This window comes from Antechinus flavipes, chromosome 1, assembly GCF_016432865.1.
Source record: "Antechinus flavipes isolate AdamAnt ecotype Samford, QLD, Australia chromosome 1, AdamAnt_v2, whole genome shotgun sequence".
NCBI lineage: Eukaryota > Metazoa > Chordata > Mammalia > Dasyuromorphia > Dasyuridae > Antechinus > Antechinus flavipes.
The window spans coordinates 650,664,413-650,736,501 of NC_067398.1; the positions used below are offsets into that span (position 1 = coordinate 650,664,413).

At 36.4% G+C, this 72,089-nt stretch overlaps 1 protein-coding gene across 4 annotated transcripts; it reads right to left on the reverse strand.

The window, feature by feature from the left end:
* Positions 1–17,206: 17,206 nt before the first annotated feature.
* Positions 17,207–28,462, reverse strand: LOC127544645 (myelin-oligodendrocyte glycoprotein-like). Of its 4 annotated transcripts, XR_007949493.1 has the most exons (8): positions 28,287–28,462; positions 27,699–27,785; positions 27,021–27,362; positions 23,458–23,571; positions 21,600–21,716; positions 21,170–21,336; positions 19,727–19,816; positions 17,207–18,488 (listed from the first exon to the last, which is right to left on the reverse strand). XR_007949493.1 is itself a non-coding variant. In XM_051971405.1 (7 exons), exons 2-7 carry the CDS (start codon positions 27,778–27,780, stop codon positions 18,540–18,542), a joined length of 840 nt encoding a protein of 279 aa, XP_051827365.1. In that variant the 5' UTR covers positions 27,781–27,785; positions 28,287–28,462; the 3' UTR covers positions 17,207–18,539. The 4 variants fall into 4 exon arrangements, 3 of the variants coding, with proteins under 3 accessions (XP_051827365.1, XP_051827364.1, XP_051827366.1); XM_051971405.1 differs by lacking the exon at positions 19,727–19,816 and having other exon boundaries at positions 17,207–18,557; XM_051971404.1 differs by lacking the exon at positions 19,727–19,816 and having other exon boundaries at positions 28,287–28,460.
* Between the last annotated feature and the right edge of the window lie 43,627 nt (positions 28,463–72,089).

The window sequence follows — 72,089 nt, forward strand, 5'->3', positions numbered from 1 at the left end:
GAACCAAATCAGTTCCATTTGTTCAGTAATGAGTAGAACCAGCTATACCCAGCAAAAGAACTCTGGGAAATGCATGTGAACTGCTCCATAGCATTTTCAATCCTTCTGTTTTTGTCTGCTTGCATTTTTGATTTCCTTTACAGGTTAATTATACATTATTTCAAAATCCAATTCTTCTTGTGCAGCAAAATAACTGTCTGGATATGTGTACATATATTGTATTTAACATATTTTACATGTATTGGTCTACCTGCCATCTGAGGGAGGGATAGAGGGAAGGAGGGGAAAAATTGGAACAAAAGGTTTTGCAATTGTCAGTGCTGAAAAATTACCCATGCACATGTCTTGTAAATAAAAAGCTATAATAAAAAAAAGAGAAATCAGAGAAAGTCTCTATATGAGAATATAATTCAGACAATATAGATTGAAAGAACTTTCCCATTGATAGTGGAGAAAAAGATGGACAGAGATCTCATGCATGCAAGGAGAAACTTACTCCAAGTTTCTAATATAGCAAGTTGAAAACAGGAATATGATAGAGACTACCACTCCTCTCATGAGGCTTCTTCTAGTCTTTCTTTACTTTCACAAGTCTAAATAGAGGTTAACATTACTCATCTCCTTAGAGGAGTGTGCAAAAATGTTTGTGTCAGCCCTTTTTGTAGAGTCAAGAAACTGGAAGCTGAGTGGATGCCCATTAGTTGGAGAATGGCTGAATAAGTTATGGTATATGAATGTTATGAAATGTTATTGTTGTATTCTTATAGTGTAATGTCAGGGTTAGCTTTCTGGAGGCCTTGGGACCAGCAGAATAATCACCACGAGAATAGTCAGGAATAAAATCCAAAGTCTTTATTACCTCCTTCACAGTCTGTCTCCTTTGTCTGGGGTTAGACTAGCTTTCTGCAGAGACTTCAGACAGGCCTTGGTTTCAGTGGAGAAGTGAAGGAGGACAGGCCAACCACCCTGAGGGTCTCTGTCTTCAAGTCTCTTCAAGTCTTCCTCTAGGTCCGACTCTGACTTCTTAAGTACTTTATTACAATTAAATCCATTCATCATACTGAGTATAAGCCAGTCATTATATCACTAGGAAACCATTATTTACTGTAAGATTAAATCAATCATACTGAACTAGAAAACTATTAATCACCATGATAAACTAGATAACCATTGTCTTATCAATTCCAAGGAGTTAACACTTTGTTGTAAGAATCCCTTCCTCAAGCATATTTCTCCATAATTCTGGCCTATTACAGATCAGGAGGATGATTTTAGAGAGGCGTGGAGAGACTTACATGAACTGATGCTGAGTAAAATGAGTGGAACCAGGAGATCATTGTACACAGCAACAACAATATTATATGACGATCAATTCTGATGAATGTGACTCTTTCCAACAATGAGATGACTGATGCCAGTTCCAATGATCTTGTGATGAAGAGAGCCATCTACATCCAGAGAGAGGACTGTGGGAACTGAATACGGATCATAACATAACATTCTCACTCTTTTTGTTGTTGTTCACTTGCATTTTGTTTTCTTACTCACTTACTTTCTTTTTTTTTTTAATCTGATTTTTCTTGTGCAGCATGAGAATTGTATAAATATGTCTATACATATTGGATTTAACATATATTTAAACATGTTTAACATACATTATAATGCTTGCCATCTAGGGGAGAGGTGAGGGGAAATAGGAGAAAATATGAAACATTTGGCTATGCAAGAGTCAATTTTGTCAAATTATCCATGCATATATTTTGAAAAGAAAAAAGTCTTAAAAAGAAAAAAAATATTACTCATCTCCTCTTTTGAAGTTAGAAGCCAGAGAAACTTACTGGAAAGCTAGAAATTGACAGAAGAGAAATTTCTACTGTCACTGGTTTTGAACAACTTCAGTCCAACCCTCACTGAGGTATAGGACATTGGTTTCCACCAATAAAAAGAGCATCTCATACAACCCTGACCCATGAGGCCAAGATTATACGTTGAATGTTGCTGTATTTCTTCAAATTCTTCTCATTCTAATTACTTTACATTTCCTCATTTCATACATATCTACCCACTTTCCTCTGATGTTGTTCATTTAATAATTTATTATGTGCAATTATATTTCATTACTTTCAGGCCAAAATTTATTTTGTCATCCTTAATATGTGGCTAATCTCTGTTTCCAGTTTTTTTCTAGTATGAAAAGACCTGATAGGAAGGTTTTTACATGAGTCTTTCTCCTTTCCTTGATATCTTGAGAGTACCTTGACTGGTAATATCATTACTGAGTTAAAAGCTATTCAGAATTTAAAGATTTTTTGAGCAGAGCTCCAAATGCTTTTCTTAACAGCATTTTACTGTATTGGTCTCTAAATTGTGAATAGCTGGATACATACAATCCAATCCTGTAGGAAAAATTCTTAAAGTATTTGTTTCAAATCCTGGGGGTCATTACTTGGTGCAGGATAGGATCTGAATTCTGTGACAGAAACAACATCAGAAACAAAGATGAATGCAATCTTTGATTCATTTCACTTCCACAGGAGAATTGATTATTTTTATACTGCATTGTGAGAATCTAACTCAAGATCTACTGGAAAAATGTGCATTATTAACAAATTCATTATACATATACATATATATTATATATATATACATATACATATACATCTCTCCCAAACTCTGACATATCTCTTAGTCTTCTCTCTATTTGGCCTCCTTGGTCTCCTGATAATTATAAAAAGCATAATTTTCTTTCATAATTTATTCATTTTTCTATTTGGTTTTTTACTTATTTAGGTATTTGGAACTTAAAAGTTGGAACAATCAAGCAGTCTAAGTTATTGGAAGAAAATATCCCCAGAGTTCTACAATGCAAATTCAGAAGTCTGGTTGTACATTTGTTTTTGTTCTGTTTTTTAAAAAATAATTATCCTATATATTGTCCAATGTATTGTTATAGAGAGTTACTTGCCTCCACCATGGCTGCCTTGCTCTACTTAAAGGAGCTTTTTTTTTTTTTTTTTTTTTTTTGCTGAGGCAATTGGGGTTAAGTGACTTGCCTAGAGTCACACAGCTAGGAAGTGTTAAGTGTTTGAAGTCAGATTTGAACTCAGATCCTCCTGGTTCTCTATCCACTGTGCCATCTAGCTGCCCTGTGCCATCTAGCTGCCCCTTAAAGGAGCTATTTAACACAATCTGGACAAGAGAGAGAGAGAGAAAGAGGAGGCTGTATTATTACTTACATGTAAATTAAGCAATCAAAGAATTTGTATCCTCCATCTTAATACTTGTTTCTTTATTAAAAAAATTTGTCAGAGTCATAATGTTCCCTTAGTTTTCCATCCTTTGACATTTTAAAAAAAGGAATCAGCATATATGTGTGTACATTCATGTATGTGTATAATGGCCCCTTAATCCACACCAACTCTATTGGACAGTTAATCTGGCTTCACACTCCTATTAGCTTTGTGATCCTAGACACTTTAAATGCTTCAGTTCCTCTGTAAAATAAACTGGAGAAGGAAGTGACAGACAATCAATATGGTTTCAAAAACACTTCAAATGAGACAAGAGAGAGAGAAAGAGGAGACTATATTATTCTTTACATGTAAATTAAACAATCAAAGAATTTGTATCTTCCATCTTAATACTTCTTCCTTTATTAAAAAAATTGTCAGAGCCATAATGTTCCCTTAGTTTCCCATCCTGTGACAATTTAAAAAAAGGAACCAGTATATATGTGTGTATATTCATGTGTATGTATAATGGCCCCTTAATCCACACTGACCCTACTGGACAGCTAATCTGGCTTCACACTCTTATTAGCTTTGTGATCCTGGATACTTTAAATGCTTCAGTTCCTCATCTGTAAAATAAGCTGGAGAAGGAAATGACAAACAATCAATATTGTTGCAAAAACACTCCAAATGGGGTCACAAATATTGGACATGACTGAGAATAACTGAACATTAATAATTCCCTCCCAGAGACACAAAATATGTATGACAGAGGCTTTCTCTAGTCTGTCCAGTAGATCCATGAAATTAGTGCGAAGGTTTGGGGAAGAAGAGTCACTTAATCTATATGCTGATGGAAGACATGTTAAATAAAAGCGTACATGTTTAAAAAGGAAGGGGACTTGAGCCAGTAGCATTAGATACTCCAACTTCTTAGACGTATCCCTAGACCCATAAGGAGAATAGCTAACTGCCCTATGGAAGCTTTCCAGTGGGAGTGAAAGTGCATAAGAACTCCTTCTATTTCCCCTCCCTGAAAATATCCCCCAAATCACATACAAATGACAGATAAGTCATCCCATGCATTTCTGTATTTTTCATATTCATTATTTCTTACCACTTGGCCTTCTTGACCTCTCTTCCATCTTTTCTTCCTCTCTGTTTCCCCAAGTTATCTATGAATTCTATAGAACTTCTCTTGATTTCCCCAGTCTTTCTGGTCTGTTCTCTAAGCCTTCAGATACCTCATTATCCCTCCTTGCCTTCCCCCAACTTCCTGCTTTTCCCTTAGCCTTCCTAGTATCCTCTTTTTTTCTGTCCCTTTAGTCTTCCCTTCAACTCTAAAGCCTCTCTCTTCACTTCATATCTCTTAGATTTCCCTCTGCTTTGGTCCACTTCTTTATTCCATATTTCCTTCTCTCTAACCATCCTTTCCTCAACTTCTCTTTCATCACAATCTCTTCTCTGCCTCCATGGACTCCGTAATTCTCTCTCCCAAACTCTGAGATATCTCTTAGTCTTCTCTCTATCTGGCTTCCTTGGCCTCCTTTCCAACCTAAGAATCTTTCCTTGTAGATGAGACAAGATTGTTTAGGTTGACGAGGAAGGGGATTAAGTTTGGTTTCTCAACCCAAACCTGTGCTTCCCTAGCTTGAGCCTGAGGAATAAGAGGTGAAGAACTACAACTTAGCACTTGATATATGCTAGCATGAGCCCTTGATGACTGAGATATTGCTAGAATATTATCAGTTACTCAGAATGACCTCAATTTCATTTGTTATATCCTATGAAAGTACAGAATCCTAGCTAAGTGTCTTGTCCCTCCCATTCTAACTATTCTCTGGTTTCTCCATCTTATGAGTCTTATAGTCCTATCTTGTTCTAGCTATCTGCTTATTAGTGAAGTTTAGCCACTATCACAGAAACCTATCCACTGACAGGACACCTCACCCTTTTTTCACACCTCACCTGTAGCACTAGCTCCCACCTACCTTATCCTATTTAGTTTTAATTTTGGCACAAGATCATGTATGCTGATAGGAGTTAACAAAATAGGACCATGAATGCTAATAGGAGCAAAGCCATCAGGGTGGGAACCTGCTATATGGAACACTGGTTGCATCATTTTCCAGTGACTATTTCAATTTTTTCTCCCTGGAAAAATCATGCAATCTCTGCTGCAAGAATTTTATGTTTATAGATTAGGAAAGGGCCAAACAGCAAGTTCTAATATGCAGCAGATCAAATTTGAATCAGTTTAAGAGGAGGGAGGAAGTTTAGCTGGCACAAGGTCTCCTTCAAACTCTTGTTCTAGCCACATCTTTTTCCCCTTCTCAAAACTATCATGAGGAAGACCCTTGAATCCTGAACTTAATTTCCCCCAAAGAAGGAGGTAAACTTGGTTTGGATTTTTAAATATGAATTTCCCAAATATAGGATGGACTAGGAGTCATCAAACTCATCTGGAAAAAAGACCTAGTAAACAGCAAGCCATTTATCATTTGAGTGAACAGCAAACCCATATATGAGTCATTAATGCTATTAAAAATTAGTGTTATCTTGGGCTGCTTTTAAAGACTTTTAGGAGTAAGAAGGCCCTTTCCTAACTAGGCCCTGTCCTAGTTAGAACTCATCTGGAATATTGTATGTTCAATTCTGGGCAGCATGGGGACATTGAAAAGTTGGAAAGCGTAAAGAAAAAAGTAACCAGGATAGTGTCGAGCCTTGAATCTATGTCCTGTGATGGTTCCTTAGTTTAAAGAAGACTTGAGAAGGTATGATTCCACATTCCAATTTTCTAGAGGCTGAAGTTTAAATCTCATCAATTGGATCCAAGGTGCAAAATGAGACGTTTTTTTTTTTTTTTTTTTTTGATGTGGACAATATGGAAACTTGTTTTGCTTACCTATACATACTTGTTATATAGTTTTTCTTTTCTTTTATGTTGGGAGGAATGAGAGGGAGAGAAACAAGTTCTCATTCACTGAAAAATAAAATAAAATACTAAGTTTCATCAGAAAATAAAAGGCAAGTTGCAGGACTGTTGATGAGACATTTCACATTTTACCTTGGCTCTGGACTGTCCAAAAACCTCATTGAGTCCAAGAAGTAATAAAATAAAATATAAAGACTGAAAAAAATTAAAGAGAATATAAAACGCCTCATAAAAAATCATAAACGAGTGATCTGGAGAACAGATCAAAAAGAAAAACCATAAGAAAATCAGAACTATTAGAAAGTTATGAACAAAAGCAACAAAAGAATCTTGATTCAATAATTCAAAAAAATGATTAATGAAAATTGTACCAAAGTGTTAGAAAAAGAAGAGAGACTAGAAACAGAACTAGTCCACTAACTGAAAGAGATTCTATGCTCATAGAATTGTGAAATCTTAGAACTTGAAATATCTTTGAAGATCATGTAGTTTGATCCTTCTTAATCCCCTTTTGGAACCTATAACTGTTACACACATTTTTCCAAAAGGGAATTTGTGACCCAAAGAGGAAAACCTACTTACAGAAGGTTCCTCATCCAGGTAAAGGCATCTCTGTGACTGAAATCCAAGTATCTTAAGTTCCACCACTGGGTTACTTGCTTTTTATTACATAAATATCTGGCCTGAAGCCTGGGGAAGTCATATAAAGTGGGCTAAATATCTCTGTTTTTTTACCTTAAAATGACCTATCTATGTCTCTCTGTGTGGGCATATGTGTGTGTGGATAGTATGTGTACATATGTGTATGTGAGTGTGGTTAGACTGGTAGTTTTAGAAATGCAGATGACTGTTGAATAAGGAGAAAAACAAGTGGCAAAGAGAAGAAGCCTTTGTGAGCAAGACTGGGGAAGGGGCCCTAAACCTGGGAAATGTGACAGGCAGGATGTACCTCAAATTATTAGCAGCCCAAATATAACATGAGTGAGGGAAGAAGCCCAAGATCCTTATGAAAAAGAAGTGAGAAGGAAGAAGAGCAGCTCCCTTGCAAATCAGCTTTAGTGCAGTGTTTAAGAGATGCTCTCTGGTGCAAAAATGTTTGTGGCAGCCCTTTTTGTAGTAGCAAAAAACTGGAAACCGAGTGGATGCCCATGAGTTGGAGAATGGCTGAATAAGTTATGGTATATGAATATTAAGGAATATTATTGTTTTATGAGAAATGATAAGCAAGATGATTTCAGAGAGGCCTGGAAACTTACGTGAACTGATGCTGAGTGAAATGAGCAGAACCAGGAGATCATTGTATGTGGCAACAACAAGGTTATATAATGATTAATTCTGATGGACGAGGCTCTTTTCAACAATGAGATGATTCAGACCAGTTCCAGTGATCTTGTGATGAAGAGAGCCTTCTATGCCCAGAGAGAGGACTGTGAAAACTGAGTGTGGATCACAACAAAGCATTTTTGCTCTTTTTTGCTGTTGTTTGCTTTCATTTTATTTTCTTTCTCACTTTTTTCCTTTTTGATTTGATTTTTCTTGTGCAGCAAGATAATTGTATAAATATGTATGCATATGTTGCATTTACTATATATATATATATATATATATATATATATATATATATATATATATATATATACACCATATTTACCATATATTAGATTACTTGTTATTTATGGGGAGAGGGTGGGAGGAAAGAGGGAAAAAATGGAACACAAGGTTTTGCAAGGGATAATGTTGAAAAATTATCCATGCATATGTTTTGAAAATAAAAAGCTATAATAAAAAAATAGATGATCTCTAGGGTTCTTTTTCAAATCTAATCTAATACATGAATTACTGGGCTATATCAGTGGGAACAGTTTTTAAACTGCAAATTCCTTAAGCCTATGAAATCCCAACTTGTAATAAAAGCAACAAATCCCCCCATCCTCCACCAGAGAGGCATCTATGAATTAATGATTAGATAACGAAGGGCCTTCCTTACATTCAGAAAAGCTTAGATTGAAGTCCTATGCATCATATTGGATGTATAACCATTAGCAAGGTATCTTCTTTGTGCCCAAGTAAACTCATTCAGATTATATAGCTGACTTGCATAGGTAGAGAGAATTTTCATACTAGAAATTCTCTATATCATTTGATTTATAGGACAGGACCACTTTCCCACATGCTAACATTCTCCCTAGCACAGCACGAGGAAGCCATGATCTATTGTAGAAGTTGCCTCCTTCAAAGTTGTCACTGGTCGTATTCCTCTGAGGGAACCAAAATGACTGAATAATCACAATAGGTATAGAGTTAGACCAATATCTCACATTATATAGCAAGATAAGGTAAAAATGAATACTCAATTTAAAGTAAAGAATAATATCATAAGCAAATTAAGGGAGCATGGAAAATTTTACCTCTTAGATGTATGAATAAAGAAAGAATTTATGATGATGGAGAGCATCATGTGATATGAAATGGATAATATTGGTTATTTTAAATTAAAAAATATTTTTGTACAAACAAAACCTATGCTGCCAAGATTAGAAGGAAAGCAGAAAATTGGAGGAGAATTTTTTATTTACAAAAAATTTCTCTGATAAAGTCATTATTTCTCAAATGTATGAGTAAAATTTATAAGATTATGAATCCGTTCTCAATTCATAAATGGCCAAAGGACATGAATGGGTAGTTTTCAGAAGAAATAAAAGCTTCTTATAGTCATATGAGAAAATGCTCTAAATCACTATTAAAGAAATTAAACATTTAAGAATTAATTCTAAGAATTAATTTAAGAATTAAGAATTAAACATTAAAGAAATGACCATTAAAACCATTCCGAGGTACTACCTTACACCTATCAGATTGGCTAATATGACAGAAAATGAAAATGATTAATATTGGAGAGAATTTGAAAAAAATAGATGCACTAATGCTCAGTAGGAGGAATTGTGAATGGATCCAAATATTCTGAAGAACAATTTGTAATGTGAAAAGAACTATAAAACCTTGCATATCCTTTGACCCAGAAAGACCACTAGTAGTTTCTCAAAGTTATCAAAGGGAAAAGGATGTATACATATAAAACTATTTAAAGCATCTCTTTTTGTGGTGTCAATGAATTGGAAATTGAGGGCATGCCAATCAATTGGCAAATAACTGAACAAGTTGTAGTATATGATTATCATGGAATATTACTGTGTGAGAAGAGATGGAAAGCAGGATGATTTCAGAAAACTCCATGAATACTTATATGAACTGATTCAAAGTCTTGTGAGCAGAATCAGAGAATACTATACACAGTAACAGAATTGTGGTATGATTGTCAATTATGAATGACTTAGTTCTTCTCAACAGCACAATCCAAGATAATTCTGAAGGACTTATAATGAAAAGTTATCTACCTCTAGAGAAAAAACTGATAGAGCTTGAAAATGCAGACCAAAGCTTACTTTTTTTTTTTTTTTTTTTACTTTGTTATTCTTTCTTTTTTGGGGGAGGGGTCAGTTTTAAAAAAAATAACATTGTTGACGTGGAGACATGTTTTGCATGACTTCACATGTGTAAACTATAATAAATTGCTTGCTTTCTCAAGGAGGTGAGAGGGAAGGGAAGAAAGAATTTTAAACTCAAAATAAAAAAAATGCTTAAAAATACAGATTGCCATTGACTGCTGCTACAAATTTCAGTTATTTCCTGGAACTGAGAGAAGATTTAGAACCCAGGCCTTCGGGAAGCATTGTTGCAATAGTTGTATGCCACAGTGATATCTGATACCTAGTAGGCTCTGTATCAATGTTGATTGAATTGATTACCATTCTTTAGATAAAGAAATTGGTGAAAAGTACTTGCCCAAGGTCTCATAAGTAATTAATCTTATAGCTATAATTCAAGCCCAATGCTCTCAAAGTCTAGTGCTCTCTTTATACATACCACTACTGCTATCCTAGAAAGGATGAAGGGGCTTTCAATAATTGCTAGTCCAATCTCTTGGTTTCATAAATAGGTAAACTAATGTTTGAAAGACAGTGGATCACAGAGGATAGATAGCTCACTTGATGCTCAGGAAGACTTGGGGTAAGTCTAGCCTCTAATATATATTGACTTAAGTCATGTAATTCTTCAATGCCACAGGAAACTCCCTGAGAGTATAATACTCACAGGTTCTTTCTATCAATGAAATAATAGGCCTAGTTTCAAAAAAAAATTGATGCACAGGAAAGAGAAGGGACTACCAAAGACCATATGATAAATTAATGTCAAAGCTATAAACAAGGAAGTCAGGAGCCTGTGAAAGGGTTGGGGGAGAAACCTAGGGCAGCTGTACGAAGGGAGCAATGTAGGGACAAGACAGAAAGTAACTCAAGTGAGGGGAGGAGGGAAGCTTTTAGAGTCTACCTCCAGATCCTACTGGCCTTCATCTTCATGGTATTAATATTGATCTTTCTATGGTTCTATGAATCACCTTAGGGCCATATGGTCATATCTTGAGAGTCTTACCTGTCCAGGCTGTATAGTCTCTTACCTTTCATAAACAGCATACCCTTCTGATGTGATCTATGATATGAGGTTTGTCATCAAATGATGGCAAGCACTGAAAGTTAGGGTTTAATCATGTGAAGAATTTACAATGGCCATTCTCTTTGGCAAAAGTAGGCTTATTTAGGGGAATAGGTTACAGACATAATGAAGGAATACAATAGACACCAGGAATGGTAAATATGAAATAGAGTTGGGAGATCATATGAAAGATAAGTTCCTTAGAGGAATCCACAATTACCCTGTAGAAAGGGAGCATCCCATGAAGTTGGGTGTTTAGCTGGCAGATTAAATCCTGAAAGGGATTTAGCACCTAAAATAGTTAGTTAGTTGTAAGGAGGAAAAATGAGGTTGAGAAGCATAGTGGAGTTAGGAGAGATACATTGTGGCATAGGGAGAGTAAGGAGAAAGACACTAAGAAGCAGAGTGTTGTAGTGGAGCAGACTCAAAGAGAGGTAGTGATAGAATATAGCTTCTAGGGGAAGTGTAACAACAATCCTAAAATCCCCTGAGTTTAGAGTGCTATTGTTCTAACAATCTGTCTGTCAATGATTCTAAAGTCTTCTAGCCTTAGAAAAGTCCTACAAACACTGCTGACTGTCAGATACATAATCTGTTGGTCAGTGATAACCAAATTTCTGAGACTACTCCTTAGTTCTATCTGTAAGTCATAAAATTAGCATGTCAGTGACATGAAGGACTGCATAAATTTGTCTTCTTGTCCCTTGTTCTTTCACTTTTGAAACTTAGCCCACTTCAATTGGCATTACAATTACCATAAACTTTGTCCCTTGACTTGGAAATGAGTTCAAGCCTGAAAATTCTTTTGAGATACCTCGCAGCACCAGTCTGTGACCCCAACCTTTTGGGGTTTTCTTCTGAACCTTAACATTTGGTGGCCCTATCTCAGGAGACTCTGGCCTCCCCTGGCTTCATTTTCTCCTTGTCAAGGTAACCTCCCCACATTTTTTCCTCCTTCAATCCTATTGCTGGGACACCCCAAGCAACTGGGATAAGGCTTGTCTGGATCATCTTGAGCTCCACACTCAGCAAATTTTCCTTGACTGAGGGCATCCAAACTTGGAAATTCTTGCAATTTTCAGCAAAGTTCCTAGAGAATCTTTGCCACTTTTCCATCTTCTCTGGGGAGATAGGATGAAGTTCTATACGATGGCTTTTAGTAAAGAAATGTTATGGCTTTTGGCAAAGATGGGATAGTCCTCTTTCATGTCATTTTTGTGTTTGTATCTCTGTGCAGAATGTCTGTATCATGTTTGTTCTATGGGCTAGATTTTACCACCTGGTAAGATTTAAAATGTAACTAGCAAAGAAAAAATTTCTATGCTATAATTAGAATGCTGGGAAAGATTTCTTAACACCCTTAACTCTCTCCTTAAAAAGGGAAAAGCCTAACTTTTTTCCTGTGGACCTCAGCTTTGGTCAAGCTTTGGGCTACAGAAATAAAGTTAGGTAATGAAAATTAAAAGAACACTTTTGTAGATTCTCAAAGTTTTGAGAGCAATAATTAAAAAGTTTGGCAATTAGTCATTTTAACATGGCAAGAAAAATTCCTGAAACAATGGGGATAATTCCAGGAATTTACCCCATTCTGAAAGAAAAGAAAAAGAAACAAACTAGGTTAAGTAGCAACTTTTTTTTTTTTGTTAACCCTTCCTTGACTCCTATCTTATTTGGAGTCTCCTACTCCTTTGGGAAAATACCCTAGAAGATATTAAGGGACCATCTCTACTCTACTCCCCAGTTCCCTGAGTGTATCTCAGTTGTGGGGATTGGTAACAAGATCAATATACTCCAAGTCTCTTTATTTGCTAACTCCTCTAATCTCAGAACAGATTAAGAAAAGAGAATGCTAAAGTACTGTAGGGAAACTAAAATTCTGCCTCACTTGTAGAATTAGGGGAAGAAGCAACAGCCATGGGAACTTCACAAAGCCTTACTCAAATACCTCCCCAACTTGGCTTGGGAGAATAGGAATGATGTGAAGGTCAGGCTCCATGGTCAGCATTCCTTGTGTCCTGGTACCTGAAACTACTATTATGGGGAGATTCTGGCACTAGTCAACCCAACCTTCAGCAGGTTCTGTTTACCAACTGCCTGGGAAAAATCTGGGTACCCCTGGCAACACCCAGCATGGCAGTGTGAGGTGAGAAAGCCAATCAGTTTCTGTATTTGGTAAGCCCACCATTCTCTGTTTCAGTTGTGGACATGTATTAGCTATAAAATTTATGGCAAATTATTTTATCTCTGCCTAGCCTTTTTTGATTTATAAAGATGTTGGAATCCTTACTAACTGCTAAGTAATTAGAGTTGATCTAATCTTACAAGAAGTTGTTTTGGCCAGAACCTGAAACAAGGTACTAAGTAGAACTAATCAAGACAAGGCTTGTGTTCCCACCTTTACTCATTGGACTCCACAAGTATGCTAGCTTCACAAAGTACACTTTCTAACTTCAAGAGAGTTCACACCTCCCTTAAAGTCATTGGGCCAGAGAGCACTATGGGAGAAAACCCATAATCCCATTCTCTCAGAAGAGGCAGATAAAAAGCCAGCGATGAAGGATCTATGGCAGAATACATTATTTTCCTCTTGGCTGGCTGGTCGCAGAAGAAAGTTCAGCTGGACTCGAGAGGAGCGACTCTGGTGGCAGACGAAGGATTTTTCAGAGGATAAAGCTACGAGTGGAGAGTTCAGTGGACAACCAGATTCATCTTCATCTCACACCACTGTAGTTGGTGGCTGGGCTCCCCAGAAGGAGTCAAGAGAGACATTCCATCTCTGTGTTGGTTGGAGGCAGAAGAAAGCAGAGGCAGAGGCTGAAGGACAGAACCTTTGGATTTGGAGACATCCGAAGGGCTCCAAGCCTCTAAACCGGCTGTGCTCTGAGAAGAACAAACTCCAACATTTGAACTCTAACATAAAGAGATATAATAATGAAGATCACATGATTGCAAAAGTGCTTAGCTTAAAAAATACTATATGAAACTGCTACATTATATATAAAATTGCTTCATATTTGATAACTTTATATAGAGTTTTAGATGTGGCCAACATATAATGCCAATGTTGAGATAAATGATTTTTATGTGTGTGTAAAGTAATTTGGAAGCAAATTCAACTAAATTAAAGCCTCCCCAAGACTGAGACCTTAGATAAGTAGACAAGATAGTAAAAAAAAAAAAAGTTTTAAAAGGAGCTCTAATTAAAACCACATATAAAACCACCAAATATTAATCTATTTGCACTGATAGCATTAACAGAAGATTTAAGAGTTTGGGAACTTTAGGAAAACAGAAAAACAGTTCTCTACTACTTTAAAAACTCTGATAACAAACAGCCTGCTTCTGAGTTATCTAGAGTCAGACTTCTGAGAGCCCTTTCAGCAAAAAACTGTCACTTTACCCCTTTTGCTGGCTCCCAAAGAAGAAATGATTTGTGTGAATTGGAAAATAACCAAATGGCAATTCAGCATGTCTAGAACCTTTCATTAGAATTTAGGAAAGCTCAAAGTTAAGTCAATTTAAAAATCTGTTCTATCTCAATTTTAAGAATTGTCTTGCTTTCTCCCTAAAGCAAAAGGGAAACTTATTAAAGGAAAAGAAATTACAGCCAAGATTATTCAGCTATTACTTAGAAAAATTCTAAAATTATTACCTAAATTATTTGGAGTTATTGTCATCATGTTAAACCTAAGATTGGTAATGATGTGTGTGTAACAAGAGGAATGAAGTAAAAGCCTTATCAATTCACCTGCAAGTATGAGGTGTGCAACACCTTTTTCCTCCTTCTCAGAGTAGAGAGAGGTATCAAACAGCACAGTTCATGAAAACACTAAGAATAGTTGGAGTGGAAAATGGCAAGCTCAGGCTCTTCTCTGGAGTCTCTGTCAACTCCCCTTAATTTGTAAGCTTTCAAGTTTTCTTGAAACCATCAGGATAAGCAAGGTCATTAGTCCTGAGAAATGAGCTTGTTTAGAATGTATAGTTCCTAAACAAGGAATATGTTTTACTAAGAATCTATAAGCTTTTTTAATGATTGATTTTTTTCCACCAGGGTAATAAACATATAAAACATGTTAAATAAAAGCTTCTATGTGTGTGAGTCTTAGTAAACTTTTAAAAATAATGTAACTAGTTGTAAGCTGTGATTAGTAGAATTTACTATTAGAAATAAAATCTCTTGGGTCTATAATTGATATTCTTTTGAGCTTTGAATTTGCCTGATAATTAAGTCAGTAACCCACCATTTGAGAGAAATGCCATAAGTTATTTAGAGGAATGCCTTCCTGAATTGTCATAGGTGAACAGCTAATCTTGGCAAGAGCTGGGAGGACAACCTTAGTCTCTGCTCAAGGTTGTATCCTTCTAACTCAGTTTCTCAGTTCTGTTTCTTTGTTTCCCACCTGATTATTCTTGAGTCTGGCTATGAGGTGGAATTATTACTGTATGATTGGTTGTCAATCAGAGGTAAGGATGAACTTAAAATGCTATTGTTGTAACAATCTGTCAACAAACATTATGACAGAAAGATAATCTGGTGGTCAGTGATAACAAGTTCCTGAGACAGTAGTGAATAGACCACTCCTCAATTCTACCTCTGGGCCATAAAATTAGCATGTTAGTGACCTGAAGAAATGGTTAAATTTGTCTTCTTTCTCTTGGTTCTTTGATAAATTTTTTTTTGGAACTTAGCCTACTTCAATTGATGTTACAATTATAATAAACTTTGTCCCTTGACTTGGAGATGGGTTCAAGCCTGCAAATTTTTGCAACACCTCGTGACACTGATCTGTGACCCCAGTCTTTTGGGGTCCCTTCTGAACCTCAACAAACTTAATTTATCTCCCTTCCCCAGAGAAGGGAAGTAGGGAGATTTGGAGGGATAATGCCCTAAGGACTTAGCAGAGGAGAAAGGAATGTTTATATTTGTTCTATTCTTTTGATGTGTTTTTATTTTTTTATTTTTTATATTTTTATTATTATTTTTTTGATGTGTTTTTTTCTAAAACAAACAAGCAACAACAAAAAAGCAACTACTCTGATTGTTTAGCAGTTAAATGTAACTAATGTGATTTGACTCCCCAGATTACAATGTCAAGATAAGAGACCTGATAGCCTCTATAGAGAAACCTGCAGGAGGAGTGAAATGTAACATAAATGGCTTTTATGCATGGGAACAAAGAATCAGACTTACTAACTCATGAAGCAAGGTACTGAAAACTTTTTTCTCTTCCCACAGAAAATTAGTCTCCAAATACCTAATACTCTAATACTCTCATATGATGAAGAAATTAAGTGAGTTTGGCTTAGTCATTAGTTTGACAACAGGGTAATGGAGATATTTAGATAAAAAAATTTAGGAAGGATGTGATATCTGTCTTCAAACATTTGAAGGATTGCCATGCAGATACAGGTTCTTGGCCTCAGAGTCCAACAATAGGAACAATGAGTGGAAGTCATAAAAAAGAACATTTTGGTTAAATATAAATGTAGCATCTGGGGAATCCCTTCTTTCATGTGAGTCTTCCCCCAAAAAGCTATACTAAGCTCAAAGTGTACTGTGGTTCCACACACTTAAAACCACAGCTCACAAGTTTTTACTGATGCTTTTCCTTTTTTATATCTGACTCTTTGTGACACCATTTGGAATTTTCTTGGCAAAGATATTGGAATGATTTGCCATTTCCTTCTCTAGCTTATTTTACAGATGAGGGAACTGAGACAAACAGGATTAGTAAATCACCTAAGACCATGCAGTTGCTAGTAAGTATCTGAGATCAGATTTGAACTAAGTCTTCTAACTTCAGGCTGAACATTCTATTGTACCAGCAGCTGCTTCTGAGAAAATACTTGGGTGGAATTAACTGAGTGAAGAAACTTTCATGGGAATACAGCCTTAAACTATACTTTAATCATGACTTGAGATTTTATAATAACAAATAGAGGTATAGCTAAAAGTTGCAGGTATTGTCCCTTCCTATTTTCCCACCACTTCTTAATTAACATTTAAGTACTTCTTTTAAAGGTGAAGATGACTTTGAATTCTATATCTGCTTATATATTAGTTCTCTAGAGAAACTTAAATTAAGAATTTATTATTATTTATTTGTATTCTTTTGTTTTTGGGTTAGATTTCTGTGATTAAAATGTAAGCCTGGATTCCCTCAAACAATGAGAGAAAAGGTCATTTTGGGAGGTGGTTTGGGAGCTTTGGGGGTTTCTGTAGGTAGGCTATTTAATCTTGTGTTTGGAAGTCATGATTTGCTGACAAATATCTTGTCAGATAGGAGATGCCCTTTCTCAAGAGATCTTAGTAAACCCCTTTTTATTTTTTCTTACTTTGAAATTCTCTAATTGTTTTTGTGAACTTTACTGCCCCTCACATACTGATATTGGAGTGTGGGAGACCAAGACAGTTCAGCTAGATTACAGAGTACAATATGGTAGGAAGAGTTCAATATTTAGAAGAGAGGAAAAATTGAAAGAAGCCAAAGCAAATCAGTAAGCATTTATTAAGTACCCACTATGTGCAAAGCACTGTGTTAAGCACTAAGGATACAAAAAAAGAAAGGAAAAGGAAACATGATCCCTGTCCTTAAGGACCTCACATTCTAATGGGGGAGATAGCACACAAAAAATGTAGATACAAGACACGGTAATCTCAGAGAGAAAACATTAGGAGTTAGATAGAAAAATTTTCATAGATGTGTGGAGGATATACTTGAGTGGGGAGAGACTTTTTTTTATTATAGCTTTTTATTTACAAGATATATGCATGGGTAATTTTTCAGCATCAACAATTGCAAAACCTTTTGTTCCAATTTTTCCCCTCCTTCCCCCCATCTCTCCCCCAGATGGCAGGTAGACCAATACATGTTAAATATGTTAAAATATATGTTAAATACAATATATATACACATGTCCATACAGTTATTTTGCTGAACAAAAAGAATCGGACTTTGAAATAGTGTACAATTAAACTGTGAAGGAAATCAACAATGTAGGTGGACAAAAATAGAGGGAATGGGAATTCTATGAGGTGGATCATAGTCATCTCCCACAGTTCTTTCACTGGGTGTAGTTGGTTCAATTCATTACTGCTCTTTTGGAACTGATTTGGTTCATCTCATTGTTGAAGAGGGCCATGTCCATCAGAATTGATCATCATATAGTATTGTTGTTGTTGATCTCCTGGTCCTGCTCATTTTATTCAGCATCAGTTCATGTAAGTCTCTCCAGGCCTTTCTGAAATCATCCTGCTGGTCATTTCTTTCTTTCTTTCTTTTTTTTTTTTAAGGTGTTTTTTTTAATATAGCCTTTTATTTACAAGATATATGCATGGATAATTTTTCAGCATTGACAATTGCAAAACCCTTTGTTCCAATTTTCCCCTTCCTTCCCCCCACCCTCTCCTGCAGATGGCAGGTTGACCAATACATGTTAAACATGTTAACTGCTGGTCATTTCTTACAGAACAATAATATTCCATAACATTCATACACCACAATTTATTCAGCCATTCTCCAATTGATGGGCATCCACTCAGTTTGAGTGGGGAGAGACTTGAGGTGGGGAGACACAAACTAGAAGGCAACTTTCTCAGGCTCTCTCTTGTTTGTAGATAAAAGTGATGAAGAATCTCTTTTATAACTCAAGGAATCCTTATGTGACTGAATAGCAGAGGGATAAAATAAGGAGAAAGTAGTTCGAGTTCCCATCAGAATTCAGTGGTAAAGTCAGCACATTTATGATTCTGCTTGGGATGTCTCATCAATCTGGGGAAAGATACAAGACCAGAGATACATTGGAATCAGCCTCTCAGTCCGTCATCTCCAACATCCCATCTGTGACAAAAGGATGGAGAGATGTTTTGTTTAGTTCCTAGGGTTTCCCTTCCCAGTGCTATCCTTATTGGTTACTAGGCAAGGTAAAGACCTTTACTTTCCTCCTCAGATGACATAATTCAAAATTCCATCAACTAATCAATCAATGAGCCTAAAGTTAAAGCAATTGCTAAGGAATTTTATTATAATTCTACACTGTGCAAATAAGTCCTGAAGCAAGTGATATCATCTAAGACTGAATCAGTCACATTCCTTGAGACTCTATAGGAAAACAGCAAGTCATTTAGGTCCAGTGTTGAGAATGGTTTGTAAGTGAAAAACACATGGAAGTGGGGGGAGGGAAAGGAATGTTCCTCTTCCTTTCTCTCTCCCAATAAAGACTTTGGAACTACTGGATTAGTAGGAGGTAATACTTATATGCATAATGTAGAACATAAGTATTCAACAACAACAAAAAAAATCAGGGAAATCCATCTGAACAGCCTTTCCAGCAGAGAGCTGCATTCTGACTGCAAGAGCACTTTACCAAGGAAGAAAGACAAACTAAGAAAGGAAGGAAGGAAAATAAAGGAGGAAGGAAGGAAAGAAGGAAGAAAGAAAAAGAGGGAGGAATGAATAAATAAAAAAAGGAAAAAAGGAAGGAAGAAGGAAAGAATAAAACAAAGGATTTTGTACCTAGGGAGTGTATGTTACCCTATGCTGCATGTGTATTCTATATGTGTCTCATTACCAATGAACTTACCTTTCCCATGAAAACTCTGTTTTTATTGAAGATTTTGCCTCATTATAATAATAATTTTTTTTGGAGAGCAATGTTTTACACCAACTATTGGTGTAAACATCTTAGTAAATGCCTTTATTTAAAGCTAACTAAATAACTGGCTGATTGTGAATGATAATCTCATTAATGAAGGCTTCTGAGTTGTGAATAGCCACTCACAGGATCACTCCTAAAATCTTAGACATCAATTTTCTTCAAGGGACCCCACTTTGAGTGTGAATGCAAGGTGTATGGGGCTCTTACACAAATGCCATTATTTCACTTTAAATATTTCTATGTCTATGGATTTTATACTGGTAGTCGTAGGGGTCACAGTTCTCAGAGCAGGAGAAGGACATAGTGTTATTACATGTATTTATTTTATCTTGTCATTACACCTGCAAGTTACCTGGAAGTGAGTCGCATCTCATACAGCTCTTAATCACCAAGGGAGAGAACACAATCATTGGTTGATTGAAGGACGTGAGTTCTAAGGGTTCTAAGTAAATCAGAGATTAAGAAATTTGGAAGGGGAGAGAGATACTAAAACGCTGGCCAGGAAACTGGGACAGCAAAACCTCTTGCCCTCTTCTACTCTCTTGCAATTGATTTAACACAATAACAATTTAATTTATTATTATATATATTAGAATTATACATACAATTATAATATGATATATAATACATATTATTAATATATTAATAACATAATAACACATTTGTTAGAAAATTCCTTAGTTTTAATTAATTCTCTTGGTATTTGGGCACAGTTATATCTTGTTTATCTGTGATAACTTAATCATATCTAGTGATTTATACAACTGAGATATTTGTACCTTTTGTAATTACATTATTTGGGGTGAGAATTGACTTCCCCTTCCATCCATTTACAGATGGTGAAACTGAGGCCCATAAAAGTTAAGTATTTTGTCTAAGATTAAAAAGCTATTAAGCAGTCAAGTGGGATTTAAACCCAGCATCCTAATTTTAAATCTAAGTTTCTTCATAAAACTCCTTGGTGGAAGGACTGATAATAAAAGGAACCTTTCTGAATTCTTAAGGCTTGTGCCTTCCCCCGATGATTATCTTCATTTTTTATTCACTACTATTATTTTTGTCTAGACTTTGACTTAGTACAGTGCCTGGCACATAGTAAGTGCTTAGTAAATGCTTGCTTGCTTGCTTAATAGATGAGATTTTTGCTTAAGATCACATAGTCAGAAAGTGTGAGTCAGGGGAAAATGTTAGAGTCAGGATTCAGAAACTTAGGTCCTGCCATTTCTTCCCTATAATTGGAAGACTTTTCAGGGAGCACAATATAAAATTTGTCCTAGCTTTCCATGGATATCAAGAGGGAATGGATGTTTATGGCCTAGGGATTAGGGAGAATGAGAAAGAGAAAGCAAAATGGGAAGAAGGAGAGAAAGAGACAAAGAGAGCTGACAGAGACAGAGAAAAGAGAGAGACAGACAGACACAGGAAGAGACAGAAAGAGAAAAGGAGACAGAGAGAGACACACACACATAGAGACAGAGAAAGATTAAAAAGAGAAATAGAGAGAGAGGGAAAAGCGGGACAGAGAGACACAGAGAGAAACCAAGATAGACACAGAGACAGTACAGAGAGAGACAGAAAATAGAGACAGAAAGTTAGACACACACAGAAAGAGAGACAAAGGAAGAAATACAAAGAGAGAAGCCATAGAGAAGAGAGGAGACAATTTTGTACCACGAGTTAAAGGGGGAAAAGTCAGGGAGAATTAGAGGGAGACCAAGTGAAAGAGAGAAAAGGAAAGAACAGAGATGGATGAAAGGGATGAAGAGAGCAGCATACTCTCTTAGGTTTATATTACCTTTTTAGTGACCCAGAAGTGGGAGGAACTGGTTACATATAGCAGAAACAGGCAGGTAAATAATAGAAGTTCAATCCCAAGTTCAGCAGCAGAGAATACAACATAGACTAGGAAGATGATCCAAATGAGCAATTCCATCCAGTCTGACTTCTCTCTGTAAACAAATCCTGGGGACCAAACCCCAAGGCCCATCAGTAGGAGCCCTGTCTTGGGCATGTCTAGGACACTGAATTCTGTTTCCATGACAGAACCAAGTCTCATTGATCAGCACAAACCCAAGGCAGGGCTGCACAAGGCATTCTAAGTCAGGGCAAGGGGCATTAGGGGAAACATAAGGAATCAGAGTTGCATAGGAACTATGGAGCCTTGGGTTTCTAATTTCATCTTGTTCTCCTCCCCATATCCCCATCCTATAACCTCTAACCCTTACCTCCAAATCTGTGTAACACCCACAGATAACAAATTGCAAGACCAATTTCAAATGCTGATATCACAGCCAGGATTCCATTTATCTCCCATGGCCAGGGAAGTTTCTGGAGACCATGTTCTGAAAGAAGTCCCAAGGGTATTGTAGTAAAAGTTCTGATCTCATATTCTCTTTTATATCTCTCTTCCCTATCAGTTAAGGAAATACTTTTCCTTTTCATGTGCTCCCCCAATCCAAATTAGCAGTCCCTTTCCCTTAAATTACTTTGTATTTTTTTTTTTTACTTATTTCAAATATAATATATAATAGTTGCCTAATTGTTCTCTGTTCCCAAATCACAACACTACCTAATCCATCCTCTGTAGAATTGCCATGGTGATTTTCTTAAATCATCACACTTTTCAGCAAATTCTTATTTTTGGGAATTAAAACTTTTCTCAGTCTTGCCTTATTCTACCTTTTCATCCTTTAAACATATTCCTGATTTCTATTTACTTAACTCTGTTATTTAGCCATACTGATCTAGTGTACTATTCCTTAAATTTTCTATTTTTATGTTTTGAACATCCCTTCTTTCTAGAATGTTTTCTCTCCTTTCCTACATATTGAGATGGTAGAAAGTGACAGGGTGTCTTCTATCACCCTACCCCAGGACACAGCACTTTTCATAAATAATTAAGGCTTCATTCACATTGCCTGAATAAAAATGGTTGAGCTCTGAAGGGAGTTCTGATTTGACAATGAAATAGTGAGTAAATAGTTTGTTCTATACAGGGGTAATGCCTGTGTAAAAACATGGATTTGGGAAACAGGAGGGTTAATTTAGAGAACATCCATGTGTGACTGGAATGTATAATGTATGAAGAGATGTAATGGGAGAAAAATCTATGCTACAACAGCATTCAGGCTTTACAGCAATTTTTCTAAAAAATATCTAGGATTTTTAGTAGACAACAATCTTAATATGAACAAGCAATGTGATGCAGCTGAAGAAACCTATTACTGAAGGAACCCTTCTCTTGTACTCTGCTTCCACCAGCCCTTATTTGGAATGATGCTCAGTTCAGTAACTGAAGGCTAAGGATATTGATAATCTGGTGAGTGTCTGCAGAACGGCATCCAACTGGTAAAGGGCCTTTAGTCCTTGCCATGTAAAGATCAAATTAAAAAACTGGGAATGTTTAGCCTGGAGACAAGAAGAGTTGGAGGGACATGTGAGTGTTATTCAAGTTCAAATTTTTGATGGGTTTTCTGTAGAAGAGAGATTAGATTTGTTATATTTGCCCCACAAGACAAAACTCAAAATGCATAGAAAATGCAAAGATAGAAATTCAGGTTTGCCTTAATAATGAACTGCCCAAAATGGAATGTCTCTTTTGATAAGTAGTGAGTTCCTCCTCCTTTGAGATCTTGATGACAGACCACTTGTTGGGTATGTTATAGTGGTAATTCATTTTTCATATGGATTTCACTAGATTGCTGTTGAGGTCTTTTCCAAAACTTAACTTCCATGATCTGTGACTTCAAGATGAAGATGTGGGAATGGTTGGGTCCCTCTGCTGATCCAATGTATATATGTAGAAAAGTAGAAGTTGGGGGTGGGGTAGAATAGTGACCTTGAGAAAAAGATGTGTTGGGTGGAGTAACTTTATGATGGGGAGCTGAAGGAAGTGATCTATGGGAGGTTTTTGAGGACTGTGACTTAAGGAGTGGTTGGAGATATGTAGAGACTAGTAATCAGTGGCTGAGGGATGGACAAAAAGTTAGGTCTGACTTCTGATATCCTTTTTTGCCCTTCCTGCTTAGACCTGCCCAGTATGTTGGCTGGTAACCCCTACCTTCAGCTCCTTCTTATAGTTACCTTTGTATCGAAGGATGAAAACTGCAGAAAAGACAAATGACAGTATCCAGTCTACAATAATTATCCCAGTGAAAATAATCAACCAAGGTAGGATCTGTTGCTCAGCTCCTTCACCTAAGAGAAAATAGTTTAGGAATGATCTTGGAGCATTAGCTTTCTGTCACACAGCAGCCCATTAGACTACATTAATAAAAAGAGTATAATAATTTCATACCACATAAGTGCATTGCCATAAAAAGGAGACCTTCAAAATAGCTTTAAAAGATCACAGACTGCATGCCTTGCTAGGCAAAGAAGGGATTTTTAAATTGCCCTTTATCTATTAATTCCTTCTCTGCTGCCTACAAAATATCACCAAACCTCTCCAAATTAAAAAAAAAAAAACTTTTACTCTCACTACTACTATCCCTGATTGTTACCATCCTATAGCTCTCTTCCTTTTCTCACCCTAATTTCTCAATTGTACAAAATATTTCTGAGCTTTGTGTGCACATTAGATGAGAGCATTAATAAAGAAGGTTTGGGGACAATGATGAACCATGTCTTTATAGTTTCACAAATTATTAAAATATTAAGAGAATATGGAATGCTACTGGGATTATTATTAATTATGAATGAGTATTAAGTCAGTAGAGCAAAACACAGTTTTAATTTTTTCTTCCATAGACCAATGTCATCCAAGATTCCTTAGAAGGCCCCAAATAGAATAATCGTGTTCAATGATGCTCTGATTATAAACACTGAACAGGCAATGTTATAGATCAGGATTGTGATAAAGGAGATATAGTACAAAATATTGTACTGGGTTGCAATTTTCATCATTGATAGGAAAAGAGAGAGAGAAATATTTCAGTAATAAATAGCAAAAAAATTGGAGTAGATAAATAAATCTACTTAGGAGTCCTGAGTATAGTCAATATTTGAGAAAACTTAAAAGAAACAGTAGTAAAAGCAATAAAGAACCAAGGATTTTAGTTTCAGCATCTGGTGAGAAAAGTTGCTGTAATTTGCAGAGGAAAGACTGCATCTCACAAAGTTAATAAGTAACTGTATCAATAGAAATAAGGGATGTTCTTCCTTTTAAAGAAGGACAAAAAGCTGGAAGTAGCCCCTCTATTTTCTAGCTTTTCAGGTAGCATGAAGAGTCCCTTGAAAAACTGAAAGTGGTTTAATGAAAGAAAAAAAAGGAAAAAAATTCCAAAGAGGTAGAAGGGAGTTATACCCTGTGGAAGAAAGCTGGAGTATAAAGAATGTGTCACAAAAAAGGAAGGAAAGATATTATTAAACCTTTAGATCTAGGCAATAGATATGAAATTCTTGCTATGAAATGTGGGGTTATATACTCTCTGAGCTGGAAGCAATTTCTCTTGATCTATGGAATGTTGTTGAGGATCCAAAGATGCTCCCAGGTAAGAATCATCTAGATCTCATCAGAGAAATCAGACAAAAATAGTGTTGGTTGGAGATACCTTTCTGAGGGGTACTAACCTAAAATGATTAATAGAGAAGTCTATTGTCTCCTTGGAGAGTATGCCCATGATATGATGAAGACCTGAGACTTGTCAAAACCAAAACCACTGTCCACCAAGGAGATGATGCTATGACATGCAGGTGATTTGGGTTTTAGTGGAAGTGAATTATGCAAAGTCACCAGCTTCACTCTTTCCTCCAGAGCCATTTGGGTCCAGGGGCAAGATATTGATCAGGATGACTGGAGGTGGTCCTGTCTATCTGTCTGTCTGTCTGTTTATCTATCTATCTATAGCATATTAAACTAAAAAGGAGAGAGAGAACAAACTGTCTCCCTGAACATAGTGGACACCAGAGAAACAAGGAAAAAGGAGGAAAATAGTAGTGGAAATCCCTTATGATGTGAAGTTTGCAACATTAAAAAAGAAGAGCAACAATAAAGTTCATAGATTCAGATATCTTGACACACAATTAGCGTAGTACAATAACTAAAGAATTTAATTCAAGGAGACAAACATATCTGCATAAGTATTATTGGAATCCAACAGAATGCAAACTATGACTGGAACATTGTGATTGAAAAGTATAGATTTAAAAAAAGAGCAAGTTTGATAAAAGGGATGATGAAATAGTATATTCTATGAAGAAAGACTCCTATGAAAACAAGCAGTTTCCATTGATGGATAGAATGCTGAATCTGGGAATACTGGAGTTCAGATTCTTCTTTGACCCTAAGCCATTTAACCATGGAAAAGTCACTTAACCACTCTGAACCTCCAGAGATTCTCTGTTCAAGAATTATTTACAAAGTTTTTGATGGGCTTTATCATTTACATGGACACACAGGCACAGTGGCCAGTATCTGAGGGCAGATATTAATTCAAGTCTTTCTGACTCCAAGCTCATTGCTCAATCTTTTGCACCACCTGTTGCCTACATGACAAGACCATGAGAAAACAAGAAGGGATCTGGGATAGAAAGGAGACTTAAGCCTTGTCAGGATAATGGAGAATGGAAAAGGATAACATAGGAGTTAGTGAAGGATGAGAAAAGCCATACAATGACTGCTTAAAGACAGATTTGAGATTCTTCTCGAAAAGAATACACATACACATATACTCAAGACTGAATAGAGAATTTCTCTCATTTTATAATAACGGATGGCAACTGATAACTCCCATCACTTTCCAAGTCATTCCCTTGTAACTTAGGCAAAAATAATCCAATCAGAAAGAACTAAAAAGCATTGCCAACAATTATTATGTTAGGTAGGAAATTGAAAGTCAAAGGGTGATGGGTTGTTTTCTTTATTAAAGGAAAAAGTGAGAGAAATTAAATAAATAGATAGTAAGCAAGTATCTAGTAAATTCAAGTTATATTTGGTCTAGTTGAACTACATCCTCATTTCCTGAAAGAATTGTCAGATACAATTCCTAATATTAATATTCATTAATATTTGAAAAATCACAGGAAAATAGAAAGTGTACCACAAGATTAGAGCACAAGTGTCTGATTTTCAAGAAAGGGAAGAGTTTGAAAATTATAGGCTAATGAACTTGATTTTACCATGAAAAAGATGAAAGAGGTGGTTGGTGAACATTTAGAAAAGAGAGAAATGTTTACAAAGCTTAGCTTCATTGAGAACAAGTAATGTCAGACTAAGCTTGTTTCCTTTTATGATAGGATTACTAAACTAGGGAAATACTATGGATACAGTTTACCTAGATTTTAGCAATACTTGTGTTCAAATTTCTCTTATCAGTACATGGAAAAGATGGAAAGATAAGGCTTCTTCCTCTACATCCCTTTTCTCTGCTTTCTCTCTTTTGTCACCAAAGTCCCCTCTCTCCTCTTTCTCCATTTCCCCCTCCTTATTTTCTTTGTCTTTCCTCTTTATTTTTGATAGTCAGTCTTGCAAGGCTGTTTTCAATTCCTTTTACCATGGTTTCTGTGTTTCAGACCCCAAGTAGGGACTCCACTGCCTCCTCTGTCCACCAGTACCAACTTGGTATGGCTCAGATGGGAAAAAAACACTCTTCCAACCCTTCTTATGGGAACTCCAAATTTTCAGAACTACACTCCTAGCTCCTTACCTGAGACACATAGTTTCACATTAGCTTCTTCTCGATGAGAACCGCTGTCAAAATGACATTTGTACCATCCTTCATCTGAGGCTGTAATGTTCCATATTCTCAGAGTGACATTTCCACTAGTGATGGAATCTCTCACCAGCTTTGTTCTCCCCTGGTAATCAGGGCTTTGATCTCTAAACTCATCCTTCCCATGTTCATAGTGATGCACAATTTTTAGTGATTGGGACCAAATCACTTTCATGTCCTGAGCATTCTTTTGGGGAGAAAGATGGCATGGCAGGGCTGCTTCTCCCCCTAGCTGGGCCTGAATGGGTTGTGTAGGTCCAATCACTGAGAACTCTTCTATTGAAAGGAAAAAGAGAGAGGGGTTCAGAGGAAAAAAACCTGCAGAAAGTGGGAGAACTGGGGAACCTCTAATGGTAGAGAGGCTAACATCTGAAGACACAAGAGATAGAGTCCATGGAGGGAATCAAGGAAGAAGGGAATCAGTGAAGAGGACACTGAGAAGGCTTCAGGAAGGAGAGAAAACAAATTGGGAGGCATTTGGAAGGGTTGGTGGTTAATGAGAGAATGACTTGGAAGTATTGGGAGTGATATAGGAAGGCAAAATATCTCTGGGGTTATTCTTCAAAAGCACCTGATAAATTCTGGGGGCTAGGGAGAAATAAATACTCCTACCTGAGGCCAATGTGTATGTCTCAAAAAAGAGGAAGATGAGAAAACTGGAGAGAAAGTTGCCTGAAGGACTAATAATCTCCATTATACCTGAGGGGAGAAAAATACACTGGAGATAGGGTATTTGTGGCAGGAAGGAGTGTGTCAGTGGATTAAAGACCCCTTGTTCCCTTACATCTTAGCGAGGAAGTCCAATGATAATGGGAGTAAGACTTACAAAGTTTTGGGTTCATCCACCTTCCATTGCAACCAGGCTAGTTTTCTAAACCTCTTCTTCCGTGTTTATTTCCACCTACCTGTATACTTTGGCTCATGCTTTCCCCTCAGCTTCAAATGCCCCATATTCACCATTTTTATTTTTAAAATTCTTTCCCTCTCTCTATGGAACCTTTTCTGAATGCCTTATTCCACAAGAATATCTCAACTAAGAGGGAATATAGCACAGGGATTCATCACTCATTTCTTTTGTGGGGAAGGAGACTTGGATATCTGGGATTGAAGGGAAATTGATTTCTCCCAAGACAGAGAGAATCTGGGTGAACTCAAGGTGAAATGAGTAGAGGAAGTGCTAAAAAGGGAAGCTAGACTTACCTCATAAATCCCAGCAAGCTCTGTTGTGTAATTGCTGTACCTCTATAACTTGTCCTGTATAGAGCTCTGTACTGTGTCCTCACACTTTAGGAAATCCACTCCTATCCTGAGACTGCTGGCAGAAAGTGACTCTGGAAATATTACTGAGCCCAAAAGCTGGTCCTCCAGTTATAGTTGTATTTTCTGTTCTCCTCTGGAGCTTGTATCTCTACTGTTGGAACCCCACCCTTCATCCTGGGACTGTATTCTTGTGATAAGCTCAACTCAATGGCATGAGCAGAAAGACATAATCCAAAAACCAGTAGCAAGAATGATTTTGGTGTTGAATTAGCTTCTTTTGAGCAAAGTCTCTGTGCTGCCAGTCAGATCAAAAACTGAAGTTTGGAGCTAAGTCCAGTGGAGCAGGATGAAGGAAGAAGGCATACCTTATGGGAGATGTGAATTTAGGGACTTGGGAATTAGGAAGTGCTTGTAATAGACTAAGGAGACAGTATTTGGAATAGACAAAGATGAGTATAAGGGGTAAGGAGAAGGCAGAATGGATAGAATATTAATTGAGAGCGCCACAGCATTCTCAAGTTGAAAGGCACTCCAGTGATCTGATTCGATTTATCCATCTAGCTACCACTTAAAGATGGTAAACATTCTGTTTTGAGACAGCTCAAATTATGAGAAAATTCTTCCTAATACCAGGTCAAAATCTACCTCTCTGAAACTTTTATCCATTGTTTCTAATGCTGGTCTCTGGGGATAAGCAGAAAAAGTGTAACCCATCTCCCACATGACACTTTATGTTTTTGTTAAGTCTTTTTTCTTTTGGCTAAAGATTTCCTACTTACTTTGTTAACAGAATTTTACTGTCTTGGTCTCTAAATTGTGTATAGCTGGAACTGCACAAAGCAGAGACTTTACCAAGTAGCAGTTTAATTAATCACTTTCAGAGTGAGGAATACAGTTTACACATTGGAAGTTCTCTTGAGCAGGAGACCTTCTCTGTTGTAGGAGAGGTAGAAAATTTATACACAAACCATAAGTGGGAAGAGAGGAGGGAAGGTGGATTACAGTACAATCATTCTCAGGACCCGAGAAGTTTCCCATGACAAGCTCAAGAATTCAGGACAATATGAGTGTTCTCTAGTCCTGTGGGAACAGTTTGTAAGTGATTGTTTCAAATCACAAGGATCATTACTCAAGAGTGGTGAAGGAGACAGGACCAGAATTCTGTGATGTGAAGAAGTTCCACAATCTTTGATTCACTTTATTTAATATATACAAGAGAGAATTATAAGAATTGATTAATCATTTCAAGCTGCATTGTAAGAATCTGACTCCCAAGCCAGAAGAGACATCTCTGAGATATCTAAATTATTAGCAAATTCATTAAACATATCATCCTGATAATTATGAAAAATCATAATCATTTCTCCTCAACTGATCTTTGTATGTCATGCTCTTAAGAACCCTCAACAACCTGATGACCCTTCTCTGGTCATGCTTGTGAAGATGATGTCATTTCTAAAGAAAAGGTCAGTATTTAACACTTTCAGAAGTGATTAGACCAAGTTGGAAATAGAGAAAACAGAATTTCTCTCATTCTAGATCCTGAATTTTTTACAATTTTAAGAGTTTCCTTTTTAAATTGTCTAATCACCTTGATGACTCCTGTTGAGTTTAAGATCTAGCACCCTCAGATCTTTTCTCTTTCTCTTTTAAAACTTTTTTTTTGTTCTAATCAACTTGACAAATATCAACAAAGGTAAACATTTACCTACACAAAGAACTGAAAAAGGATTACATATGAAGTTCTGAATCTCTACTAAGAAGAGTACTCTTTCCTGCCAACTATACATATTTTTTCTTTTTTTGTTTGAGTGTGGCAATTGGAATTAAGTGACTTTCTCAAGGTCACATAGCAAGTAAGTATTAAGTGTCTGAGACTGAATTTGAAATCATGTCTTCCTGACTCCAGGACCAGTACTCTATCCACTGTGCCCAGTTCTCTAAATAATTGATTTATGCAAAATTATAACAAGGAGGCTAGAAGTGTGGTGGAGATAGTGGTGGTGAGGAAGCTGCCGTTAGTGCTAAGAGACACGTGACTGTCAGAGACATGGAAACTAACTAGATTTGGGTGGGGAAAATGGTTTACTGGAGACTAAATGTTGTGGGAACAATGTTTCCAAAAAGCTCTACCACACAGGTGGGCCAACTTCTCCTAAGATCTTACTTCATGCAAGTTAGGCTAGTTTTTCTAAAAAAAAAAAAAAATCAACCTTGGGAAAAAAAATCAACCTTGAGTTTTAATTGATTTGTTAAATGAATGAAAGAAAAATTCATCAAGAGACACAGCCTGTGTGTGGTATAGACCTATTTCATGCAATTCATGGAAAGAACACAAAATTTGTAATAGGTTATAAACATTTTTAAGGTTATGAGTATTAAGAGTTTGTATAATTTATCTCATTTGATTCTTGAAATAACTATGCAACATAAGTATGAGAAATATTTTAATCTATGGATTAATTCTATAGATAAAGAAACTGAAGTGAGAGGTTAATTAAGTTATTCTTATGGTCACTCAACAAGTTGCAGGAGTAGGATTTGAAGCCAGGTTTTCCTGATTTTTAGTCCATCCCTATCTACTACCTGCTTCTCTCATACTTTAATGAATAAATGCAGACCATTCACCAAGAGGTCCCTCTCCTTTCTTTTTCTACTTCTCAAAACTCCTTGACATCAGCACCATTTTTTCTGTTCTTCCCTTCTTTACTTCAGCCTCTGATGAATAGTTTATTTTTCTCAAGGCAACCTGTGTACATACACTTTGATTCAATCTTCCTCCATTTTTCTCCAATGGATGACTCCTGTATTCTGATTGCCACTACTCTTTAGTCTATTCTAATGTATGAGTTACTTTCTGTATTTTTAAAAAAAAATTAAAATTTTTTTTGCTTTATGAATCATTTTGGGAGAGAAAAAATAGAGCAAAAGGGAAAAATCATAGGAGAGAATTTTAAAAATGGAAAAAAGAAGTGAACATAGCATGTTTTGATTTACATCAGTTACCTTAGTTCTTTTTCTGAATGCAGAGGGCATTTTCTGTTCAAAATATGTTGAGATTGCTTTGGATCACTGAACCACTGAAAAGAACCTAATCTTTAATAGTTGATCATTTTACATTGTTGCTTTTATTGTGTATAATGAATTCCTGGTTCTGCTTGTTTCACTCAGTATCAATTAATGTAAATCTTTCCAGACCTTTCTAAAATCAATTTGTTCATTATTTTTTAGAGCACAATAATATTTCATTATCTTCATATACCACAACTTGTTCAGCCATTCACCAATTGATGGGCATCTACCCCTTTTCCAATTCTTTGCTACCACAAAAAGAGCTGCTACAAACATTTTTGTACATATGAGTCCTTTTCCCTTCTTTATGATTTCCTTGGGATACAGACATAGTAATGGCACTGCTGGGTCAAAATTTTATAGCCCTTTGGTCATAGTTCCAAATTACTCTCCAGAATGATTGGATCTTTTCACAACTCTACCAACAATGAATTAGTATCCCAGTTTTCTCATCTCTCCTCCAACATTTATCATTATCTTTTCCTGTCATCTTAGTCGATTTAAGAGGAGTGAAGTAGCACCTCAGTGTTATTTTAATTTACATTTCTCTAATCAGTAGTGCTTTAAAGCATTTTTTCATATAATTATAGATGGCTTTAATTTCATTATCTGAAAATTGTCTGTTCAAATCCTTTGACCGTTTATCAAATGGTGAATGACTTATATTTTTAAATTTGACACAGTTCTTTATATATTTTAGAAATAAGACCTTTATCAGAAACAGGCTGTAAAATTTATTTCCCAGCTTTGTATTTCCCTTTTAATCTTGTTTCTGTTTTTCCCTATTGTCTAAAATAAACACAAAAACATTATATATAATTTGTCAGTGAGCTTATATCTGACTCCATGTGTGAACACTTTTCTAGTAATATTACAGTTATAGATTTGTTGGCTATTTTATGACCCAATGATCTTTCAGCATATGAATATTAACTTGTCCATATAGCCAGTTATTATTATTGTTATTATTTGCATATTATTGTCAGTTTTTCTAAATTTTATAGTGTTTATCTTTTCCCTAGAGATTGCTAAAACTGAGATTTTAGGCAGAAATGGTACAACTTCTGGGTTCATCCCTTTCTTTTTGTCTAAATGGATATTCTCAGTTATGGTTTGTTTATTCATTGTCTATTTCATTCAAACTACATTCTTTCTAGGAGCTCTCAGCATGGAGAAACAAGCTTGCTTTAGCATTTTTCAGAGACTGTTTCAATGTAGCAGTTTTCTTTTGAGCATTAACAAATTAACAGTTCTTTGTATCAGAATTAGAATTACTTTTAATTTTTACTTTTTTCTTTATGTTTACAATATGGACTTCTTGATTTCTCGGGTGTACTTTTGTTCTACCTAACTAGTCATTTTTTTTTCTGTTGAGATCTCTCATGTTCAAATGTTTTTTATGTAGTTAAGGATGTGTGATTTCTGTTTCGAATCATTTTAATTTTCTCCCAGCCAATCTCTGTCCTTTTATTTATATTTTTATTTATATTAAAGCTAATTCCTTGGGCATCCACTTCCTGGGAATCAAGAAACACTTCTCTGCTTAAGCATACTTGTCATATTTGTGATCCTCTGTTTCATATTTGCAGTAGGAAAATGTTTTGCATGTGTGATTATGATTTGATGGTGTTTTTTGGTATCTAATCATAATCTGATTGAAGATGACACCAAGCTTATTGGTTGGGAGGAGATCTGGAATGATCTCTGTCTTTGGCAAATTCTTTGCCTGATTCCTTTGAATTTGGCCCACATATATGAACTCTATCTTTTTCTTTTGAATATTTTTATCATTTAAGTATCTTCAAGACCACAACTATAACAGAAAATAACTCCCATTTCTTTGTTGGGACACTGTTAATGGTGATTTTGCATCAGATGTTTGTGATCTCTGTCTTTTTGATTTTTATTTTTCCCAAGCAGGACAATTTTATCCACAGCTCCCTTATTCAACACATTTTCTGTAAACTCTTGATTTCTTTAAGGACTCTGATCAATGCAGTGATCAGTCTTGTCTCTAATCTACCTACCTCCCAGAGTTGTCAGAAGATCAATGATATAATATTTGTAAAAAAAAGAACTTAGTACAATGCTGGCACATAATAGATACTTAATAAATCTTTCCTTCCTTCTTTCCTCATTTCTTTCCTCCTCCCTCCCTCCTTTCCCTCCTTCATTAAATAGCTATAATGTGCCAGACAATTTACAGTGATGATCCCAATGAGGAAATTTGAAATCAATTTTCTAAATCTCAACTCCTCACTTGAAACACTAAGCTGAAACAATGTCTAGGATCCTCTGACTTAGACTTAGGGGTTGGTGTAAATAGGGCTGAGAGTGATGCTCCTGCTGATATAAACCCTCCTCTGACAGAGTATAGTAAGCTCTTGAAAGTAAGAACAGTTTTAGATTTTGTCTTTGTATTTGTCTTTGTATTCCTAGTACCTAGCAAAGTGCCTGACACACAGAGGGAACTTTTAAGTCAATCACAAACATTTGTTAAATGTCTACTGTGTTCCAAGTACAGTGTTAAGTGCTGTTGGATTACATTGGGTTGACCTAAGAGGGAGACAAACTTGAGGCCAAAATTAGTGATTATATCTGCACAACTTATGAGAAAAGCAATTTGCAAAACTTAAGCTTCCAAAGAAATAGAAGTACAGAGTTGTTACATCTTGCTGTATCAACCTCAGAATGGCCTCATACTGTGTCTAAACATAATAGGTAATAATAATGTGGCCCTGAGAGATCTGATCAGTCAATAACCCAAAATCATTTATTCATATCCAAGGCCTTTTGGACTTTTGGAAACAGGTAGAAGAAGAGACTTAGGGAAGAAGAAAAAGAGAAAAAGGAACCTGTGGTGTCCATCAGACTTAAAAGAGTTCCATGAGCAGGAGAAGTGCATCAATAATTGTGACAGGGACACAGGAGACTTTTTGGGTCTCTGGGACATGGATGGGGGTGTCAAGGCAAACCAGGGTGGTGGTCATGGTATAAGGAGAAGTTGAAAGGATAAATAATATGTTAGATAAAGCTTTCTCATATGAGACAGAAGGAGAGTGAAATAGAAAGCAATATTTAATTCCCCTGCATGCCAGTTCATTTTCTCAGAAGCCTATCACTATCACCTTTGTACACCTGTGTTTTCTCTAAAGGGAAGGAGAGGGAGTGGAAGAGTCCTCAGAGATAAGGAAGGAAGAAACAAGGTTGTATTGACTTTGAAGAACTAAGAAGACTCCAAGAAGTACTCAAATGTTCATATACTAATTTCCCCATCACGTTTCAATGTTATTTTTCTCATATGATCAACTGTTAAACCCTGAAGATAGTTCTGGGTCTTAAGAATATCAAACACACTTTATTCTTTCTCATAAGCATTGGGCCTTGGCCCACTTGTTCCTTTGAAAACTTAGTTATTCCCATCGCTTCTCCCAGAGAGTGCTCCCCTCATTTCCTTCACTACATTGTCCCTTGTTCAAGGGGATACTTTCCTGTAGCTGCAGGGCAACAATGGATTTGCAGTGACAGGCTAGATGTCATACATTAACTTGATAGTTGACATGCAAAATACTTGCCACTTCCCCTCAGAAAATCAACCTCTTCAATTCTTTCAGTCTCCTCAGTACCCTTAACCTCTTTAATCCCATCAGTGTTTTAGGTGATTAGATATCCTAGTCCTTAGCCCTTTAACAATGAATTAATAAGCACCTTCTGTGGAAACAGGGCATACAGTGACACAAGTTTTTTGAAATAATCCCTTCCATTCTATAAAGGAGACAAGCTATACAAAAACTGGTATAAAGAGAATAGTGGTTTTTAATTAAAGCTCATAATTAAGCCTAGATGACCAGCCAGAAAAGATCTTGTTTGTTAGGATCAGGAGCCGAAAGAAGGCAGAGAAACAAACAGAGAAAGAGCGACAGAGGTGCATGTGAAGCAAGGGGATAACAAGAAATGGAACCCAGATTTACCTGAATTGTGTGAACCTTTCTGAACCTAAGCCTTTTGTAACTATGGTTTATTTTCTGATCCAGTATTTGTATTGACTATTCTACCTAAGGTAGTTGTGTAACCTTCAGTTTTTATGTCACAAATTTTCAGGCTATATCTCTTTGCCTTCCTCTAAAATACAGTGTAAAGTTTTCTCAGCACAATGTTTTGGATTAATCAGTTTAAGACAGACTCACTAGCAAAAATTCTTGATGTGAAGAGTTAGGGATAGCAGGAAGGGTGATGCCAAATGGCAGCAAAGGACTTTGTAATTACTTAGAACTGTGAGGACAGTTAAAAGGTGCCAGAAAACAATTTATAGTGTTGGAAGAAGAGATTGGTAAAATTGTGGATGGCAGGTGGGAAACAAATAGAAACCTGTAATATTAACTTGACAGAGGGCTTCCCTTTAATGAGAGCAAGGCATTGGATGAAAATATAGCACCTTCCTATATTGTCCTTTTATAAGGGTCTAGGTAGGTAGCTGTCAATTACCCCACACTGTTCCCCTACTGGTCACTTTTGATTAGTTAAATTTGTTATTTGTTGGCTCAGCTTCTACCTCTTATTCCTTCTAGATTCAACAGGTTATTTCAGCTATACAAACAAGAAGATTATAGTTGAATATTTTAATTAGATTAATATAAACTTTATAAAAGTAAAGAAAACATTATGCATTTGTACTACTAAATGTGAAATTTCAAATACTTCCTTGCTCCAAACTTTAACTGAAACCTAAATCTCAGATTAAAGTCTCTTTCCATTCTTTTTATGCTCCCAAATTGTGTGTATGTGTGTATGTGTAAGAGAGGCATACTGACAGAGACTCAAAGACAGAAATACAATAAAGAGACAAAGACACAGAAAGAAAGGACAGGGAAAGAGGAGAGGAAGGAGTGAGAGACAAAAAGGGAAAGAAAGGAAGAGACAAAAAAGGAGAGAGAAAGAGAAAGGGAAAGGGAGGAAGGGAGAGATGCAAAAGTGAAGGAATGCTGAAGACAGAAAGGATGGAAGCCGGGAAGAAATGAGGGAGGGAGAAAGAGGGAGAAAAAATTGGAGAAGGAAAGAAATCTATTCATTAAAAAAAAACAACAACCAAACTATTACAAGAACAAGATTCCAAAATTCTATTGCCTTTTAAAGAAGTAGTTATATAGTCCATGGTGCCTCTGGGAAGGATTATTGAAGGGGAGATTACATTCATATCTCAACATATCATAGGAGGAGAGAACTATAATGAACAGTTGTGCCAGTTAATGCCCGAACTGGTGATTTAGCATAAAGTCCTCTTTTGTTCTCACTGAATAGGGTAATATTAGGTGCCATGAACCACAAGCTACACCCATCCAAGCTGCTTTTCCTCTACCAACTTTTATCTAACAGATGTTGCTTTTTTTCTACCAACTTTTATCTTATCAGATTATAGCTCCTGAAACACATCCATTGTCAAGGTCCCACTCACTTTGAAATCCTTCCAAAAACTTCCTACAGTTAGTGAAACAGTTTAGTGAAAAAGATCTTAGGTATGACTTTTTGAGAAGTCAGTTTCGAATGCACAAACTCCTTCCCAAGTCCTGATTAGAGATGTTGTGCAAACTGAGAGTGGCTGACTGCCCAGATATAGTTCTGCTACAGTGTCTTCTGGAAATGCTATGAAGGCTTCCTCCTTTTTTGAATTTGGATTCAAAGGACTTAGTTTTAAATCCTCACTCTTCAACTTAATACCTGTGTGACTTTCAAGAAATTAAGATACTACTCTTCGTCTCAGTTTCTTCATATTAAATGAAGAGGTTGAACTAGATATCCCTTGAGGTGCCTTTTGACTAAATCTATAATCACAGGAAGGCAATTTTCCTTGAAAAGGCTGTTATCAAAACTCTCAGAGTTCTTTAAGGAACACAAAGACTTCTAAAGACAAGGACAGAAGCAGAGCCAAAGTAACATGAATAACAGTTCACGTTAAAAAAAAAAATTGGGGTTTTGCTGGCGGGCAGGTTCAAAATGGGTCAGCAGTAGGAAATTGTATCCAAAAATGTAGCAAACTCCTGTGTACATTAGGAAAAGCAAGTGTCCAGGACATGAAAGGTGATATTTCTGTTGTACCATGCCTTGGTCAGACTACTTGTGAAGAACTATCAGCACTTTAAATTTCTACATTTCAGGAAAGATAGAGACAAAGTGGAGCATGAGCAGAAGGGAAGGACTAGGATGGAAAGGGAACTGCTGACTAGGGAAGACTCATTTTCAAAAGTTATCTCAGCCTTTCCAATTCTTTCAGTCTCTTCAGTGCCCCTAACCCCATTAATCCTATCAGTGCTTTACATGATTAGATTCTCCATCCTTAGCCTATTAGCAATGAATTAATAAGCATCTTCTGTGGGAACTGGGCATACAGAGATATAAGTTTTGAAATAATCCCTTCCATTCTATAAGGGAGACAAACTATACATATACTGACATAAAGAGAATAGTGGTTTCTAATCAAAGCTCAGAATTAAGCCTAGGTGAACAGATAGAAAAGACTTTGTTCTGTCAGGATCGGAGTCTAAAAGGACAGAAAGACAGACAGGTGGATGGCTGAGAATGAAATCCAGATTTACCTGAATTATGTGAACCTTTCTGAACCTAAGCCTTTTGTAACTTTAATTTATTGTCTGACCCAGTATGTGTGTTGATTGTTCTCACTATGCAGGACGGTCATTGTGGATACTATAATGGCAACTCAACATTCTTCTGGAAGGAGAATTGCTGTTATAATGATAGTATGTCTGTCTTCTTACATTTCCCTGATAAATTTTAGTTTAGGAGGTAAAATTAAGGATGTAATGCAGAAATCAAAAGTAAGAAAGATCATGGCATGGAATTAAGTTTTTCTGAGACCAGAGTTCATTCAGTGTTACTGACTGGGCCTGGAACTAAAGCCCTAGTATTAGGGGCATGATATTCACAAGGACAAGAAACAAGCAGAGCTCTCTAGAGGAAGAATATAAGGTTTTGAAGCTACAAGATACCTACAAGATGACTGGAGAGAATAATCCAAATTACTTGTAAAAAATTGATACTTCCAATACAGCATACCTAATTTTCTTTTCTATTGTCACCATCTTCCCTGAAATGTGGAATCCATAAGTGAATACAATGCTCCATATTGTCTGACCAGGGCTGAGGATAATGGGATTAGTACCTCTTTTATTCTGTGTACCCTACTTCTGTTAATGCATCCTAAGATTATAATAGCCACCTTGGATTCTGATGTTGACTTATAGTTTATCAATTTTTCTAGGTCTGAGCATGTATAATTTTTTCTAAACCCAAATTTACCAAAATGAAGAGGCTTCCCTCTACATTTAAAAAAACACCCTAGAATTCATTAAAAAAAAACCCAATTGTTAACATTTTTGGAAAGGATAGTGGGCACAGTGCACTTAGCTGCTACCTAAATCCTGCCATGTTCATTCCTCAAGTCTCCCCTAAAATAGAGGGCACAGCTTCAGAAACAAGAGGAATAAAAATGATCTCAGGCTTTTTGGCAACATATTGCCACTAGATGTCGCTCCCATCATATTTAATTGACAGTTATGCACTTAGTCATTTAGAATCATTAAATTAGAGGCCATTTTTAGGAACTCTAGAGACATTTAATCCTACCTTCTCATTTTATAAAGGAAAAAAAAATTGAGGTTGAGAGAAGTTAAGGGACATGACTAAAGTTTTGGTTTTCAAACTCCAAATTTCTGACCCTAAATCTCATATTCTTTCCATAGTACTGGTTATCTCTCTCCTAAAATTAGGACAAGTCTCATCCCAGTCTCACCAGTTTCTGTGGCCTTAAAGAAATTTTCTCTTCAATTTGGGACTCTAACTCCAGAAGATCTGATCATCCATCTTTTAAGACCAGGCCTATTTCAGAAAATCTTGTAGCTCTTTATTGGGGTTAAAAACGGAAGAATGATAAAACATTTATTAAATGTTCCTGGTATGTGGTAATTCACTGAGATACAAATAAAAATGATCAATATAGTCCCTGCCCTCAAGGAACATGTATTCCAATGGGATTAAAAATTATATAACATGGAGTTATGATAGAATGAGGAGTATGTATGGAAGAATGCATAAAGTGATGTGTCAGCTTAGTTTTAGTCAAGATATAGTGAAAATTTACTTCTCAGATTCTGGGATCCCAGAAGCAATTCCATAGTCTGATGGAGGGGAAAGAGTATGGCTAGATTGTCAGTGGTATGATTTGTCAGTGGACAGGAAATGATTTTGTGGAGCCAGGACTTTCCACATCTCTACTTTATCCTGCAGGGAAGAGAGAGCAGAAGGGATTTTCTCTTTTTTATCCTGTGATCTCAAGAGCAGTTCCTCAGTCTTTCAAATAGATACTAAACAATTTCTTTTAATTAAAGCTTTTTATTTATAAAACATATGCATGGATAATTTTTCTTTCTTTCTTTTTTTAAATTTTATTTAATAATTACTTTATATTGACAGAATCCATGCCAGGGTAATCTTTTTGCAACATTATCCCTTGCACTCGTTTCTGTTCCGATTTTCCCCCTCCCTCCCTCCACCCCCTCCCCTAGATGGCAAGCAGTTTTATATATGTTAGATATGTTGCAGTATATCCTAGATACAATATATGTTTGCAGAACCGAACAGTTCTCTTGTTGCACAGGGAGAATTGGATTCAGAAGGTAAAAATAACCCAGGAAGAAAAACAAAAATGCAGATAGTTCACATTCGTTTGCCAGTGTTCTTTCTTTGGGTGTAGCTGCTTCTGTCCACCATTTATCAATTGAAACTCAGGTCTCTTTGTCAAAGAAATCTACTTCTATCAGAATATGTCCTCATACAATATTGTTGTCGAAGTCTATAATGATCTCCTGGTTCTGCTCATTTCACTTAGCATCAGTTCATGTAAGTCTCGCCAAGCCTCTCTGTATTCATCCTGCTGTCATTTCTTACAGAACAATAATATTCCATAATGTTCATATACCACAATTTACCCAGCTATTCTCCAATTGATGGGCATTGCATGGATAATTTTTCAACATTGATCTTTGCAAAACCTTCTGTTCCAAATTTTCCCCTCTTTTGCCTCCCCCCCCCCAATATGGCAGGTAGTTCAATACATGTTAAATATATTAAAATTTATGTTAAATCCAATATATGTACTCATATTTATATAGTTATCATGCTGCACAAGAAAAATCGGATCAAGAAGGAAAAAACCAACCTGAAAAAGAAACAAAATGCAAGTAAACAATAGAAAGAGTGAAAATGCTATGGTCCATACTCAGTTCCCACAGTCTTCTCTCTGGGTGTAGATGGCTGTCTTCATCACTGAATAATTGGAACTAGTTTGAATCATCTCATTATTGAAGAGAGAGAGCCATTTCCATCAGAATTGATCAATGTATAGTTTTGTTGTTGCCATGTATAATGATTTCCTGGTTCTGCTTATTTCACTTAGCATTAGTTCATGTAAATCTCTTCAGGTCTCTCTGAAATCATCCTGCTAGTTGTTTCTTACAGAACAATAATTTTCCATAATATTCATATACCAATATTCAGCCATTCTCCAGTTGATGGGCATCCATTCAGTTTCCAGTTTCTTGCCACTACAAAAAGGGCTGCCACAAACATTTTTGCCCATGTGGGTCTCTTTCTCCACTTTAAGATCTACCTGAGGTATAACCTCAGCAGAAACACTGCTGAATCAAAGGATATGCACAGTTTAATAACATTTTGAGCATAATTCCAAATTGCTATCCAGAATGATTGGAACCATTCACAGTTCCACCAACAATGTATCAGTACCCCAGTTTTCCCACATTTCCAATATTCATCATTATCTCTTCCTGTCATCTTAGCCAATCTGAGAGGTGTAGTGGTATCTCAGAGTTGTCTTAATTTGCATTTCTCTGATCACTAGAGATTTGGAGCATCTTTTCATATGACTAAAAAAATGATACTAAACAATCTTGACCTTTAACTTTGTTATATGAATTTTCTGGAAGATAGCTATGGCTTTGACACAAAGCAAACAATTTCCACACCCAAAAGACATTAATTTCATTATCTATATAAGCCAGAACACATGTTTCTATTCTTCTCCAGAATTACTGATCAGTTTCTACTAAGGAGCAACTATCTTTCTCAGTCCATTGCAGAAAAGAATAATGGATATGGGCAGTGGTTATCAATGAGACCATGAATCGCAGTATATAGAACTGGAAGGGACCTTAGAATTCATTAAATATAGGGGCTCTTAACTTAAATTGACAATTACGTACTTTGTCATTTTGACATTTTGATTATAAAGAAATTTTAAAAAATAGCTATTTCAATACAACAGGTTTCCATTATAATTATATGTATTTTATATATTTAAAAATATCATTCTGAGAAAGGATCCCTAAACTTCACCAGATTGTTCAACTGATAGATGATCCAAAAGATTAAGAGCCCTGATCTACCACATATTCTTAGTGTACAGATGAGGAAACTGAGACCCAGTTTGTCCTGAGTTTCAAGGACTTGCTGAAGGTCACACAGTTAATAAAAACTATTAATTAATTAATTAAACATTAATCATTATGTGGCAGACACTATGCTTCATGCTGGGGATACAAGACTAAAAAAAAAAAATGCCACAACCCCTGCTTTCTGGGAGACTGTTGGGAGAGATCATAAGCACAAATTAAAGTCTATTCTAGTATAATGGAGCTTTGGTTTATGCCTAAACTCACCAAATATGGGAGTTTTGAATGAATTTGAAAATAAAAGCACCAACTGGGAGACACCAGGGACTAGGTTCTAGGAGATGACATTCTTCATTCCTCTACAACCAGCCTACAACAATGCATTTTCTTTCTTTTTCTCTCTCCTCTCTCTCCTATTATTTTCCTTTTTCCTCTTTCTCTATCTTACTTTCTCTTGTTAACTTGCTAATTTTCCTGATCTCTTGCTTTTTTTTTGTCTGTATCCAGAGGAGTGAAAGTCCTAATCAACCACAGCACAGGCACTATGAATTGATTTGGATGAAAGAGATGGCAGTTTTTCTCCTTTTTATGCCTTGTAAGCCAGAGAAATGGGTTTGAGATTTTGTGTTGGTATGATATTTCATTTATCCCTTTTAATTCTAGGCACCATTCAAGATACTAAGTGCAGGAGTACCTGCACTAGGAGCTGGTCCATGATGACATTGGAGGCAGCACTGAAGTCTGGATTTTGCCATTAGCTCAGCAGGGAACCCCTGAGAAATCAAGATGCCTATGACTCAAGCCCAAGGAGATTTTTGGATTTGGAATTTGGTGGGACTTATGTTAAATAGAAACTGAATTAAGCTGTGAACATAATCTCCTTTTCTTCTCCAGAGACTGAAGTAATACAAGTAGAAATTTTGCTTTCTGGTTCTCAAACTTTTGTTTTCACTATCTTTATTCTGTTACAAATTATTGAGGATCTCTCTAAAGCATTTTTGTTTATCTGGATTATATTTATAGACATTTACCATATTGGAAATAAAAACTATTTTTGAATTTGTAGACCCTTTAAAAGGGTTTCAGAGATCCCCAGGATTCTTTAAGACCATACTTTGAGAACCACTGTAAGATATTGGGGAAGTGATACTTCTGTTTATTCTTATTATAGCTTTGAGGCAAATATTCCTTTGTAAAAGTCAATCTGACTGAAGAGTAGTTAAATGCACTTGGGAACAGAGGACCCCTAAAATTAAGAGAATGCCATGGTGGAGTGGAGCTTGAGTCAATGGCAGAGAGAGTAAACATATTCTAAACTTTTTAAGACTACTGAAGAACCCTGGGGGAAGAGTAAAATGTAATATCACTGGCCTTCAGACAGTTGGGGCCAGAATAGCCATTGTTACAGAAAATAAATATATACAGAATAAATGCAAGATACTTACAAAGAGGCATCCTAGCAGTTGGGATCATCAAAGATTTCAAGAGTGAGTCCTCATAAATTTCACATCTTCCATAATATTCTCTATACTTGTTTCTTCTTTTTTCCAGGTATATTTGCACAAGGTTTGGGGAAAGGTAGTTGTGTAAACTTCAATTTTTATGTCACAAATTGTCAAGCTTTATCTCTTTGCCTTCCTCTAAAATAAAGTATAAAATTATCTCAGCACAATGTTTTGGATTGACCAGTTTAAGCCAGATTCAGTAGCAAAAATTCTTGATGTGAAGAGTTAAGGATAGCATGAAGGGAGATGCCAAATGGGCAGAAAAGGACTTTGCAATTACTTAAAACTGTGAGGACAGTTAGAAGATGCCAGAAAGCAATTTATAGTGTTGGAAGAAGAGATTGGTAAAATTGTGGATGGCTGGTGGGAAACAAATAGAAACCTGTAATATTATAATAAAGGCCTCCCTGTGATGAAATAGCAGACCATTGGATAAAAATACAGCACATTCTTACAGAGTCCTTTTATAGAAGTCTAGGTAGGTAGCTGTCAATTACCCCACACTGTTCCCCTACTGGTCACTTTTGACTAGCTAAATTTGTTGGCTCAGCCTCCAGCTACTGGTCATTCTTATTCATTTTAGATCCACCAGATTATTTCAGCCACTTAAACATGAAAATTATAGTTGAACAATTGAATTAGGTTAATAAAAACATGATAAAAGTAAGGAAAATATTATCCATTCACACTATTAAATGTGAAATTTCACTTGCTCCAAACTTTAAATAAAATCTGAAATCTCAGATTAGAGTCTCTTTACAGTCTTTTCATGCTTCCAAATTTTATGTGTATGTGTGCACTGTGTGTGAGCATGTGCATGTGTGGATGTGTGGGTTATATGTGTATGTTTGTGAATCAGACAGAGAGACTCAGAGACAGAGACAGAAACACATAGAAAGACAAAGACACAGAAAGAAAGGACAGAGAGAGAGGAGAGGAAGGAGTGAGAGAGAAAGAGAGAAAAAGAGGGAAAAGGAGGGAGAGACAGAAAAAGAGAGAGAAGGGGCAAAGGGAAGGGAGGAAGGAAGAGAGAGAAAAGTGAAGGAAGGCAAAGGGATGGAGGGAGGGAAAAAGAGAGGGGGAGAAAGAGGGAGGAAAAAATTGGAGAGGGAAAGGAAGAAAAAGAGGGGGAGGAAAAGAGATCCATTCATTAAAAAAACAACCAAAAAACACAAAACAACAACAACAAAAAACAACCAAACTATAAGAACAAGATTCCAAGTAGTTACATAGTCTTTGGTGTTTCTGGGGAGAGATTATTGAAAGGGAGATTACATTCACATTTTAACACTTTATGGGAGGAGAAGACTACAAAGGACAGTTGTGCCAGTTAATGCCTGAACTGGTGATTTAGCATAAAGTCCTCTTTTGTTCTTACTGAGTAGGGTAGTATTGTCAGGTGCCATAAACCACAAGCCACACCAACCCAAGCTGCTTTCTCTACCAACTTTTATCAGACAGATTATAGCTCCTGATACATTCATTGCCACGGTCCCACTCATTTTGAAATCCTTCCAAAAACTTCCTACAATTAGTGAAACAAATTAACATTTTAGACATGACCTTCTGAGAAGTCAGTTTCGAATGCTCATACTCCTTTCCAAGTCCTGATGGGAGATGTTGTGCAAATTGAGAGTGGCTGCCTGCCCAGATGTAGTTCTGCCACAGTATCTTCTGGAAATACTACATAAAAATCTTGTATAAACAGCATAGATAGTTCCCCCTTTGTTGAATTTGAATTCAGAGAACTTAGTTTTAAATCCTCTTTCTTCAACTTAATATCTGTGAGGCCTTGGACAAATCAAGTTTCTACTCTAGACTTCAATTTCTTCATCTTAAATGTGGAGGTTGAAGCAGATGACCCTTGAGGTGCTTTTTGACTAAATTTGTAATCATAGGATGGCAAATTTCCTTGAAAAGGCTTGTGAAAAAGAAAGAAAGAAAAAAGAAAAGTTTTTTTTCTTTATAGAACAAGAAGGCTTCTTAAGACAAGGACAGAGGCAAAGCCAAAGGAATCATGAATAATTGTTCACATCTTTAAAAAAAATTGAGGGTTTTGGTGGCCTGTAGTTTTAACATAGGTCAGCAGTAGGAAGTTGCATCCAAAATGCTGGCAAACTATTTTGTGCATTAGGAAAGGCAAGTGTCCAGGACATGAGAGAGATGATTCTGTTGTACCATGCCTTGGTCATACTACTTGTGAAAAACTATGGTTACTTTAAGGTTCTGCATTTCAGAAAAGATAGTGACAAAGTGGAGCATGAACAGAAGGGAAGGATGAGGATGGAAAGGGAAATGCTGACCATGGAAGACTTGTGAAAGAATCATTGTAAAGGTTATCTCTTTGTTTCATCTAATATTGGTAAGAAGTGGAAAATGAATAATTGGCAACAGTGAAGCAGAAAAGGAGTGGGAAGCTTTCAGATAGTTGGTATATAGCACTGCTTTTACTCATTTGGGTCATCATACTCTCAAATATCAAGATTGATTTGACAAAAATAATGGAGAAATTTGGAAGTTACAGAACTCCACATGGTTTACCAGCAGGATAGTTCATTCATCTCCAAGAAGATGCCAAAAAGGCATCATTTAATTCCATCAAAAGTAAAGTGCAAGCAAAGTTTAGGGAGATGTGAGAAAAAAAAACAACAACTCACATCTCACATCTCTAACTGGCTCAGTTAGAAGTCTGGAAAAATTCAGTATTACTCTGACAGTAACAGAGTCAAAGTTTGTCAAAATTTGGTTGCTTAGAGAAGTTCATCAGTACTGTACATCAGTTTCATGATGGCATGCTTGCCTGGATTGTGGATAATAGATAATGCTTTCATGCTTATGTCATATAACAGATAATGATCTCATGCATCAGTGGAGTGAGACAGCTTGCTCCCATGCTTTTTTAGCATAATGCTTTCAACAATATTGTTAGATAACCTTCAATGAGAACACAGTATCAAGGCCTTTATGAACTCAAACTTTATGAAGTTTGAAGAAGTCACTCATGGTAAATTATTTAACTCACAAAGGTCTAAAAGCCAAGAATAAAATGGAAGGAGAATTGGTATATGATTTCTTGTTCACAGATGATTGCACATGCAATGTGATCTTGGAAGCTGAGATACAACAAAGAATGGACCAAATTTTTTGCTGCTTGTTCTAACTTTGGCCTAACAATCACTAATAAGGTTCTCCACTGGCCAGCACTAAACCATCTATCCCTGGAACTACTGGTTACAACAAAAGGAGAAATTTTGCATCCAGCTGATAAGTTTACTTATTTTGGTAGTATATTTTGTAGGAATATACACATAAATGATTAAGTTGATGTGTATATTACCAGAGCTAGGTTGATGTTTTGGAGATGCTGAAGGAAAGTGAGGGAGAGGAATTATTGGATTGACTGCCAAAAAAAGATCTATAGAATTTTTGTATTGACATCATTGCTGTATGGCTATATGGCTATAAACTACCAGAGTCATGCTAGGAAACTGAATCACTTCCATTTGAATGATCTTAGGAAGATTCTGAACATCTTCTGGTACCGGACACTAAGATCATTTGTGGAGCTAAACTGCTAAGCAGTTGAACTCTGTTGCAGAGAGTATACTTCCAATGGATTGACTATATTGTTCAAATGACAAATGCATATTTGCCTAAAAAACTATTTCATGGAAAACTCTTACAAAGAAGATGCTTATATTGTGGTCAGAAATGATACCAGGATATTCTCAAGGTTTCTCTGAAGAATTGATTATGGGACACAAGAAATACTGGCAAAGGACCTCCTAGATTGGCAGTAGCTCAGAAGAAATATGATATGCATAAATTTAGATATCTCCAGTCAAAATATCCATGTGGACTATTTGTGATCAAATTTACTTATGGAAGGCATCTTCACTGGTCACTACAATAGAAGAATCCCCAAGGGCTATGTGTTAATTCTTGGGTAGGAGGAGGCTTACAGCCACTTATTTAGAGGACCCAAGAGGAGAAAAGATTTGGCAAAAGAGTATGGGGAACACAAGGGCTAGTATGGGGCAATGAGAATTGAACTAGACAGGCAATGTAGTAAGGTGGGAAGAGCATGGACCTAGGTTCAAATGCTCACTTTTACTTTATGAACTCAAACTTTATGAAGTTTGAAGAAATCACTAAGCTTCAGTTTCCTCCTTGTAAAATGAGTAACTAGACCCAATGGCTTGTAAATGTCCCTTCTAGTTCCAAATCTATCTAATCTTATGAATCTGTAAGTGTTACTGAGTGGTTTCATGAGTAGCATAATAGCTATTTATATAATAATTGTTAGCATTTCCATAGAATACTTTCAAAACACTTTACAAATGTTATTTTATCCCCATAACAATCCTGGGAGGAATTTTACAGATGAGGAAACTGAGGCAATCAGAAGTTTAAATGACTTGTCCAGGATCACATGGCTAGTAAGTATTTGAACCAGGATTTGATCCCTTGACTTTCCTAATCTCTCTTAATTCTAGTGCTTTCCATCTTTTAATTATTTCTTCTTTATCTTGAATATCTTTGCTTTGTATATATTTGTTTAAATGTTACCTCTCCCATTTTAGGTTCTTAGGGGCAGGGACTATCTTTTTCTTCTTTTTGTATCTACTGGGTTTAGCACAGTGCCTGGAACTAAGTAGGTGCTGAGAGAAATGGTTATTAATAACCAATGATTTAAGGAGATTCAGATTTTCCCTGATTTTCTTTTGTCCTCATTTCAAGATCTTGCTCTCTGAAAATTGAGTTAGCTTCTTCTACACAGAGTTTACCCAGGTGCTCTACTCAGGTTTGGGTGGAGATAAATTCTTTGAAAAGATTTCCCAAAGCTTGGGAGTTAGAAGTAAATGACATAATGACAGTTAAGGTCCAGCTCCTGATCATAATATTCATTCTCTCTTCAACTGTTAATCAATCAGAGTTTGTTGTCATCCTCTGGAAGTCCTCTCTTCCAAAGGGAATATTGGAGCTCTACCATGATTTGATATAAAAGAGAGATGGTTAAATGGCTGACCTTTTAATTAATAAACATGCTGGTATTAATAGAGTGATTCAATTATTCAGAAATTATCTCATAAACTTTTAAAATATCACAGTGCTTAATAAATGGTTATTGATTCATAGATTAATTTCTCAATTCAGGTCAACACTCCCTCTACTCTGCTATCTAAATGCTAGGAGGCCTTACTACTTTGAGTGATCTTGGACAAGTGTAAAATGGATATAATAATAGCACCTACCTCATAGGTTGTTTTGAGGATCAAAGGAAATATTTGTAAAGTGCTTGGCACATAATAGGTATTTTATAAATACTTGTTTCTTCCCTTTCTACTTCCATCTCTTTTTCATTCCCTCTCTCCTTCTTTCCTCTCCTCCCTTCCCTCTCTTTCTTTTCTTATTTCTTTCTTCCTTTTCTCCCTCTCTTTCTATTATCCCTTTCCTCCTTTCTTTCTTTTCCCCTTGCTTTCCTCTTCTTTCCTACCATCTTTTCATTTCTTTCCCTTTCTTCCCTATCTTTTTTTCTCCAATATTTTGTCACTGGTCATTCTCTCCCCCAAACAGCCCTTCTCTTTTGCAGCCTCTCCCCCTTTCTTTTTCCTCTTCTACTTCTGTTCTCCCTTCTACTAGCCTTCCCTTTTCCTTTCCCCTTTCCTCTTGTATTTGCCTATAGGATGAAACAAGCTTCTCTGTGAAGCTAAATGTGTCTGATATTTTCTCTTTGAGCCAAATCTGATAGGAGTAAGATTTGTGCAATGCTCATCCTTTTCCCTTCTTTCTCTCAATTGCAATAGGTCTTTTTTTGCCTCTTCATGAGATGTAATTTACCCCATTTTAACTCTATTTTCCTCTTCTTCCAGTAGAATCACTTTTCTTCCTCTAGTTTCTTTTTGAAATTATCACAATAAAATCAAATTATACCTGCCCCCTCTAAGTATACCCATAACAGAAATAGAGATCTCAAGAGTTAAACATATTTTCTTCTCTTATAGAGACATAAAGGAACTTTTTAACTTTTAAAAACTATTTTTTTTCTTTCCTTTTTACCTTATGTTTCTCTCGAGTTCTGTATTTGAAGATTAAATTTTCTATTCAGTTCTGTCTTTTCATCAGAAATAGATGAAATTCACCTATTTCATTGAATGTTCATCTTTTCCCCTAAAGTATGATGGTCAATTTTGCTGGATAATTGAGTCTTGCCTGCAGTCCAAGTTCTTTTGCCTTTCAGAATATTCTCAAGAAGATCAGTTGTGACTCAAGTTGGATGTGGGGCTGGGGAGGGGAGAGATGAAAAGAGAGGGTATTTTTCCATATTGACATCATGTAAGTATCATAAGATTCTCTAGATCCTAGTCCTCATATAGAGTGTGAACTTAACTAGCTAGACTTGCACTGAAAGACTCTGGCTGCCTTTTCTCCACTTTATGCTTCTTTTCCTTTAACATTGGCACTGAAAATGAGCATTAAAAGGTCCTAGAAAGCCTGTGAATGCTGATAGCAAGGACAGGGCCTATCAGCATGGTTGCAGAAATGGCAGTAATAGCATGATTGGGCTTGTTGACCTTGTAGCAAGCAATGGTATCACCACAAAGTAGTGACCTTAAAGAGAGAGAAACCTAAAAAGATTATGTCATTTAGTATTTCGCTTTGCTTAATAGGGATGAAATGTGAACTGGCTAACTAGCAGAATCATTTTTATGTGAGAATAAATGATCTTTTTAAATCTGTGACTCCTTTTGTATATGTTGAAGAAACCCAAGACTTTAAGATATAACCATTTTTATAATTAGCAATTCTAGAGTTGGAGAGTCTATTTCCATTACTGAGAAATCAGGCAACCCCAGAGCAAAGGGCCCAGAGCAAATTGCTATGACACATAAATGGGGATTGACTCAGCTCTCTTGATTCTGTGTTCTCATCGAATAAGTTTAGATGGACACTGCTAGATCTATTTATTTTGTTTTAAACTGTCAATGGTGATCGATGTCCTTACCCATTGCATTGCTGTTTGAAATAGACCATTGCTTAGATACAGAAAAGAAAGTCAACCAGATTATGTCCAAGAGATGCACAGGAAGAAGAGAGGAAAGAAGGGAAGGGAAAAGAAGACACACAGAGAGAAACAGGGAGAGACAGAGAGGTGATATAGAGGACCAAAACCAGAAAGAAGCAGATTTAGAGATCCCCCCCCCCCATCCCAATGATGTATTGACAGGGGGTTTAAAGAAGGATTGATGAAGCTTTATCACTGTAATCATTATCATTGTCATCATCATCATCATCATCATCATCATTTCTAGCATTTATGTAGTGATTAAAGGTTTGGCTTGTGAATTAGAACAGAGTAGCCAATGTTGCTATATTTTGATTAAAAGCCTCCCAGTAGATTCCCCTGATGCAAAGACTTCTCTGCCTCAGGTTCCTGCACTATACCTTCACTGGGCCACCTCCTGCCCTGTCTGATTGAGACATACCTTTCCTAAAGTTCTTCCAAAATATGTTCTGCTGGAAATTTGTTACACTCCATATCTGGCTCTCCAAAATCTCCAAGATCTGGTGTTGATCTGAGGGAAGACAAAAAGAGCTCAGATGAAGCCTGTCTACTCTCTGCCATCTTGACTTTACCCCACTTCACTTCTCCCCCTTTAAAGTTTGCAAATATTTACATTACAAATGTTTCATTTGATCCTGCCCTGGGAAGGAAATACTATCATTATTTGATTTTTCCAGGTGAAGAGATAGGCAGACTGAAGTTAAGTGACTTGCCTAGATTCATACAGCTAGAAGTATCTGAAGCCAAGTTTGAACTCAAGCTTTCTGACTCCAGGTCCAAGTTCTATCCACTTAGCTATTTCTGTTCCATTTTTTTACACCTTTCCAGTGGATAGAATTGTTCTAAATAATGAATGAGTGAGGCAGAAGTAGTGGGTCTGGTTTTCCAATAACTTTTCCAATAGCAAGTGGGACTTCCACTAGTTTCCTTCCCATTATTTTCTGTGACCAATTAGAAAATTTAAAAAGATACTCTTCTTGTGTTGAGTAGATAAAGTTTCAGCAGATAAAAGTAAGAGTCTTGTCCAAAGATAGTAGTAGTTCCACTCATACAAGGGTAGAGAGTCTGAGCAAAAGAGAGTGACAAACTTGCCCAAATTAAGAGAACCTGCTTTTGAGCAACACCACCACTATATTTTCTACTCATTGCAGGATCAGTATGCCATCTTGAAATCAATTTTGGCATGACATATTTTATATAACTTCTGCATATTTCCTCATTTTAATGTGTTACTCACATCCCTACCCACCCCTCATCATATCTTTCCCCATTAACTTTTATGTAATGCTTAACTTCAGTGCTTCAGAAACTTATTCTATGACTTGCTATCAAACAATATTATGAAAGAAATATCATTGCCTCAAAAGAAAATTGGGCTTTTACTTAGAAGAGAAACTGGAGATCATAGGGATGTAAATTTCTTGAGACTAAAAACTGTTTTTTTTTTTTTTTTGTATGCCCAGAACCAAATGTTGTGATTGGCACAGAATAGCTGTTTAATAAATTCTTTTTGATTGATTAATTCAAAGTCCTGCATAGTTTCCCAGAGACAGTTCTGTTGTGTTTGGACTAGCTCTCTGGAAGACCTTGGTACCAGCCTGAGTCCTTGGTCTTAGAAGAGGAATGATGAGTCAGGACTCACATGGATAGTCAAACATGGAATCTGTTTATTCCAAATTCTCTCACTTTTATATACCCTAATATTCTTATATAACCAACACAACACTGTGCATGTGGGACCACATAAACAACTTGCTATTGTATGTAGATGACTTAGATGACTCATTGTCATTTGGTATCACATTGATTTAATTATAATATAGATTGTTATAGTCCCCTGACTTCTCAGGAAGGCTGAGAGCCATTAAGGGAGATGGGGAGCCAAACTAGACACTGTCAGCAAATTCCCTCTGGGCTGAAGAATCTTATACCTCACCCAGAGTTCCTCCACTATCTGTGATCCTCTACAATTCTCCCTTTCTTTTGTTTTAATTGAAGCAGGTATACATCAGTGGTTAAATCCATCAGCATAGGAGGAATCACATAGGCAAGTTGTAATATAACAAACAATATGAATAAACAACATACTAAAAAACCTTCCATGAGTCCCAGAAGGAAGGTATATAAAATAACTATCAATTCACAACCACACATACACCTCCTTCAGCAACCAAGAGATAATCCAAAGCCAATCTATTGTCCATCACTTCATGTCTCATGGAATCCAATGATTCCTGCAGGTTTTGAAGTCCTGCATCAGTCTTGTTAACAATTAGTTTTGATATTCATGAGTCAATTGCCATACATGTAGGGTTAACTGCCATGCTCGTTCAGTGGTGGATGTAGTCAGAAATGGAACCACTTGATGTTTCTTGAGTCTTCTCCTTCATTTAGAGGTTTTCTCTTTTTTCATCTCTCTCTGATGGGATAAAGCAGATATGGCTCATTAGTGCCCATCTGATTCTTTCTCCATCTGTAGAGATCAAGCAAACTCTCTGCCCCATGCAGTTAACCTATATGGTCCCTTCCATTTGCCACTCTCTGGATTTCTCTACATGATCTGGCAATTATCTATAGAACTGGAGCTGCTTGCACTAGCAGCTCTTCTAGCAGGTTATGAAACCTGTCTGCCAGAGCCAGTGAATCTTCATCAAAAACTAAAAAATTAATAGTATAAAGGGTTAAGTTTAGAAGTTTTCTAGAGTTACCTGTGGCTCCCCCTTTCTTTTATTTTTGGAGGAGTGTCTTGATGTCTGTTCCTTCTCTCTTTTATTGCCTGGTCCTTGAGGACTGAAGAATATGCCAGCGGTATGTGAAATCTTATATTGTGCACAAAAGTGTACAAAATGTTTAAAAGCATATGCAGATCCATTATTTGTTTTTATTGCTTGTGGCACACCCATAACTGCAAAGGCCTGTGTAAGGAATTCAGTGACCACCCGGGCCATCTCTCTCTCTCTCTTTTTTTTTTTTTTGCAAGATTAAAGATTTTTATTCTATGACTGAGCAAATAAGAATAGGATAAACATGAGCAATTAAGAAGATGCAAAAATTATGACATAAGATATTTTCAAAACCATTCAGAAATACTCCAACCTTGTTTACTGGCATTTGTAGATAGAGAACTTCTAATTGAGGCAAAGAGGATTGGATGATTTATTTTACAAAAATGGCCATCCAGAAAGTAGTGATATTTGTTGTACATACATGCTCCTGATATGAAGTTTTCAGTAAGAATGCTCTCATTCTAATGAAGTTGGCTTGAAGATAATCAGTAGTATAAACAGCATATGTCTTTCTTTCCTAAGGAGTAATATACAAATGTGATAGTGCTTGTTTTATCTTTAAAAAAATTGTAGGAACTACAAATCTTCAACAGTGCAGAAGTTTGAAATAGTTTTAGAAATTCAATTGCCATATTGAGATAAAAAGTATCTATATCAGGAATGAAAGGTTTCAAATTTGGTTCTATGTAACTCCTCACAACCGTGTCTCTCACATCTTGTAGTAGTTTTATATTTGTTTCTGATTCTTGTCCTCCAACATTCTGATTTTGTCTATTAGAAACCTGCTTTGTCTGCTTTTCTAATTGTAAATTTGAGGTTAGCTTCTGTCTAAAATCTTGCCTTTATTTCTCCACACCCTGGTCATTTCCCCCCTCTCTCCTCAATGCCTGTCCTTTACTGGCATTAATGTTTAAAAGTAGAAGTGATACAAATCTCCTAGTCTTTATACAATCTTGACCCTAAGTCTGACCAATCCTTGTGTAGTCATGAGTTCAGTGTCATGTCCCCCATCCCCCATCTTCTATGTACTTGTCTAAAGCATGAAGGACTGAGACTTTTTAAAGTCTGGATTAATTCAAATAGAAGGTGTTGCATAAGAACCTAGGGAGGAATTGGAGGAGAACGAAGAGGACCCAAATGCAGCAGGAGGCCTAGAAAGAAATGTTTTTTGCTCTCTTTCCTCAAAAGAAGAGCTGAGGAGAATCATTTTGTTTCTCCTTAACATCAACACATAGCTTCTTTTTGGCTTCCAGGGTTTCTTTATAATGAGATATCAGTTTGGCAAGACTGGATATTTAAAGTTGGAATTTGCATCCTGCTAATTTTAAAGTGTTTTATAGCTGCAAAAAGAAATTATACTTTTAAAGAGATAATGCTCATTGAGGGTTTATCATCAGACCTTCCCAAGCCTGAGCTGACAAAGTAATTTCAAGTAGATCCTGCAGTTGACTGAATTACAGATAAATATCCTCACAGGCAGCTGATGAGAAAGCAAGTTGAGCCAAAGGGACACATTTTCAGTTGGGGGTGGGGGTAAGGTTGGTATAAGAGGAAAAGGATGAAAGGGAAGGGACAAATCACCACAAGCTCAGTGGAAGTCTTGGGGGGGGGCATAGGACAGACTAAAGAAGATTATGAACTTGCCTCAGACTGAGCTGGGAAGAAGACAGTAGAGGGAAGTCAAAAAGAGGTCATTCTCCCTCTCTTTTCCCCATTTTCCTTAGACCCTTTGTCCCCTTTCCTTTCTGTCTTCTCTTTCTTTTGTTCTGATATCTCTATTTTCCTGCTACACACTTCTCCCTCTCTTTCCTCATTCCTTTCTTCTTTTCTCTATGAATGTTCTTCTCACACAGATGTCTAATCAGTGAAGTGAGTCAACATGATTCAGTACACAAATTGGTTTCCTTCCCTCATTCCTGAGTGAGATCAAGGAGGCAGATGCAATATCCAGTTCTCTAGTTTGGAGTGGAAATTACTTATGGCAGTGTATGGGACGTGAAACCCCTTAGTCTTCTCTTTTCAGGCTAGTGATTGAGAACCATCTTCTCTTGTCAGGCTCTCCAATACTTGATTTGCTTAAAGCCCTTGAGAGTCAGCTCCAATCCTCTCAGTCACTCAATGTCTGCATAGCCCCCATCCCCTCTATGGGTCAAGTTCTATGACTCATGGTCAGTCAGTAAACACTTGTTAAACACCTATTAAGTGCCAGACACTCTGCTAAGCTCTGGGGATATAAAAAAGAGCAAAAGATAGTTCTTGCTTTCAAGATGTTTACAATTTTAGGGGGAGTTAGCATGTAAACTTTGATGTACAAAAAGTAATACATGGAATAAATGGTGATGATTATCACAGGAAAGTCACTAAAATAAAGAAGTGGAAAGTATTTTCATAGGAGATATGATTTTAGCTGACACTTGAAGGAAGCTAGAAAAATTGGGTAGCTAAGATGAGAAGAAGGAATTTCAGACTGAAGGATAGCCACTGAAAATCCCTAGATCTTGGATATGGAGTGTATTGTTCAAGAAACAGCAAGGTCAGTATCATTGAGTCCCAGAGTACATGGGGTAGAGGGTATAAGCTGTAAGAAGCCTGAAGAGGAGTTGGCAGGTAATGAAGGGCTTTGAATACAAGGGGATTTTAAATTAGATCTTTCTCCTTGCAACTTGAAGCTCTGTTCTTCATTCTCACCATCACCTCTATCCATCAATTCCTCAGTTCTTTCCCAGGTTATCACACTGGCTATATTCTTCCCTTCGCTATTCTGAGCTCTTGAAAAACCAGTTCAACTCTCCACTTTGCTCTTCTCCTGAATCCCTTGCCCCCTTACTTTACTGCCTGATATGACTAGCAAAGTTATAGTTTAGAATTACTCCCACCATCTTTTGCCTTTGCTTCCACACATCTACAGCTGACAGAAGCTGGAGAAAATTGCAAAACTTTGCTGACTGGGACCACTGTAAATTTATGTTACATTGTTTCAATTTGGACTCTCACTGCTGCAGGGCAATCTTTTTAAACTTTCCTGATTATTTCACTATCCCATTCACTACAGTGGCTCTTTCAAACTTTTTCATTTATTCACAACTCTCTCATGGCTAATCCCCACCCTCTCTGGTGAAAACCTAATCTCATATTTAATTCTTCTAGCCAAGGCAAACCTTCTACGTGTACAAATGGTCCCATTCCATTCTGTCTCCACTAGCAGATTCTTCTGTTTAACAACCCCATTCTTTCCTCAGTTTTAAATCTCTTCATATCTGTTAATTGATTCCCCTTTGCCTGTAAACACAAATGTGTTCCCTCCATTTAAAAAAAAATACCAATTCATCTGTCCATCTCTACTTACTGTTGTCATCACTCTCCTCTCTTTTGTGGGTAAACTCCATGAGATGGCTGTTACAGTAGGAGCCTACTTTCCAATTCTCTATGACACCATTTTGGAATTTTCTGGGCAAAGATACTGGAATGGTTTGCCACTCCTTCTCCAGCTCATATTTAGTACTGAGGAAAACTTAGTCAAACAGGATTATTAATTGTCCAAGGTCACACAGCTAGTAAGTGTGGGAGGTCAGATTTGAACTCATGAAGATGAGTCCTTCTGATTCCAAGCCCAGGGCTCCATCCAATGGAGCATCTACCTGCCACTTTATTTTTGCTTAATCCCTTCTTTTCTCTAGATTTTTTATGATATTGCTCTACTCTGGTTCTTCTCCTTCATATCTGACCAATCTCCTTCACTGGATCTTTATCAAGGCCAGGTCTGTGATCCATGAGTTAACTATGGGCCTACTATTCTCCTCTATATTATTTCATTCAATGATCTAATCATTGAATTCAATGATCATCTCATGATCAATTTTCTTATCTACTTGTCCAGTCCAGTTTCTCTTGACCTCCAGTCTTGCACTTCCAAAAGCCAATTAAGTATCTCAAAATCAATGTCTCACAGACATCATAAATCAATATGCTGAAAACTGAACTAATTTTTCCTCCTCAAATCTAGGGGTCAATTTTAACTCCTCACTCTCTCAGACCCCTCCTCTATATCCAATCTCTTGCTAAGGTCTTTCAAGTTTACATTTGCAACATCTCTCATATATAGTCGCTTTTCTCTGACACTTCTACCACCTAGGCCAAGCCCTTATCTCCTCATGCCTTTACTCCTGCAAATACTGGCAAGTGGATCTCACTGCCTAAGTCTCCTACCATGCTACTCTACAACATATAAGTTACCAAATTCAACAAATTCTAGTGACTTTCTATTACTATGAGTATCAAAATTGCAATCCTCTGGCTTTGAAACCCCTTCCTAATTTGTCTGCTTCCCACCTTTCCAATTTTCTTATGATTTACTCCTCTACATGTTCTTGGCCATCCTATGACACTGGCCTTCTGGCTGTTCCTTGCATTCTTTACTTCATCACCTGACACTGAGCACTTCCACTGACTTCCCCATGCCTAGAATTCTCTCTCTCCTCACTTCCTTTGGACTCCTTCAGATTCTAGCTAAAATCTACAGATGGCATAATCACCAATCACCTACTTTGTGAGATGAGAGAGATTAGAATGTTGAGTCTAGTCCTTTATTCTTTAAAAAAAATAATTATAACTGTTTATTGACAGTACATATATGCATGGATAATTTTTTTTTTACAACATTATCCCTTGTACTCACTTCTGTTCCTACTATTCCCTTCCTTCTGTCCATCCCCTCCCCTAAATGGCAAGCAGTCTTATACATGTTAAATGTTATACTATATCTTAGATACAATATATGTGTGCAGAACCGTGCAGTTCTCTTGTTGCACAGAAAGAATTGGATTCAGAAGGTAAAAATAACCTGGGAAGAAAAACAAAACTACAAACAGTTTACTCTCATTTCCCAGTGTTCCTTCTCTGGGTTTAGCTGCTTCAGTTCATCATTGATCAATTGAAACTGAATTAGATCTCCTCTTTGTCGAAGATATCTACTTCCATCAGAATACATCCTCATATAGTATTGTTGTTGAAGTGTATAACGATCTCCTGTTTCTGCTCATTTCACTTAGCATTAGTTCATGCAAGTCTCTCCAAGCCTCTCTGTATTCATCCTGCTGGTCATTTCTTACAGAACAATAATATTCCATAACATTCATATACCACAGTTTACCCAACCATTCTCCAATTGATGGGCATCCATTCATTTTCCAGTTTCTAGCCACTACAAACAGGGCTGCCACAAACATTTTGGCACATACAGGTCCCTTTCCCTTCTTTAGTATCTCTTTGGGCTATAAGCCCCGTAGTAGCACTGCTGGAGCAAAGGGCATGCACAGTTTGATAACTCTTTGGTCATAATTCCAGATTGTTCTCCAGCATGGTTGGATTCATTCACAACTCCATCAACAATGCATCAATGTCCCAGTTTTCCCACCAACTTTCCTTCCAACATTCATCATTATTTTTTCCTGTCATCTTAGTCAATCTGACAGGTGTGTAGTGGTATCTCAGAGTTGTCTTAATTTGCATTTCTCTGATCAATTGTGGTTTGGAATACTCTTTCATATGAGTGGAAATAGTTTCAATTTCATCATCTGAACATTGTCTATTCATATCTTTTGACCATTTATCAACTGGAGAATGGCTTGATTTCTTATAAATTAGAGTCGATTCTCTATATATTTTGGAAATGAGATCTTTATCAGAATCTTTAACTGTAAAAATGTTTTCCCAGTTTGTTGCTTCTCTTCTAATTTTGTTTGCATTAGTTTTGTTTGTAGAAAGGCTTTTTAATTTGATGTAATCAAATTTTTCTATTTTGTGATCAATAATGATCTCTAGTTTTTCTTTGGTCAAAATTTCTTCCTCCTCCACAAGTCTGAGAGGTAAACTATCCTATGTTCCTCTAATTTATTTATGATCTCATTCTTTATGCTTAAATCATGGACCCATTTTGATCTTATCTTGGTATATGGTGTTAAATGTGGGTCCATGCCTAATTTCTGCCATACTAATTTCCAGTTATCCCAGCAGTTTTTGTCAATTAATGAATTCTTATCCCAAAAGTTGGGATCTTTGGGTTTGTCAAACACGAGATTGCTATAGTTATTGAATATTTTGTCTTGTGAACCTAACCTGTTCCACTGATCAACTAATCTATTTCTTAGCCAATACCAAATGGTTATGGTGACTACTGTTTTATAATATAGTTTTAGATCAGGTACAGCTAGGCTACCTTCATTTGATTTTTTTTTTTTTATGAATTCCCTTGAAATTCTCAACTTTTTGTTCTTCTATATGAATTTTGTTGATATTTTTTCTAGGTCATTAAAATAGCTTCTTGGGAGTCTGATTGGTATAGCACTAAATAAATAGATTAGTTTAAGAAGTATTGTCATCTTTATTATATTTGCTCGGACTATCCAAGAGCACCTAATATTTTTCCAATTATTTAAATCTGACTTTATTTGTGTGGAAAGTGTTTTGTAATTTTGCTCATATAATTCCTGACTTTCCTTTGGTAGGAAGATTCCCAAATATTTTATGATTGACAGTTATTTTGAATGGAATTTCTCTTTGTATCTTTTGCTGTTGGGTTTTGTTGGTGATATCTAAAAATGCTGAGGATTTATGTGGATTTTGTATTCTGCAACTTTGCTAAAGTTATGAATTATTTCTAATAGCTTTTTATTAGAATCTCTGGATTTTTCTAAGTATACCATCATATCATCTGCAAAGAATGATAATTTGGTTTCCTCATTACCTACTCTAATTCCTTTAATCTCTTTCTCGACTCTTATTGCCAAGGCTAGCATTTCTAATACAATATTGAATAATAATGGTGATAGTGGGTGACTTTGTTTCACTCCTGATCTTACTGGGGAAGGTTCCAGTTTTCCCCCATTACATATGATACTTACTGATGATTTTAAATATATGCTCCTGACTATTTTAAGAAAAACTCCATTTATTCCTATATTCTCAAGTGTTTCAATTAGGAATGGATGTTGGATTTCTTCATCTATTGAGATGATCATATGGCTTTTGTTAATTTGGTTATTGCTATAGTAAGTTATGCTAATAGTTTTCCTAATATTGAATCAGCCCTGCATTCCTAGTATATATCCTACTTGGTCATAGTTTATTATTCTGGAGATGATTTTCTGTAATCTTTTTGCTAAAATTTTATTTAAGATTTTAGCATCAATGTTCATTAGGGAGATTGGTCTATAATTTTCTTTCTCTGTTTTCAACCTACCTGGTTTAGGTATCAGTACTATGTCTGTGTTATAAAAGGAATTTGGTAGGATCCTTCAATTCCTATTTTTTCAAATAGTTTATATAGCATTGGAGTTAATCATTCTTTAAATATTTGGTAGAATTCACATGTAAATTCATTTGGTCCTGGGGATTTTTTCTTAGGGAGTTGGTTAATAGCTTGTTCTATTTCTTTTTCTAAAATGGGACTGTTTAGCCAATTTACTTTTTCCTCTGTTAATCTGGGCAAGCTATATTTTTGAAGGTATTCTTCCATTTCAATTAAGTTATCGAATTTATTGGCATAACGTTGGGCAAAGTAAGTCCTAATTGTTGCTCTAATTTTCTTTTCATTAGTGGTGAGTTCTCCCTTTTCATTTTTAGACTAACAATTTGATTTTCCTCTTTCCTTTTTAAAAGAACTTACTAAGGGTTTGTCTATTTTGCTGGTTTTTTCATGAAACCAACTCTTAGTTTTATTAATTCAACAGTTTTTTACTTTCAATTTTATTGATCTCTCCTTGTAATTTTAGAATTTCAAGTTTAGTGTTTGACTGGGCTTCTTCCTTTTCTAGCATTTTTAGTTGCAAGCCTAATTAACTGACCTTCTCTTTCTCTATTTTATGCAAGCAGGCCTCTAGCGATATGAATTTTCCCCTTATTACCACTTTGCATCCCAGACATTTTGATATAACATCTCATTATTGTCATTTTCTTGGGTGAAGTTATTAATTATGTCTATGATTTGCTGTTTCACACAATCATTCTTTAGTATGAGATTATTTAATTTCCAATTATTTTTTGGTCTATTTTCCCCTGGCTTTTTATTGAATGTAATTTTCATTGCATTGTCATCTGAAAAGCATGCATTTACTATTTCTGCCTTACTGCATTTGAGTTTGAGGTTTTTATGTCCTAATATATGGTCAATTTTTGTATAGGTTCCATGAACTGCTGACAAGAAAGTGTACTTCTTTCTGTCTCCATTTAGTTTTCTCCAAAGATCTCTCATATCTAACTTTTCTAGTATTCTATTTATCTCTTTGACTTCTTTCTTATTTATCTTGTGGTTAGATTTATCTAATTCTGAGAGTGCAAGATTGAGATCTCCCACTATTATAGTTTTGCTGTCTATTTCTTCTTGCAGCTCTCTTAATTTATCTTTTAAGAATTTAGATGCTACACCATTTGGTGCATATATGTTTAATATTGATATTTCTTCATTATCTATGATACCTTTTAGCAAGATATAGTGCCCTTCCTTATCTCTTTTAATTAGATCAATTTTTGCTTTTGCTTAACCTGAGATCAGGATGGCTACCCCTACTTTTTTGGCTTCACCTGAAACATAGTAGATTCTGCTCCAAACTTTTACCTTTACTCTGTATGTATTGCCCTGCTTCAGGTGTGTTTCCTGTAAACAACATATTGTAGGATTCTGGCTTTTAATCCAGTCTGCTAACTACTTCTTCTTTATGGGGTGATTTACACCATTCACATTTATGTTTAAAATTATTAATTCTGTATTGCCATCTTGTTAACCCTTGTTTATGCTTTTCTCCTTTCCTTCCCCTTTTACTGGCCTCCCCAGTATTAAACTTGTGAACACCACTTGCTTCTCACAGCCCTCCCTTTTTAGTATTTCTTCCCCCATCTTAGAGTTCCTCCACCTATCTTATCCCTTTTCTCCACAATTTCTGTATTCCCTTATGCTTATCTTACTCCTACTCTTTTCACTTTTCCCCTCCCTCTTTTCAATGAGGTGGGAGAAGTTTCACCATAAATCGAATATGTCAAATATTTTTCACTTTAAGCCAATTCTTAGGGCAGTAAGATACACACTATGTTCATCCTCCTCCATTCTTTCTCTCAGATATAATAGGTTTCCTTTGCCTCTTGGTGAGATATAGTACCTCCACTTTACCCTTTTCTGGGTACAATTCCTTTCCACCTCTAGTTTCTAGAACAATGTATACATGTGTTCTTTATATATCTTTATAGCAGAAATATAGTTCCCAAGATCTCTTTTTACCTTTTTAGGTTTCTCTTGAGTTCTATATTTGTAGATCAAACTTTTTGTTTAGTTCTGTTTTTTTCATCAAAAAATAGATGAAATTCACTTATTTCGTTGAAATGTCCATCTTCTTCCCTGGAAAAAAGATGCTCATTTTGGCTGGGTAGGTTATTTTTGGCTGCATACCAAGTTCCTTAGCCTTTCAGAATATCATATTCCAGGCCCTTCAGTCCTTTAATGTGGATGCTGCTAGATCCTGAGTAATCCTTATTGTGGCTCCTCTATATTTGAATTGATTTTTTCTAGCAGTTTGCAGTATTTTTTCCTTCATTTGATAGTTCTGGAAGTTGGCCACTATATTTCTTGGGGTTTTGATTTTAGGGTCCCTTTCAGTGGGTGATCGATGAATTCTTTCAATGTCTATTTTACCCTCTGTTTCTATAACTTCTGGGCAGTTCTCTTTGATAATTTCCTAGTAAATAGTGTCCAAACTCTTTTTTTCATCATATTTTTCAGAGAGTCCAATAATTCTCAGACTGTCTCTCCTAGATCTATTTTCCAGGTCTGTTGTTTTTCCAAGACAGTATTTGGCATTTTTTTCCATTGTTTCATTTTTTTGGTTTTGCTTGACTGATTCTTGGTGTCTCCTCAAGTCATTCAATTCCATTTATTTGATTCTGATTTTCAATTAATTATTTTATTCACTCACTTTTTTATATCTTTTTCTAATTATCCAATTGAGTTTTTAAGTGAGTTGTTTTGCTCTATGGAATTTTTTTTCCATTTTGCCAATTTTATTTTTTAGAGAGCTATTTTCTTTTTCCAATTCACTAATTCTGTTTTTCAAGGATTTGATTTCATTATCCATTCTATCTTTAAATGGGTGGGATGACTTATCCAGACTCTCTTGCCAAGCTTCCTTTTCCTTTTCCCATTTTTCTTCTAGCTCTCCTGTGAGAGCCTTTTAAATTTCTTCTATCAGAGTCTTGTGTGTTGAGGACCAGATCATATCCCTGTTTGGGGATTCAACAAACTGCAGACAATCTGATTTTAGTCTCCTCAGGGTTTAAAGTCTGCTCTCTATCCATATAGAAATTATTGATAGAGTCCGTTTAAATTTTTTGCTCATTTTGCCAGAGAAGACTCAAAGAAGACAAACAAGCAAAAAAAGCAAATGCAGTCTGCTTTTTTTTTTTTTTTTTGGGGGGGGGTAGATGGTATTACCGAGCTTCCTCTACAGACTGGAGGGGGCAGCAGTGAGGCACTAGCAGGATAGCAATGGCTGCACTGTGCCTGTGCTCTGAGACTCTGACAGCATGTTGAGACACTCCAGGTGGATGCGGCCAGGTCTTGAGAGAACTACCTTTTTGGGGTTATAGTCTTTACCTCCTGTGTTTACAGCTTCTCTGCTGATCTACTGGCTTGCTGCCAGGGCAAAGTAGCCAACACTGTAGTAACACTTCCCTGCAGAAACGGCTGAGATTACACCCCCCTTTTTCCCCCCTCCAGTCTGCTCAGTGTGAGCTGCCAGCCATGCTCTTGTTGCTGCTGCTTGCCCTCAGCCTGTGCCTGATCTAACCATTCCCACCCTTGAGCAAAAACAGACCTTTTCTGGTGAATTTTAAGGATGTCTTTTGTAGAGGGCTAGAACTACCATGTTTCCCTGATAATAAAACCTATCCCAAAAATAAGCCCTCCCCTTACTGTGTAAGATTCCTCTAAAATAAGCCCTCCCCCGAAAATAATCCCTATTGAGATTGCTGCTGTAGTGAAGGTGATTCCCTGCACTACATGCTACATTACGGTACCCTCTGTATGCACCGTCCTCTCCCCCCTTCTGCCTCCCTCCCCCTCCCCCCCATCCCGTGAAACGCATGCCATGCTCCGAGCTGCATCCAATCAGAGCTGCAGCAGTGAGTGCGTCATCCTGTTCTTCCCCAGTGATTTGCTTGTTGGCACCATTGAGAGCAGTGCTGCGGAGGAGAGCTGAGGCAGGACAACATAAAAACCTGGTATGTAAGCGGGAGTGAGGGGGCATGATGGAGGATAAAAGGGGCATGATGGAGGATAAAAGAAGAACTCAGCCAGCACTCACCGCGCTAAAGAAATGAAGAACTTCCTTGCAGAGAGAAGAATAGATCAAGTAATGATTCCTGCAAGAATGACTGCCTATCTTCAGACCCTTGATAATGCAATAAACAAGCCATTCAAGGACCATTTGCGCATGGAAGTCAATGACTATATTGAAAATAGAATGGAAAGAAATGAGCATGGAAACTTTGTGAAGCCCTGTCTGCAAGAAGTCGTGACTTTGGTGAAGAAGTCATGGGATAAAATTACTGACAGCTGTGTCGCCAAGGCACTACGAGCAGGTTACCTGGACAAGACATGTTCATTTAAAGAGAGCTATATTGCTGGATATGACAGATTGGGTCCACTTCTTCTGAAGGAAATAGAGGCGCAAGACATCCAGGATGGAATTCAGGGTATGGACATTTATAATGATGTTGTTGAAGAAGATGACATGATCATTATTGAATAAAGGTACTTTTTTTGTTCACATTTACCTGTTTATTAAAATTGCTGTCAATGTTTATTAAGATAAGCCCTCCCCTGAAAATAAGCCCTCTGGGGTTTTTCTGTCCAAAAAATAATAAGACAGTATCTTATTATCGGGGAAACATGGTATGCACTGAGACCCGGAGGGGACTGCGAGCGCTTGAGGCTAACTTCTGATTGGACAATATTCTGTGGGCATATGCTTAGAAAATGGTCCTTTCCATTATCCGTACTGGCTCAATGATTGGTGTATAGAGGATTGTAGGAGGGACTAGGGAGTGGAGTAAAGCTAGCCAGGGACACACTCTCAGCAGTGATGATGAGGGAGAAGGCGGTTGCAGAGAATCTGCTTCCATCTGTTCACTCCTACATCTGGGGACCAAGAATAAAGATTGAGGACTTTTGCTTATCCTGACTCTGGCTGATTCTGGGGTGTCCTGGGTGCGAGCAGGGTCGTTACAGTCTTCTGTTGGTAATTATTTGTGTTTTTGTTTTCCAAGAAGCACTAATTCCAAGGCTTGTCATGGAATAAATTCTGAGAGCAAATTCAGAGATTAAGTAGATGTGTATGTACTCTCTGCCATCTTGGCTGGAAGTCTAGTCCTTTACTCTGAACAACTATCATATTCCCTCCTTCCTAGTACTCCTTACTGCCTACTTGTGACACATTTATAGCCCATGCTTCCTATTTATTTTAGTTACTTCCCCAGCATAAGTCAAAACCTATGAAACAGAGTGCCCTTTTATACTCTCCATCTAACATGCTCAGTAATTATTTCTATCTCTAGATAGAAATTCCCCAATTTCCCAGTTTAGCTTCCTCTCCTCTACAAATCCTTATTTCCTCAGCTTCCCTGGTACAGCTTTCTGGTTTGGGGATACAAAATCTCTAAACCATGTGTAATCAACATCTCTGAGACTTGGTGGAGTCATCATATCCTGATAACTCACTGACCAGATGCATTTCCAGAGGAAAAAAAGGGGACTGCATCCAGAAAATCAAAGTGACACTGTGTCATTGTTATACATGTGTGCTATATTAGGGCAAATATTTTTAAATGTTCAGTATTAAATATTCAGTGACTTGCAGGTACTTCATTTTGTCTCAACATTGAACTTGAAAATGAGAGGGTTAGTAGGCTACCTTTAGAGTTGTGCCTTGACAAGTAAGACAATATTCTATGATAAAAGATCTTACAGGCAGCATAATATAGTGGCCAAGCTAGTCTTGAGCTCAAAATGTCCTTTCTCTGTCACACACCAGCTATGTGGACATGGACAAATTATTTAGTCTCTCATTGCCCTAAGCCACTTTCTAAGGCAATTGAATTAGCAGAGGGAGTTTCTTAAAGACATGAAATTAGTTCCAGACCAAAATAAAGGAAAAAGTCCTCACTTGATATATGAATGAATAGTCTATCTTATTCTTTTGTGAACTCTTAAGTTTTAAAATCACCAGGTGATAATGGAAAGAGGGTTATATTTGGAGCAGATTTCTAGTTAAGTAAAGTCATCAAAAATTTATTAAGCATGTAATATGTTCCAGGAACTCTACCAAGGGCTGGGGATACCAAAACAAACAAACAAACAACAACAGCAAACTCACAGTTTAAGGAGATATTTTTTGAATAGACATATGATAATGGAGAGGAACAGGTGCAAGATATAAGGGCTGGAAGGAATTTGTATGAGTTTGTTGGGATGGTCTGGATTACATTGTGTGACAAGAAAAGCAGGTGAAACAGAAACCGGATAGATCTGGACTCTGTTCTAGGGCATCTTCTTTTTTGAGAGCACATGTGTCTAGTGATACCTTGCCAGGGGGAAAGGAGGAGGTCATGAGGAGACAGAAGTGGAGAAGAAATTTGCTTTCCATAGCATGACTGGCTCCCAGCCCAGACAGCATCCAAAAGAAATCTTGTTGCCAAGTGAAGACATTCAGCAAAAAAAATTCTGTATACAAGTCAGCAACCCAGCTACCCAGCATAGTCTCTCAGTTCAGTGCAGGTTAGGAGATAAGTCTTGCTTTTTTCCTTTCTTTTTCTACTTCTCCACCCTTAAAATAACCTCAGCTCATACTGACCTATTTTCTTCCTGGGTCCTTAAACCCTGGAAAATGAGGGTCCCTTTCCAGTCTGGTAAAATAACAGTAATTAGACAGAAATCATGGTTTACATAGTACCTAAACCTAAGCAACTATTCTACACACTTTGGTTCTCGTATGTTGAAAGATAGCAGTAGACAGAAGAAATAACTAAATTACATAGAATGTGGTAGGTAGAACAGATGGTACATATGGGGTGGAGTACACTGGAGGAAGTGCTCTGAACATTACAAACTTGAGGGAATAAAATGGTCAGACAGGATTCCATGGAGAGAAGGCACAAGATAAATAGAATGGTTGGAATGGAATCTGGCTACACTGAGAGGCATTGTGCTCAGAGGATGGGAAAGGATCAGATCAATGTAAGTTATTTGGGTAAGACAAGGTCTTGAGTATCATCTTTTCTTCTGGGTGCTATATTTTAGGATGTCTATAGCCAAACTGAAAAGCATGCCAAGGATGACTGGATTAGTGAAGAGCTGGAGATTCAGGATATGGGAATACTTAGTCTTCATATCCCCTGGTCAGAATAATACTTTGCAAATACTTCCACCTAGGGCCTTACAGAATTAGGGGGTAGCAAATAAAATGCAAGCTCCTTAAAAGCAGGAATTGTCTTTTTATGTATATATGTAATTCCAGTGCTTAGCCCAGTGTATAACAAATAATAAGCATTAAACTAATGCTTGATAAATATGCAAAATATCTATTGAGTTGAATTAAATTTCATTAAAAAAAGAAAACTTTGAAGGTATTGGGGATTCTCAAATATTTGTTTTTTTTTTAAACTCATTTTCAGTTTCTTTTTTCTTTCTTTCTTTTTTTTTTTTAATAACTTTTTATAGACAGAACCCATGCCAGGGTAATTTTTTACAACATTATCCCTTGCGCTCACTTCTGTTCCGATTTTTCTCCCTCCCTCCACCCCCTCCCCCAGATGGCAAGCAGTCCTTTATATGTTAAATAGGTTACAGTATATCCTAGATACAATATATGTGTGCAGAACCGAACAGTTCTCTTGTTGCACAGGGAGAATTGGATTCAGAAGGTATAAATAACTTGGGAAGAAAAGTAAAAATGTAAGCAGTTTATATTCATTTTTCAGTGTACTTTCTTTGGGTGTAGCTGCTTCTGTCCATCCTTGATCAATGATTCTCAAATATTTGAAAGGGACTCACATAGGAGCAATAAGAAGATATGCTTGATCCTAAGCCCCAAAGGTCAAAACTAGGAGTAGTGGGCAAAATGGCAGAGGCAGATTTCAGCTTAGTCAATGAAAAGAAGACATTTATTCATAATTGGAGCTATTCAAAGGTAAAATGGATGCTCTGGAGGTAATAGGTCCTGTCCCTCCAAAAAATGTTCAAGAAAATGTTGGATGTTTTTCTCTCAAGGATAATGTAGAGATGATTTTTTTGCTGCTCACAATCTGTTTCTCAGGTCCAACAAACTAGAAGGTCATCTCTGAATGATCTGTTGACAAGGGAACAAAGTGTCAGCTTTGAATTGTCCTCCACAATCAGACACCTTTCTAGCCTGACATCCTTTCATTCTCTACATAGTTACACTATCTAGCCAATGTGGCCTCTGTTCTCCCAATTCAGTGCCTTTTGCTCTTTTCTTTCTCTATCCCTCAGAAGTCCTCTCTGTCCTTTCTCCATCACTTTGTGTTATCTGTGTATTTCTCAGATTTTTAAACTAATCAGTCACCCATAAAAGATAATATTGGGTCTCCAGGCCTTATACTTTCCTCTGATTCTGGCTCCTTCAGGGACTTGCCAATAATACATACATATATATATATATGTGTGTGTGTGTGTGTGTGTGTGTGTGTATTATATATATGTATGTGTATATGTATATATGTGATATATATGTGTATAAATGATATGTATTTGTGCATGTGTGTGTATGAAACTTTATGCTGAAACTTTAAAAAACCTAGGTAGGAGAAACACAATATTAGTGTTTTAGACACTTAAGAGTAATGTCTATGATAGAATGCTCCTAGTATTGTTAAAAATCTACAAGTAAATCAATGTAAATTAACAGTACATGCCATAAAATGGTATTAAAGCATCCAGTGACAACATAGTTAAGTGAAATACATTTATAGCTTGGCAGAACATGTATATCCATCAGCACACATCAAACTATCATAAACAATGAAGCAAAGAATATCTTAAAAATTAACACTTGCTTCTTGTAACAATAATGCTATCCTATATATAATACTATATATAAAAAATAAAGGTTGAATAGATTAGTGGACAGAACACTGGATTTGGAATCAAGAGGACCTGAATTTCAATCCTGCTTCAGACCCTGTTAGCTTGTGACTATGGGCAAGATAGCCTCTTTTGGTCTTCATTTCCTTATCTATAAAATGGCCATGATAAAAGCACCTGCCTCATCTAGTTCAGTCATTATGAGTCAAATGAGAAAATATATGTAGCCTACTTTCTAAATCTTAAAATGTTATATACATGTTAATATTTTTATTGCTATTATAATAACAATAAGTTGTAACATACATGTAAATAAGGAATGATAATAAGTAGCAGATATTGCTATAATAGTAATAATAATAAGCCAAATAGTAATAATAATAAGCCAAAGGACACATGAAGAGAACAGTTAAATAATAAGCATACTTAACAATTCAATAATCAACATGTGTAACAATGAACACCAGTAATTACACACAAGGCACACTTCTCATAGGTAATTTCTGGTATTCTCACTTGAATAAATATAGAACCATTTATTTAGGTTCACTTGTCAGTTAGTCTTCTGACTTGTCTGGCAAGTTTAGTTTTCTTTGAGTGGCTGATCTCTTTGTTTCTATATTAGAGCTAGCAGATGACTGACTATCAGCATCATTATGGACTTTTCTGTTTATACTTGGGCTAACATCAATGTGATGATATTCTGTCAGGTAAAGTGTTCCCTAAGAGTCTCTAGAGTAGCAGTTTTTTCCTAGAAATCCCTTACCCTTTAATAGTACAGTCTTTTTGATAACAAACATCACTTTTATTTCCTAGAATTGAGGCAGACAACCTTTTTACTACTGGTAATCTCTTTTGCACTATGTTCACTAAAGCAATTGTTCATCATTCATCTCTGGTCATCAAAATCTGATGAATACTCTTATAGGCAATAATTAGCTGTGGTGAACTGTCTTGATAGGTCCTTCTCTATTTTCTAGGATATTTTGTAAAAAGGCAAAAGGTCCAGTCTCTCAACAACTTAGCATGGGTTAAGCTCAGCTAACTAGCTAATAAATGCACTTCCAGGAAAAAACAAAGCCCCAAAGGCTTATTAGTGAATTAGTCCATCTCTGAATTTCTCCACCTAAAACAAAAGTATTTTATAATAATAATAATTATTATTATATTATTATAATTATAAGTGCTATATAAGTCAGCACCAGAGTAGTAATGTATCAATTCTTGTACCATCTACCCTTCCTATCCCCCACTCTCACATCCCTAGTGAGCGGAAAGTAAGGTCATCTCTAGGTTCAAATTATGGGCCCCTCTGGCCCTTGCTATGCCCTGCTCCATCTTTGCATCCCACAACAGACATTTCTTCCCCTTCAGTTAATAACATTACCATTTCCCCTTTCTCCGTCTTCAGCCCAAGCGATACCTCTTTTAGTCTCACCTATTTGTAAGATGCTTCATTAGGCTATATTGGTTATGCCAGGGAGTATAAATAGGATTGGGGGCCAGTTTTGTATACTTTTCAATGGATACTTAGAAGTCTTTCCACCAATCAAGAGTCAAATCTCTATATAGGCAGCATCACAGAACTTCCTTCAGGGACTTGCCAATAATATATATATATATATATATATATATATATATATATATATATATATGTGTGTGTGTATTATATATATATGTGTGTGTGTATTATATATATGTATGTGTATATGTATATATGTATGTGTATATGTATATATGTATGTGTATGTGTGTATATGTGATATATGTATATATGATACATATATAATATGACTCAGAAGCCATGTATGTATGTATACATATATATGTATATACATAGCTTCTGACTCTCATATATACGACTCATACATATATATGTATGTGTGTTTATATATATATATATAGACAGACAGAGGGACAGAGATAAGAGACAGAGACAGAGGCAGAAAACAAGGTTTAAATGAAAGCAGGTTTGTTAATTATGAAGCAAGCATTCTAGATAGTACAGTGAAAAGAAATGGTAAATTTGATATAGGAAGGCCTTGCCCCAGTTTCCCCTTATAATTACCTTTAAATATACATTATTAATAAATACACTTAAAAATCCTATTTGGTTCATCATCATCTGATCAGGGAAAAGATAAAGATTTTGGAACCCAGAATCTTGGGAGTCTGATTTTTAAGTATTCTCTTTTCACTTGCTAAGGGTTATCCCTTGTTCTGCCTCCCCAAATACTCTGTGTTTCATGTTCTTCAATGTCTACCCATAAAAGTGTGCTCCTCCCACTACTTTTGTAGTTATGTGACCACATGAATCCCCTCTTGCCCCATCCCATCCCATTGTCTCCATTTTCTGGAGGCTTCTGAGAGGAAGTAGTCCTGTCTATTCATGACATTCTTTCCCCTACCATTAATTCTTTGTATGTTGGCTGATTTACTGTCTGGAAATCATAGAACTAGACTTTATGGGATTAAAAAATATATATATATATCATATATATTTGATCCTAGAGGGAATAGGCACTCATTGCAGTTTGTCATAAAGAGATACATAGACCTGTGCTTTAGCAAAATCACTTTAGCAGCTGAGTGAAGAATGAATTAAAGAGAGAAGAACTTTGAATTAAGGAGATCAACTAAATGGCCATTGTAATAATCCATGCATGAATTGAATAAAGCCTATATTAGAAGGTGA

Coding starts and splice junctions, on each gene's coding strand:
- LOC127544645 (XM_051971404.1), bottom strand. CDS start 27,780: ATGGAGATTATTAGTCCTTCAGGCAACTTTCTCTCCAGTTTTCTCATC. Junction 27,363..27,698: donor GACATACACATTGGCCTCAG/GTAGGAGTATTT, acceptor TCCTTTCAATAG/AAGAGTTCTCAGTGATTGGA. Junction 23,572..27,020: donor TGTGAAACTATGTGTCTCAG/GTAAGGAGCTAG, acceptor ATTTTCTCTTAG/GTGAAGGAGCTGAGCAACAG.